The sequence below is a fragment of a genome, unplaced genomic scaffold (assembly GCF_019419815.1).
Source record: "Pyrus x bretschneideri cultivar Hongxiangsu unplaced genomic scaffold, Pyrus_bretschneideri_v1 Contig7, whole genome shotgun sequence".
Taxonomy (NCBI): domain Eukaryota; kingdom Viridiplantae; phylum Streptophyta; class Magnoliopsida; order Rosales; family Rosaceae; genus Pyrus; species Pyrus x bretschneideri.
The window spans coordinates 6697040-6769128 of NW_025999809.1; the positions used below are offsets into that span (position 1 = coordinate 6697040).

At 36.4% G+C, this 72089-nt stretch overlaps 3 protein-coding genes, 2 long non-coding RNA genes and 2 pseudogenes across 6 annotated transcripts; 2 read left to right on the plus strand and 5 right to left on the minus strand.

The window, feature by feature from the left end:
• Positions 1-13834: 13834 nt before the first annotated feature.
• Positions 13835-16045, minus strand: LOC125472527. The gene is made up of 3 exons (XR_007254490.1): positions 15792-16045; positions 14482-14582; positions 13835-14308 (listed from the first exon to the last, which is right to left on the minus strand). It is a non-coding gene; the product is annotated as an uncharacterized LOC125472527 (long non-coding RNA).
• A 603-nt stretch (positions 16046-16648) lies between these two features.
• LOC103957351 lies at positions 16649-39674 on the plus strand (annotated as a pseudogene).
• On the minus strand, positions 18005-22542 carry LOC103939935. 2 transcript variants are annotated; one of them, XM_048573577.1, is made up of 8 exons: positions 22228-22542; positions 21834-22034; positions 19839-20112; positions 19372-19610; positions 19030-19245; positions 18818-18916; positions 18653-18733; positions 18005-18551 (listed from the first exon to the last, which is right to left on the minus strand). In XM_048573577.1, the coding sequence occupies exons 3-8, from the start codon at positions 20110-20112 to the stop codon at positions 18111-18113; spliced, it is 1350 nt and encodes a 449-aa protein (XP_048429534.1). In that variant the 5' UTR covers positions 21834-22034; positions 22228-22542; the 3' UTR covers positions 18005-18110. The 2 variants fall into 2 exon arrangements, with proteins under 2 accessions (XP_048429534.1, XP_048429533.1); XM_048573576.1 differs by having other exon boundaries at positions 19839-20119; positions 22228-22539.
• LOC125472315 (nicotinate-nucleotide pyrophosphorylase [carboxylating], chloroplastic-like) lies at positions 26726-28793 on the plus strand. The gene is made up of 4 exons (XM_048573578.1): positions 26726-26922; positions 27671-27847; positions 28200-28267; positions 28636-28793. Exons 2-4 carry the CDS (start codon positions 27749-27751, stop codon positions 28730-28732), a joined length of 264 nt encoding a protein of 87 aa, XP_048429535.1. The 5' UTR covers positions 26726-26922; positions 27671-27748; the 3' UTR covers positions 28733-28793.
• LOC125472316 lies at positions 28909-30186 on the minus strand. Its single transcript, XR_007254228.1, has 2 exons — positions 29715-30186; positions 28909-29609 (listed from the first exon to the last, which is right to left on the minus strand). It is a non-coding gene; the product is annotated as an uncharacterized LOC125472316 (long non-coding RNA).
• An 11224-nt stretch (positions 39675-50898) lies between the features above and the next one.
• Positions 50899-52598, minus strand: LOC103957352 (annotated as a pseudogene).
• A 12388-nt stretch (positions 52599-64986) lies between these two features.
• Positions 64987-67149, minus strand: LOC103957299 (transcription factor MTB3). Its single transcript, XM_009369445.3, has 2 exons — positions 66959-67149; positions 64987-66839 (listed from the first exon to the last, which is right to left on the minus strand). Exon 2 carries the CDS (start codon positions 66653-66655, stop codon positions 65147-65149), a length of 1509 nt encoding a protein of 502 aa, XP_009367720.2. The 5' UTR covers positions 66656-66839; positions 66959-67149; the 3' UTR covers positions 64987-65146.
• Positions 67150-72089: the final 4940 nt, after the last annotated feature.

Genomic DNA, 72089 nt, shown 5'->3' on the forward strand with positions numbered 1-72089 from the left:
ACCAGAGCAACTACCCACTTAGGGACATTCCTGAAGAAGTTTGTCGTGAATGAAGCGATGAAATTAGTGTTGGAGTTTGGTGGCTTAGATTAGAGCCACATTTGAGTCCTACATTGTCTAGGGGAAGAGTCGTGTAGTGCTTTGTAAGCAATGCCACCACACACAGCATATTGTCAATGCCTTTTGGTAAAACCCATACCTGTTGCTTCCGGGTGGCTAAAGTGGGGTGATGATCGACAATACTGACTAGTGTGTGTGGGATCCATGACAAGTCCGTTAGCAACCAGTTGTTGTGGGCTTTTGCACAACAATTGGTATCAGAGCCCAGACAACGCTTGGTATTAGTGGCATTCATAATATTTGAAGTTGAAGAGCTTATTTAGAATTTAGTGCATGTGGTCAAGGTGGAGCTCTCTTTGCATTTGGATAGTGAGACATCAATTTAGACATGGCTCAAATCACGCCAAGATGGAGATTGTTGGAGTTTGGTGGCTTTGATTAGAGTGACATTTGAGTCCCACATTGGCTAGAGGAAGAGTCGTGTAGTGCTTTATAAGCAATGGTACCACACACACATATTGTCTAGGCCTTTTGGTAAAATCCCATACCTGTTGCTTCCGGGTGGCTAAAGTGAGGGGAGTATCGGCAATACTGACTTGTGTGTATGGGACCTGTTGGTGATCCGTCCATTGGCAATCCGTTGTTGTGGGCTTCCACACAATAATTAGGGTATAATAAATTGGATTGAGTTGGCCATTGTTTCCATGCACCATGGGCAAAACATGTGTTGTGTGTGAGCGCGCGCGCGAGTGTGAGAGAGAGTGATCTGGCTGAAGCCTGAAAGTATCCAAATTCGCTTTGATTTTGAATCCTAATGTGCTAATAGTAGCTCTTGATGATTTTTGTAAGAATATCCGGGCTTTTTCGATTGGTGGAAGTTGCTAGGTGGCTTTGGTCGTATATGATATATGACTCCACTTTAGTTTTGTTCTTGGATTTTTTCGGAATGAAACAACTAGGAGAGGGGAAGGTCTTGAACTTACTCTGATTTGGCATGATTTTGTTAGTACTTATACTTTGCACCATAAGGAGAAAGCAGAAGGCTGATCTTGAAATCTTCCTGTGTTCATTTATATTGAATTAAGGGCTTGTTTACTAATCAATAATGGGAAAATAAGGAATCACTTAACTACGGAATGCGAAAATTTAAGGAAAGGGAATTGGATTAACACTCAAATTGCTGAAATTGGGTTGTTCCATTACGTAGTTTAGATAATCCATTACTGATTACATGCAAGTAGAAGCGGGGAAGTCATGAAGGGAACCCATTCCCTTTCTTATCATTCCCATTACAGATAAACAACCCTAACAAAAACTTATTATTCTGTTTACAGAAAAGTTCCAAAGTTTCATCATTTGAGGGATATGCGATGACTTAATTTGGATGGTTATGCTAATTTAAATTTATGACGTAAATGACACAGGTTCTACCGACACATAACGCTTTGATGTTTTAGATTACTTTTCTATTGCGGTTTACAGGAGGGAAATTCTTGTTTATCATTCTTATGCAAAATAAAAAATGTTGAGAGATGCAAGGTTTTATGGGATTATCAGTTGTAGTTTAATACAAGTAATGCTATTATATGGGATCACATACTTTTAAGTGCGCTTTTGTGTATTCTTATTGATGTCTCCTTGGACGTATGCATCTGCCCCTAATTTATGTCCTTTGAATTTCTTCCTCGTTGTTATTAATTTGATCTTTGAGTGATAATTTTATGGAAGTTTTTGCTTATGTTGCTTCCACATGATATGTACTGCAGATATGACATGGCTTCAAACCGTTGGTGTAAGGAGTCAAGTAAACCAAGACAGGCCCCATGCAACTCAGCATTTAGATTCGTTGTATTGGATGGAGAGTTGCATGTAATAACCCTTTTGAAGGCAGTCGAGCCAGCAGAAATCCGCAGGTCACGATTGCATACGAGAGCTGGCACACTTTACGACCAAATATACCATCCTAAGAAGAAGACATGGAGATCTATCATAACAAAGTCACCTTTCCATTACAGCTTGGATTTCAATACTGCAGTTATGACCACCATTTGCTTGTGAATCTCGATTCTTATTGCTTGTACTTGTGTTGATAATTGTACCGATTGATGTGCAGCGCTGTCTATATTGGTTCTTCGGGGTCATTGCTGCTAGCATATTTGTCTAGCCCGATTGCACAGCAGACCGAGATAAATACCTTACCTGTGAGTAAAGTGGTAAGTAGTTAAGGTTGAATTCATGAGTTACATATATTTGTATCCTTTGTTTTTCCAGAGAACAGGCATAGATATGTATTATATACACATATATATGTAAAGATGTGTTATATAGCTTTGTTGCTTGTGCACTAATCAATCTTTACCCGTATCATTTTACATTTATGTTGATTTGTTTAGTATGATTTTGAAGTCCGGTTTCCGGGTTTGTAGCGTCACCAAGTATTTACTCCTCCATACGTATGATAATGATACATTACATCTAAGGACAAAGTTGGACTCTCTCCTTTGCTCCGATCTCGTGCCATGTTGAGAACAATAAAACGGCTCATGTTATAAACACAAGTTGTTCTAACATGGGTTGTTTTCCCAACAAGTGAAGTCTTTTCGGAAGTTCCAACCAACGAAAAGAATGTAGTGTAAATTCGTAGCGCGGGAAAAAATTGACCCCAAAATGCAGACATTCCCAAGTAAAGATTCAGTTTTCCACCAGGTTTGGTGAGTTCCAACATTTTCAATACATGACGAAGCAATTAGTGCGGCAAAAGCAGAAACTGGCTGGCCGTGAAGAATGGGGTATAAATCAAAACTCAAACCAGATTGTGGCGTTAAACCGCAACTTGTATTGCAAGTTTCGGTTTTATACATCCATATATGACTTCAAACTTGAGATATACGAAATTCAAGTCCTAATATACAATCAGCAAGTCAACCATGACTTCAAACTTGAGATGTACGAAATTCAAGTCTTGATATACAATCAACAAGTCAACCCAAAAGTTTTCATTAACATTTTGTTCAAACGTTCGAGTGAAAAATGAGGGAATTTGCTTTGTCATCGGAGATAAATATCTCTGTATCTACAACACTCATCACGTAACCTGTAAACATAAGAAGATATATATTTCTACGACACTATCTGGGTTGCAGGTCTCGAAGTGAAGGTAATGCGAAGTCCATAGTAAGTGCAAAGAAACATATGTTGTGGGTTTGGTTTTGATTTCTTTGCGACCCAAAATGTATGCCAATTAAATAGAGAACTTTCTTTGCAAGACTCGTGGTAATACATGTAAGAAGAGATGCCAACTTAAGAAATTTGAAAGTTTTACTTTGAATTCTATTATCATAGAACAAACTCGTTTCTTCTGTTCTGACCCATTCAATTTTTAATGTTTTCCACAAAAGAAAAAGGTTGAAAGTCATGCAGATTGGTGCATATAAATACACACGTATCTAACCTCCACATAACACATCCTTCATAATTAAGCGAACTATCTTTGTATAATATCACCATGAGGTTTCTTAATTGTTTATTCGCAGTTATAACAGTTGTATTTCTCATGAGTATGGACCTGCATGTGGTTAGTGCAGGCAGGATGTTGCATGATGAGAAAGAAAACTTGAAGACAATAACGACGGTGAACAAAAACATCGTGTTGATGGATTCGAAGCAGAGGAGCGCTCCTCCTCCCCATGGATCTAATCCGACGACCCCTAGGTCTGGTGGCCTTGCCGATACAACCATCAACCAAAGGAACTTTGCAGGCCACACTACTACTACTCCACCTCCTCCACACGATGCATACCCTAAAAATGCCGTGGCTAGATCACTACTCGCCGTGGCTACAAATCGTTAATCATTTATTTGAATGATTAACAATAACTACATAAATTCCAACCTAATAAGATATCAAATTATGTGATATAATATAGCGTTTATTGTGCAGAATAAGTAGAGGGAAAAAAAACCTATATAATGTGATATAATATAGTGTTTACTGTGCAGAATAAGTAGAGGGGAAAAACCCTAGTTGTCTTTGGATTGCTTGCAGCACACTCTACTTGAATAAGAAAATAGACGAATTCTTTTACAAATATCTTATTTTATTCTTTATGCAGTATGAGACTTGAGACGAATAGAATGTAATAAGATATTTTATTCAAGCACTATAAGATGATACAAAGAACAGTTTAAAATGTTTTATTTGAAAGTCAAACATAAGCATTATAGTAACAAAAACGTCATCAAAAGATGCGCTGCCCAAACACCATCACGGGGCAAAACAAAGAAATATACAAAAAAAAAAAAAAAAAACACACACACACACACACACACATACAAGCGTCTACAACCATATCTCCTAATATCCTAATATTGAAATCTTCTAATCAGTCGTGGAAATTTCAAGTTAGACTTGGAACACTAATGCAGTGTGCCTCGGTAAATAACCATCGCATCATAAAACATGTAACGCTTTGCCGACCTCCCATCTGCATCCCACACTGAAATCCGATGGAGTCCATCACAACAATTTAACCTCCCAGCGTCCGCCATAGGCAAATAACAAGATTCTCAATACTCATTTAAAAGTTTGTTGTGGTAAGGAAACTGTTTGTGCAAATATAGAATGCAGTAACAACATTCCGGTGATTGATCTATGTGGAGCCGAAGGCAGTGGTCATACCAGTATAACTGAGCAGATACTCAAAGCTAGTCAAGAATTCCATTTTTTTTTTCTCTTTTTCAGGTAAAGGAAAATAGAAAAGAAAAATAAAATCGTTTTATCATTTTTTATGTCCCTTAAAAGAATACAATGTTTACAAACATATATAGTATAAGTTACATCGTATCACATACAAAAAATGTGTAAAAACGAAATACATTATCAAATAAAGATTTTTTTCAGTCATTTGAATTATATTCTGTCAAACTCATATACATTAATAAGCTAATACACAATTTTTTTACAGCTTACACAACTTATTAAGCTAAAACGAAAAACCAACAGTTAGGGTCTTTCCTTAACTATTCATTAGTAAGAATATAAAATTATTTGCATATTATTTGCAAAAGAAAAAAGAAAATATCTTTGGTTGATGGTTAAAATTTTATATGTGGACGGATGTGGCCCTCTTTGCAGGATAAACTCGTCGACATCATTTTTCATGTGAGTATTGTACTCGTCATCTGGCCATGACATGCAAGAATCCTGCCTTTGTAGAGTCTTATTAATTTGTTACGACTTCAAGGGTTGGTCGGATTTGAACCACCGGGTGGGGCAGAACCCTTCTGCAGTACTTGCTTGATAATCAAATTGATAGGGAAGTTGTATGTGACAGTAGTACCCCTATCCCTAATTTGCAGAACATCCTCCTTCATCATCATGAGTTTCTCTTTCCCCTGCAAAACTCTACAGGCCTCGTGTGAGTGCATGTTCACAAGAAACACCACTACCATTGCCACCAAAAGCATATTCAAAAACTTCATGTTGTTCCTTGTTTGGCAATTAGTAATTTTTCTTTTTTCGTTCTTCTTTCTTTCTCTGTATGCAATGCAAACAAGGAGATGGAGAACGAATGAATGAATTATAGAGGACTATAGAGCTCTCTAGCTATATATATGGACCAACTTATATTATGAGTTGAATTTTCCAATAATATTTTATGAAGCTATTCTTTGTTTTGACTATTGTGTCAAAAGACCAGATATTGAATGAGTCATACAATTACAAGAAGAAACTGGGTTTCAAAAAAAAAAAAAAAACATATATATGTAAAATCACCTCAGAAAATTCCATGTCATTTCGATCGTTATTATACATTATATTTAACTATATATACATGGAATATCTCGCAATATTATATGGAATAAGGTAATAAATATTAATTAATTAACCTAGTGATAAAGTTGAGAATTGATCAATTCATTTGCTGCTTCGCAAACTGAGAACCGAGAAGTAAGGCTTGACGGGGAAGCATTAACTACGACCTTGAAAGTTTGAACGTTTGTAGTATTGGATGTGTGCTAACCTTTTACACGACATGGATTGCTCTGAAAAAAAAAAAAAAAAATGAATTCATGGTATACGACTGAAAGTCCCATTTGACTGGAATATATCATGCATGATGTGTAGAATGATTGTCTTAATTAGGTTAAATACTACCTCTTTTTATGAACACTATTCTTTAATTACTACTTTATATCTTCATTTATGTAGGGTTTAGGAGATTTCTCATAGAAACATATTAAGCTCAGGATGTAGTAGTAAGCAATTTTTTAGTGTAATTAACGGTCACACGTGACACGTGTATAATAGACTAGTGGACATCATAGTTGACATATCACACACTAGGGTATAATATTTATAAATAAATACACGCATGTTAACACAAGTGAATTAATAACAAGACATAACAGTGTGACAGTCACAACATAAAATCTCCAAGGACTGCAACTAACAGCCGAAACCAATTAAGTTTTTAATATTTTGATGATCGACAGGCACAAGGTTTGGTTTTGATATCTTTGTACCCGAAATGTGATGCTGCAGCGCAGTCTTAACAAAAAAGGTCTTTAGTTGCCAAACTTCTGCATTCATGTTATAACCATAAACCCTAAACCATGTATTATTGGACCCTGTTATATACCCTATATAATTGAGCAAATACTCCAAGTTTGTGAGGAATTTTTTTTTTTTTTTTTTTCTCAGGTTGCATTATAGACTTTCAGCTTTCAATTACTATGTTTTGTGTCATCTCTGGTTAACTAATACTATATACATGTAATCTAATATCCTAGTGGACAGAGTGTTGACTATTGACACACTCGTCTCAATTGATCTAGAAACTTTTTGACACGCCCCAACCCCGATATTCCCCAAATACTAGGATAGGCACGTGCTGGCCGACACCCGAGGGTGACGAAAGCCATTTATTGAGTGCAAATGTTGAAAACAAGGGATATATAAGGCTTATAAATATAAAAGAATAATGAATATGCAAATAAGGACCATGTTCAGAGCACACCACTAATCTAGAACACTAAAAGAAAATAATATAAAATTGAATGAAACCAAGGAGTGGGTCCTACACCAAGAGGACTCGAAGATGCCGATGCGGAAGTGCTTGGACGTCGGGATTGTATGCCTCGATTCTAAGTCCTGAAGGGGGCGCAAAACAAACATGAGTAGACAAAGTTGATATATATATATATATAATAAAACAATTATCAACATACTAACCCCCAGGTTTTATGAAAACACATATATAATGATAAACATAGGTTTTCCGAAACCTAGCATGTCGTGCAATATCTCAAATCATAACTTGTATATATAATAAACACTAGTGAATGTCCGATACAACTCTCCAGGCCCCATGCCGGCTCCCCGTCTCTGAGCAGACAGTCAGAGGAAAATACACTTCAGGCCCCATGCCGGCTCCCCGTCTCTATGCTAAATAGCCAGAGGGAACACACTCCAGACCCTATGCCAACACCAAACCGTCGCCCGGGACGGACCGGATCTATCCCTACGTCCCGTAGCGGAAAGCACCACTAGGTAAGTACAAAACCAGTTAACATACATATATTGAAAATCAACTTCATAGTATAGAGTCATCCATCATCTATACTAAAAGAGGGGTCCTAAACATGTTCTAAATATCATATCGTCATCCATCAGATATTCTATAAGAACATGGGTTATAGGAAAAATAGTAATAATTCAAACTAGCCTCAGTAAGCATGTTATCTCGTAAAACGTTTCATAAAACATAATCATCAAATCATGCTTTTCATGTATGCATTTATACTATCAAAACATGCATTTTTAGAAGGGGTCCACTCACAGTACTTTGCCGTCGAAAAGCCACGCCATCTAGCGAAGAAGGAAAAGCCACAGATAATCGCCCTACACACATAAATGGTACATTTAGTCAAACTCTACTCTAACGATTGAATTTGAGAAAACGGACATTGGAAACGGGTTCAGAACGTCGAAATTAGCCTAGGAAGGGTCCTGCACGAAACCAAAAAAAGTCAACGGTCAAAGTCAAAGTCAACGTTGATCGTTGACCATTGACCAGTCAAAGTCAATGCTGACTGTTGACTGGGTCCGGGTCAGCAGGTCAAACGGGACTGGGCTTGGATCCGGATTGGGTTAAAGGGTTTGGATTTGGGTTGGATCGCCTAAAGGGTTTGGGTCTAATGGGTTTAGGGTTAACGGGCCGAAGGCCCTAAAAGAAACGGCCCAAAGGCCTTTAAATTAACAAAACAAAAAAATAAAATAAGAGAAAAGGGCAAGGGAAAGGAACCAGGGAACAAAACAGGGGTGGGCCCGTTGGGCTCACCAATTAAGGCTCAAAAACAATTTTAAAAAAGAAAATATCCCCTAAACTTAGTGAAAAAATAAAAAATACCCATTTTCTTCCGTAAATTTCGGGACGGGTTGTTACACTTTTTCCTTCCTTAAATTATTGTAGGAGTTTCCAACTGTCCTCTAATTTTTTCTAAAAAAAGTTAACTAATATTACAAGACGCAGGGTTAACAAACCCTGGAATATCAGAAAATTTTGTTCAAGGAGTTCTTTCAGTTGTCTGCATGCAGAAGAACACAATTACCAAATTCGTCTCTACAAATTAGATATCGGTATGTAAGAGTTCCATGCCATGGTACCAAACATTATACCGCGACAAATAATTGAATTCCAACATATATAATATGCAAAATAATTTTAATCAACTCTAGAGTTTCTCTTACATGTATAGATATGTCAAACCCATCATATAAAACAGCAAGTAAATCTTTAATCAAAACTGTTATCAGTTCCTCTTACATGCATACCCATAATAAGCAACGAAAAAGAAATATCATTTCATAAAAGTAACATAACGAATGAAACTCCTAAGTTATAAATAACGATCTCGACTTGAAACACCATCCTTCTCTTGATAGCCCTAATATTATTTCTTAACTCAATTTGCGTACTTCATTGAAAATTTTATTCAAATCACGTTTTGGGGCTTTCTTAGGATCAACTCCATTATTGGGAGGTCAGTACTTTTTTGGTGCTGGCGAGCATGGCACATCTTCCGGTCGCATTAATCTGCTTTCTTTAGTTGTTGGGGTTGTTGAGCCTACTTCAGACATCTTGATCATTAAAATCGACTAAAGTGTACACTACTTCGCAACAAACAAACACAAGGCCAATTGAAGATCGCTACGTACTCAAGGAAAATTAAAGAGGGGTACGTTGAGAACTTGAGAATAGTATAAGCCTATATTTATACTAGTTTTGGTGTAGGCTTATTTTCTTTCCCGAAAACAACGGAAGTCCCAAAAAGGGTAATCCTACAAAGAACGGGAGAAAAAGGACAAAAATGCTTTTCAAACCATAAAGGGAATATAGCTTTAGAGAGAAAGGCAGTAAACAAACAGTACGATATGTAATATGAGTATATATAGATTTAGAGGCCGTTTTATACTTACGCTTTCGATGTTGCATTCCCTTTCTATGCCACTACTTTGTATTCTCTTTTTCTTCCCTTCTCCATTCTGGGCTAAATAGTGAACATGAAGATATACTCAAAAGTTATTGATCAATAATATTCCATGGACGCTTTTCCACACAAGGGAGGAAATTGGCATTGAACATGTTGGTGTTAATCAGTGAAAGACTTCTTAATTGAAAATATGATCAGTTTTTTGTTAACATGGATGTAGTACGTAATGGGAAAAAATATGGGAATCTTATCGAAACACTTTTGGTACTGTTTACTTTTAACGTTAAAGACATTTTTATCTTGAAAAGTCACTTCTAATACTATTCACATACTTCTTTATTTTGCCATTTTCATTAAAACTAAAGTTTTTGAGAACTTTTCGTTGGTTTTCGTAAAAATTATAGTATGATTTTCAAGTCCGGTTCCCGGGTTTGTAGCGTCACCAAGTATTTGCTCCTCCAGACGTATGATAATGATACTTTACATCTAAGGACAGAGTCGGACTCTCTCCTTTGCTCCCATTTCGTGCCGTGTTGAGAACTAAAACGGCTCGTGTTAGAAACACGAGTCGTTATCCCAACAAGTGAAGTCTTTTCGGAATTTCCAACCAACGAAAAGAATGTAGTGTAAATTAGTAGCACAGGCAAAAATTGAGACCAAAATGCAGACATTCCCAAGTAAATATTCAGCTTTCCACCCGGTTTGGTGAGTTCCAACATTTGCTATAATGACGAAGCAATTAGTGCGGCTAAAGCAGAGGAACTGGATCCTCTCTCCTGAGTTCAGGATGCCGAACCTCATGAGCAGCCCATCCGGGTTGTTCAAACTTGATCCAACAGCTGCAATTATTATAATTTTTAGAAGAGCCTTTTGTTTGGAGCCGTTGGATCAAATTTGGCCCAGATGAGCTGCTCAAGAGGATCCTCATCCTGAGCTTAGGAAAGGATTCAGTTCCTAAAGCAGAAACTGGCTGGCCGTGAAGAATGTGGTACAATTCAAAACTCAAACCAGATTGCGGCGTTAAACCGCAACATGTATTGCAAGTTTCGCTTTCATACAACCACGACTTCAAACTTGAGATATACGAAATTCAAGTCCTAATATACAATCAGCAAGTCAACCCAAAAGTTTTCATTAACATTTTGGTTAAACGAAATTCAAGTCCTAATAATATACAATCAGCAAGTCAACCCAAAAGTTTTCATTAACATTTTGGTCAAACGTTCGGGCGGAAAATGAGAGAATCTGTTTTGTCATCAGAGATATTTCTGCAACACTATCTCGGTTGTAGGTCTCGAAGTGAAGGTATTGCGAAGTCCATAGTAAGTGCAAAGAAACATATATTGTGGGTTTGGTTTTGATTTCTTTGTGACCCAAAATGTATGCCAATTACATAGAGAACTTTCTTTGCAACACTCCTGCTAATACATGTAAGGAGAGATGCCAACTTAAAAAATTTGAAAGCTTTACTTTGAATTCTACTATCGTAGACGAACAAACTCGTTTCTTCTGTTCTGACCCATTCAATTTTTAATGTTTTCCACAAAAGAAAAAGGTTGAAAGTCATGCAGATTGGTGCATATAAATACACACGTATCGAACCTCCACATAACACATCCTTCATAATTAAGCTAGCTATCTTTGTTTAATATCTGTAAGTACCAGATCAATAGATCACCATGAGGTTTCTTAATGTTTTATTCGCAGTTCTAGCAGTTGTATTTCTCATGAGTATGGACCTGCATGTGGTTAGTGCAAGCAGGATGTTGTATGATGAGAAAGAAAACTTGAAGACTATAACGACGATGAACAAAAACATCGTGTTGATGGATTCGAAGCAGAAGGGCGATCCTCCTCCCACTGGATCTAATCCGAAGATCCCAAGGTCTGCTGATCTTGCCGATACAACCATCAACCAAAGGAACTTTGCAGGCCACACTACTACTACTCCGCCTCCTCCACACGATGCATACCCTAATAATGCCGTGGCTAGATAACTACTCGGCGTGGCTACAGATCGTTAATCATTTATTTGAATGATTAACAATAACTACAGAAATTCCAACCTAATAAGATACATCAAATTATGTGATATAATATAGTGTTTATTGTGCAGAATAAGTAAACGGGAAAAAACCCTATATAATGTGATATAATATAGTGTTTACTGTGCAGAATAAGTAGAGGGGAAAAACCCTAGTTGTCTTTGTATTGCTTGCAGCACACTCTACTTGAATAAGAAAATAGACGAATTCTCTTACAAATATCTTGTTTTCTTCTTTATGCAATATGGGGGTTGAGACGAATAGAATGTAATAAGACGTTTTATTCATTCGCCATGAGATGATTCAAAGAACAATTTAAAATGTTATATTTGAAAGTCAAACATAAGCATTATAGTAACAAAAACATCATCAAAAGATGTGCTGCCCGAACACTATCATGCGTAGAACTGGCATTTTGGACCAGACCCTACCCAACCCGTCAATATTAGTATTTGGATGGATGCTTAACAGGTCAGGTCACTAACGAGCGAACCCGTACGAGTCACTTTGGATCAACTCGTTAGGACCCATTAGCACCCATTATAAATTATAACCACACCTTATCTTTTTCCTATTTTCCTATCTTTTTTTTTATCATCGATAATAACCTAATACTTCATTGATTCATTCATTTGATTAGTTCATGGCAATATCTCCGCAAGCATTTCCGCCGTGAAAACGCCGACCATCGGCAGGGGCCTTCATATCGCCCAAGCTAGCTCTCTGATCAAACCCTCCTCCGTTCCCTCCACCATCTCTCCCAAGAAATCTCCTCTCTCAAGCCGTTCCAGTTCCTCTTATGCCGCACTTCTCGCTCCGTGATCCGCAGGTCAACCCTCCTCTCCATCCTTTTCGAAGACATCATCCGCGGCTCCACCGCTGTCTTCTCCCACTCTATTGTCCTCTACTTCCAGGAGCTCTACATCCTGCTCCAGAGGATCTAGACCCTTCTTGAAGACTCCTCCAACGGCAGCCAGACGTGGCTCCTCCTCCAGACTGAGTCTCTAGCGAACAGCTTCCACGAGCTCACCATCGACCTCTCCACCTTAAGGAAGAGTTCTAGAACCAGACGGAGGAGAAATCCAAGTCGTAGCTCCTTGTTTGTTTACTATATATCCAAGTCAATACCTTTTTCACTGTGAGCACCCTTTTATACATCCTTGCAATTAATATGTGTAATTGTATTGGAATGCAAAAAAAAAAAAAAAAAAAAATATTGTAACGGGTGACCTAATAGATTAAGCGGTTAGGTTCAGAAGACCTGTTAGCTTAACAGGTCGGATTGAACATGACCCAAACCCAACCTGTTTACAGGTCTAATCATGGGGCAAAAAAAAAAAAAAAAAAAAAACACATACAAGCGTTTACGACCATATCTCCTAATATTGAAATCTTCTAATCAATCGTGGAAATGTCAAGTTGGACTTGGTACACTAATGCAGTGTGCCTCGGTAAATAACCATAGCATTAAAAAACATGTAACGCTTTGCCGACCTCCCATCTGCATCCCACACTGAAATCCGATAGAGTCCATCACAAGCATTTAACCTCCCCGCGTCCGCCATAGGCAAATAACAAGATTCTCAATACTCATTTAAAAGTTTGTTGTGATAAGGAAACTTTGTGCAAATATAGAATGCAGTAACAACATTCCAGTGATTGATCTAGGTGGAGCCGAAGGCGGTGGTCATACTTGTATAACTGAGCAGATACTCAAAGCTAGTCAAGAATTCGGTATTTTTTTTTCTTTTTCAGGTAACTTATTGACTATCGAGACTTCAAATTCTTTCCTTCATTTTTTTAATGTCTCATGAAAGTTGAGGTTCCTCTGTAAATCAATTAGTAATATAGAGAGTAACCCACCTCTTATAAGCTCATGCAATGTCTCTCCTCCCATCAATGTGAAATTCTTTCTCAACATACCCCCTTACGTGTGGCAACTTTCAAGCCAAACATGTGGACACCACAAACGGCGTTACGTGGAGCATGTATGGCCGTTAGACTTCACATGTGAGACAACCTGCTCTTATACCATGAAGAAAGTTGGGGCTCCACCATAAAACCAATTGGCAATATGAGAAGAAATCCAACCTCTTATTAGTCTACGCAAGGTTCTTTCCCCCATCAATATGAAATTATTTCTCAACAATGTCGAGCATCGCCTTGCCGGCCTTGGATCATAATCAAGGTATTGTTTATGTCTTCTATTTAATTACAAGATTGTCTGCATTATGTGAGCCTTTATCAAGCCAATTGATACACGTAAAGAATTATCTTTATTCCAGATTGATGTAAAAAAATTGGAATATATGGATGGTTGACTTTAAATCATAGGCAAGTTTGAAAGCAATTTCTCAGCTTTATATGTGCACTAGTTTTTGACACACTCCAATCCCGATGTCTGTGTTCGATCTCGATGTCCCACGGACATCGGGATGGTCATGTGCTGGCTGACACTAGAGGGTGACAAAAGCCATTTATTGAATGCAAATGTTGAGAACAAGAAATAAACAAGACTTATAAATTTAAATATAATGAATTAACATGCAATTGAGGAACGTGTTCAAATCATACAACTAATTCAAGATATTAGAAAAGAAATAATATAAAATTGAATGAGTAAAGGAGTGGGACCTACACTGAGAGAACTCGAAGATGCCGATGTAGAAGTGCCTTAACACCAGGATTATACGCCTCGATTCTAAGTCCTGAGGGGACGCAAAACAAATATGACTGAACCAAGTTAATATATATATATATATATATAATAAAACAGTTATCAACATACTAACCCCCAAAATTTTATGAAAACTAATAGCATAATAAGTGGTAGGTTTTCCAAAAACCCTAGCATGCCATAAAACCTTTCCTGAAACATAACTTGTATATAGTGTGCTAACTAGTGGTGTCAGTATCACCCAAAGGCATATAGAACTCTTCCTTCAGAAACTTCCTTCATAAGTATCAATCGCTCATAGGCTCCTACAACATCCAACCCAAAGGTCAATATAAGTATCAATCGCCTGTAAGCTACTACAGCACCCAACCCGGAGGTCAATATAAGTGACCACTAGATAAGCACAAAACCACTTAAAATAATATTTCCAAACATAGGTACATATATCTCAAAATCAACTTCACAGTATAAAGTCATCCATCATCTATACTATAAAGAAGTGTGTAAAAGCATGTTCATAAGCAGTATAAAGTCATCCATCATCTATACTACAAAGAACATGAGTTTGATAAAATATGGTAATTCAAAATATTCTAAGTAAGCATAATATCTCATAAAATGTTTCATAAAACATAGTCATTAAATCATGCTTTTCATGTATGCATTTCTACTATTAAAACATGCATTTTAGAAGGGTCCACTCATAGATAATCCATCGTCGAAGAGCCGTACAAAATAGGAATGACAGAATCGCAACTAATATTCGCACCTAAACACATAAAGTGTCCAATTAATAAAACTCTATTCAAATGATTGAATTTGGAAAAACGAACGTAAAAAATGGGTCGAGGACATCGAAATTAGCCTAGGAGGGGTCCCGAACTGAAAACCCAAAAAAAGTCAAAAAGTCAATGTTGAACGTTGACCGGCCAAAGTCAAAGTCAACGCTAACCGTTGACCAGGTCAACGGTTAGACAGGTCAAAATCAACGGGTTTGAGTTGGTCAACCTAGGTCAAACTGGGTCTGAGCTTGGGCCTCTGGGCTTAGGCTTGGGTTTTAAGGCCCAAGGGCCTAGGTCCGTAGGGTTTTGGGTCAAAGGGCATAGGCTGGAAAGCCCGGCCCAAAGGTCTAGTGAGTTGGGTTCTAACGAGCTGGATGCAAAGGCATAAAGGCCTAAGCCTACACGGCCCGATAAGGTTTAGGGTTTCCAATTAGGTGGGCATTGAAGTTTGGCCCGATTGTTTTTGGATTAATAAAATATATAAAAATAAAAGGGTTTGGCTTGGGTTTAAACGAACCTAAGCCCGAGTTCCAAATGCCCCGTAAGCCTAAGAGGCAGGGGTTTAGGTTTGGGCTTCCCTAAAGCTTGGGCTCAGATGCAACAGCCCGAATGCCTGATTTCGACGGACAGGACGCCGGAGCTTCCTCGGTTTCGGTTGATAGCAAAACGTCAATCTACCCTCCAATCTACTTACGAACATGAAGGTATAATAAAGGGGAAGAGGTTTTGTACCTGAGATCCAACAGAGAATGGACGAGGTGGCCGGAATCTTGTTCGAAATGCACGGGGCTCACCATATAGATTTGGGTGCCTCTGGGTGTCCTAGAGCTTGCAGAGACGAGGGGGAGTGAGAGAGGGAGTATAAGAGGGCAATGGTGGTACTGCACCGTCGTTGGGATGGCTCAAGTGTGACAGTGGGTGTCGATCGAGAAATGGGAGTGCAAGCGAGAGAGAGAGAGGGTGAGTGAGAAGGATAAAGAGCTGAGAAAGTGAGATTCAAGAGAGAGATCGAGGAAAAAAAAAGAAGAGTAAGTGGGTTAGTAGGTTGCCACGTGGCAGCCAGTGAGAGGAGGAAAATATGGATTAAGGATCCGGATAGGGTAAATAAGTGGGGACTAAATTGAAAACTTCAAATACTTTTAGGCGAAATGTAAAATTACAAACTAAATTTGCGGAGGGGTTTTACAGTTTTCCCCTTCAATCATTGTGAGGCTCAAGGTTCTAAAAGACAATAGGTACTAGTCGGGAGGAGGCAGGCTGGGGCCTAGCACCTAGGCGGCTAGGCAGAGTCTAAGCGGGCGCTTAGGCGGACTAGACGGATTTAAATAAATCCATTATATTTTGTGTAAATAAGTGTTTGTTTATACTTAAAATATATATAATTTCATCATAAATTATAAAATAGAATGATATACGTATTATGAAGTATAGTTAGGCGCCTCAGCTGGTCTAGGCGTCCTTTCTTAATTTTCAAACACCTAGGTATTAATTGGAGGGGGGTGACCAACCGTCTAGCGCCTAAGCAGGGCATAGGTTGAGCTAGGCGGGAAAATTTAGAATAGTGGTGAGGCTAGATACACATTGAGGGAATGGAGAAGCTTATTTCAAGCTGGTACAACGGTCAAACCTTGCCTGAGAGTTACATATTCCCACCGGATGCAAGACCCGGGAATCTTACTACCGCTCATTTGCGAGACAACATTCCACTGATTGATTTGGGTGGAGCAGAAGGCGGTGATCAAACCTATATAAACCAGAAAATACTCAAGGCTAGCCAGAATTTGGGTTTTTTAGGTCACTTTTTGAGACTTCAAATACTCTTCCTTGATCATCGAGCAACCACTACTTCAGATTTTCAATTACTATGTTATGCGTTATCCGTTTAATGTTATTTACAAAGCAGGTTGTCAACCATGGCATATCAGAAAGTTTGTTGAACGACACGATGGGTGTGTTCAAGGAGTTCTTTTGCTTGCCTGCAGAAGACAAGGCAAACCTCTACTCTAACGACCCGAAAAAAAAGTTGCAGGCTCTCAACCAGCAGTGGATATTTTGATTTGGAAGATGTTCATTTGTGGCGTGATTACCTACGACACCCTTGCCATCCTCTAGAGGAATGTATGCAGCAATGGCCTCAACAGCCTAGTAGATATAGGTACCAAAGATATATAGATTCATGTTCTGAAAACTCGGTTCTTTTTTTGTTGCTACACTAGTAAAAAAAACACTTTGCGCGACGTAGGTACTTTCGTCGCGCAAAGTAAAAAATCGTTGCCTAAGGGTTTGCGCGACGCAACCTTCGTCGCGCGTTAATCGTCGCGCAAAGTCTGAGACGCTAGGGTTTGCGCGACGGCCACGGGGGCGTGCGTCGCGCAAAGTTGTTTTGCGCGACGGCACGGCGCGCGTCGCGCAAAGTGGGTTTGCGCGACCAACGCTGTGCGTCACGCAAACCAACTTTGCGCGACCACGGACTGCGTCGCGCAAACCCACTTTGCACTACCCACTTTGTGCGTCACGCAAACCCACTTTGCGTGACTCACGGAGTGCGTCGCGCAAACCCACTTTGCACTACCCACTTTGTGCGTCACGCAAACCCACTATGCGTTACTAACGGGGTGCGTCGCGCAAACTACTTTGCGTGACTAACGGTGTGCGTCGCACAAACCCACTTTGCACTACCCACTTTGTGCGTCACGCAAACCCACTTTGCGTGACTAACGGTGTGCGTCGCGCAAACCCACTTTGCACTACCCACTTTGTGCGTCGCGCAAACTTACTTTGCGTGACCAACGGAGTGCGTCGCGCAAACCACTTTGCGTGACTAACGATGTGCGTCGTGCAAAGTGATTGGTCGTGCAAAGTGGGGAGTAGTTTTGGTCAAACTTTTTTTTTTTTTTTTTTTAATTTTTGATAAATATTGTAATTAAATTCGAAAGAATAATTAATTAACCAAGCAAAAGTATTTAATTATAAAATATATGAAAATGTACATACAAGATCCGAACAAAAAAGAAAAAACTAAAAGTGAACTAGGTTTAATACATCAAGCTACTAGGTATCAGCAGGGCGAGGTGGCTCTGAGGTCGAAGGTGGACCAAGATGAAGTGCTGGTAGTGAGATTTGAAGGCCGGACATCTGTATGGCTTGTACAAGGTCTCTCCACGCCCCGGCATATGACTTCATCTCCTCGCCCTGGGCCCTCAGCTGCTCCTTCATCTGCTCACCCTGGGCCTTTAGGGTTGTCACTTCCTCCTTCAATGCATCTACCTCTGCGTTTGATCTGGAAGAAGAGGCACCCGTTTCACAAATCTGTGCTTTCCCCATACACCGAACAACCTTGCCACGACGACGACCTAAGTTCTGATCCAGGACATCAGTCATGATCTGAAAACCTACATCCTCAGGTATCGTGACGTCCTCGATCGGGGTCTCCGGGGGAAGCTGCGATGTTGCTTCTTGGAGAACAGAAGTGCTCTTTTCCACCATAGTAGCCTATAATAATAAAGAAAAAACATATAATGTTTAATAACAAAATATAAATAATATTTGAATGATTCATACATATAAGAATAATAATAATTACATATACTTACATGAAACTGCTCAGTAATCTCCTGACCAGGTCGAACGTAAACGTCCTTAAACATGTCGATTGCTGGGAACTTAGAACCCTCCTGAAGAAAAAAAACAATAAGAAAATTTTATTAATCAATAATAATAATAAATTGTATAAAATTTCAAAGTTAATATACTTTTACCTGACGTCGTGTCTGAAGCCTATACGAAAAGGGTTTCGAACCGGAATGGTGGAGAAGTGTCTTTGACTCACGAGCTTTTTGGCCAGCAACAGATTTCTTCTGTTAAACACACAGGTCTACATGTTAGTGCAACTATTTGAAATAAATTAATAAAAAAAGCTTAAAAATTACTAAAACAATAATAAATTATTATTAAAATATTATGTACATACCACAAATTTTGGGTCAGTAAAATGTTTGCAGAGCCACTCCCAATCATCTGGTCGGTCCTTTAACTCGCTTGGAACATGTAGGCGAGCAATCTCTGGATCATCCCATCGCTTAAAAAACGTGTGAAAAGTGCTCTTCCAATTTTTGTACCGGTTTGCTAAGGTCTCCTCTAAGTAGTTCATGACCTCAAGGGATATGTCCTCAAGATCATAAATGACCTACGAATATGAAAAACAATAAAATAATAGTAAGAAATTTAATAATATTAAGATAATATATGTTGGTTTTTAATATTTGTAAACAAAATTAAAAAAATGATAAAGGCTAAAAATTAATATACTAACCGACAACTTGTGTCGCACCATTCTCTTCGTCTCCTCGGGAATTTCTGCCCAAGACTCCCACTGAAAAGGACAATTGTCTCGAATAACAACACCACAGCTACTAGCAATGAAGCTATGTTGCTGTGAGGTAGCTGCTCCACGATGTTGCGCGTCATACACAATCTTGATCTTGGAGGCGGCCTGTCGTGCGGTCTGTGACTGCTTCAGCATTCGACTAGGCCCTCTGGTGTTTTTTTTAGCTGGCCAAAAATACTTAAATGGTGAAATCCCAAAGCTTAAATTTGTAAAAAAAATTCGACACAACCTTCCGTAATAGTATAGCATTTTCCAAAACCTTAAAATAATAAAATAACATTAATTCATAACCAGCAATAGATTTTCACAATCCAGTAAATTTTCACCATCATAAAAATAATAGTTTTAAAATGAAAAAAAAATACAGCGTAGTGAGAATTAGAAAAAACTACCTGGATGGGAGGCCTCGCACTCGACTCTGGATTCCGAAGAAGTGTGATCAGAAGGTTCCGGCTCACGGCGCCGCCGATGAGGCCGCCGTGCACTGAGCTGCTCAACTGACACTGATGACGTCGATGATACGGGCACCTGGGACGCCGTAGGAGTGGCCTCAGCAAAGGGTGTAGGCTCGCTAATCAATGGAGCACTCACGGCTGGAGCCGTAGATGCTGATAATGCAGGAGGTGCATTGGTCACACTCCGACGACGAGTAATCAACTGCGACATCTATACACTTATTCAACCATAAAAATATAACATTAGAAACTAATCCTACAACATTTTTCTTAAATGCAACAGATAATGTTGTGGGTTTCATGACAAGGTAAATGCAACAGAAAAACTCACATCAAGCTTTCAAGAAGGATTATAACCCTGGAGCATCAATATTTCTCTTACAGTTTTCAACCTTATCATATTTCTCAAATGCAATTGTGATCCTAGAAAAGGAAAATGCGATTGTAACTATACAATGTATTAACTAAGCAAAAATTAAAACTCTCTGGCTGTAAATAAAAAGTGGCTATAGTCCTCTTACTGAATAATTAAAATGCTGACCATCAAACCTTGATTTCTAAAGGAAAATCAATGCAAATTTAGAAACTGATTATAGTCATCAAGATTAGTTGCTATACACAAACTGGTACATTCCTCTTATTATATACCAAGAATTTCTCTTACTTATTCCCCAACACACATTCGAAACAGTAATTCAAGTTTAATTTGAAAATAAGTAATCCAATACCCTAGTTATTAAATTCAAAAATAGCTAGACAAATTCATTAAACGTCATCACTGGGTTACTAATCAGAGAATTGCTTCCTCTTTTCTTCTAAACCGAAAAAATGATGAGCTCTCCTTTTTACTCTCTTTCTTTTCCAAAAGCAACACTTTCCTTTCTCTCTACAACTCTCCCTATAAACCAAAAAGAAAGAGCTCTCACGGGTGGTGAAGGGAACCAAACTTTTCCCTTTTACTTTTCCCTTTTTTCTTCCCCAAGACTTTAGCCGAAAACAAACTCCAACAGAAAAATATAAATAATCAAGAAACTCCAGCTAGCAGCAAGCACAATTGCAAACATGCCAAACAAGACTATGTAACCTAAAGAAGCAATAAATTTGATATCCAATCAGGAACTTTCAATCAACACAACCACCACCCCAGAAGCAAAACCAAGCAAAGGCAAGAATATGCACAAAACAGAAAGCAAAAATTAAAACTCTCTGGCTGTAAATAGAAAGTGGCTATAGTCCTCTTACTGAATAATTAAAATGCTGACCATCAAACCTTGATTTCTAAAGGAAAATCAATGCAAATTTAGAAACTGATTATAGTCGTCAAGATTAGTTGCTATACACAAACTGGTACATTCCTCTTATTATATACCAAGAATTTCTCTTACTTATTCCCCAACACACATTCGAAACAGTAATTCAAGTTTAATTTGAAAATAAGTAATCCAATACCCTAGTTATTAAATTCAAAAATAGCTAGACAAATTCATTAAACGTCATCACTGGGTTACTAATCAGAGAATTGCTTCCTCTTTTCTTCTAAACCGAAAAAATGATGAGCTCTCCTTTTTACTCTCTTTCTTTTCCAAAAGCAACACTTTCCTTTCTCTCTACAACTCTCCCTATAAACCGAAAAGAAAGAGCTCTCACGGGTGGTGAAGGGAACCAAACTTTTCCCTTTTACTTTGCCCTTTTACTTTTCCCTTTTTTCTTCCCCAAGAAAGTTGTTCCAACTTTCTTTCTTTAGCCGAAAACAAACTCCAACAGAAAAATATAAATAATCAAGAAACTCCAGCTAGCAGCAAGCACAATTGCAAACATGCCAAACAAGACTATGTAACCTAAAGAAGCAATAAATTTGATATCCAATCAGGAACTTTCAATCAACACAACCACCACCCGAGAAGCAAAACCAAGCAATTTATCAGTACTTACAAACTACACTCCGCCAGTACACCCTCTTATCATCAGACCGCTGTGCAGCTCCAGAGACCTCCCCAGCTACCGTGGCAACAGAGCAGTTCTATCTCAATCCCTTGCGATTCTACCACCCTGCACCCCAGAGCACCAGCATACTCCTCATCTTGCATAACCAGGGTTCTACGGCAAGCCAGAAAACTTTAATTTCTTTGATACCTAATAATTTAGCACAAACAAGTTAATAAAAATCCATGGAGGAATAATCCAACTTAATCAAAGTTGTTGAGGCATTTCGTCAAACAGGTTAGGGACAACAATTTAGCACAAACAAGTCCATGGAGGAATATACAATATACTCTATCTTCCAAGTGCTAAATTGCATAAACCCTAAATTAATTCCAAAATTTACCTGATTTGGGGGAGAACCGATGAACAGTGAGATCGAAAAAGAAATCAGCGATGTGGGAGGAAGTGAGGGATGAGAGGTGAGCCACTTGTCTGCGAGACTGAGAGAGAGAGTGAGTTCGAGGAGGGTCTGAGATTTGAGGGATGAGAGGTGAGGATGGTTTGAGATTTGAGGGTGAAAGGTTTGAGGTGAGCGTTCAAACTTGGACAAACTGAGGATGAAAAATGAGCATCCAAACTTAAAAGGGAAATAAAATTAAAAATTTGAAGAAAAAAAAAACGCGCCTTTTTTTTACTATTGCACCGCCAAAATTATCACAACTGGCGCGACGTACGTATACAATTTGACGTCACGCAAAGTGGTTTTGCGCGACGATCACATTAAGGCGTCGCGCAAAGTTTTTTTTTTTTTTTTAATTATTAAAAAAATTACTGAAAATGTGATTTTCTTCCTTTGAAATTCAAATTTTTTTTTACATAAACCCCACTATAATATATTTTTCTAACAAATGTGGTTTGATGTTATACGTATACAAGATGGAATTCATTAATTGATAAATGTGGTTGAATGTGGAATTCATTGATAAAATCATAACCAACTCTACACATGGGTTTGTATGAAAACAGCTCCATATAGAAAAACGTGACAATTAATTGTATGAAGCAAACTATGAACGGCTTCTTTGGCAGGGTTCCAAGAAAGTGCCTGCAAATTAACAATGTCCTCATTCGGATATTGCTATTTTTTGCCCAAGAAAATCATGAGAAATCGCTATCATCCACGAGTTAGACAGACATCATGGAGATTTGATACAAATATTGGTTAATTAAGCAAGATATTTAGGGTGCGTTTGTTTCACCTTTTTAGGAATGATTGGCATAAGTAGGAGCATAATACTATGTTTGGTGAGTCCTCGGACTAAAATATATAAGTGGGATTCACCTTGACTACGAGGCCTTCCGGGGAAAATGAAAATGTTAAGAAAAGTTGAAAATGAAACAAAAAAGTGAGAAAATTAGGGAAAGATGTTGGAGGGAAAAGTGAAAATGATAAGAAAAAATTAAAAAGGAAACAAAAAAGAGAGGAAAAAATAAAAATTAATAGAAGTGGTGAGAATTTTTTTTTTATTTTTTTTAAAGTTATTAACTTTTTATCAAACACATGACTGTCATGACATATCTCACTATTTTTGTAAATGACACACGTGACACGTGATGTATGTACTATTCCATGTACTAGTCAATTATAATTTATACGTACAAAATAAATAGATTTAAATCTACTTAATAAATATATATATACACACACACACACACGGAACTTGATTGATGGCATACGAATTCTCCAAAACTAATTTCAACGATCCAAACCGTCAAAATTGTTTGTATATGCTTGGAGATCACATCAGCAAAAAATCACAAAAAAAAAACATTCAGAGATCAAGTAACGGGACAAAGCTTTTCAACGGTTATAAACGAAAAATCACGATTTAACGGTTATTTTAACTCCGATTTTGATGATTTTTTATAACTACACTCCTTGACCCTATATGAATACAATGAACGAATTCGATCTTCAATTTAAAATATTTACACAAGTGGATACCACAAAATCTTATGTTATACTTAATGAAAGTATAAAATAAACTCTAAGTGTTAGTCAATCTATCGTTTTACGAATTCTCCAAAACTAATTTCAACGATCCAAACCGTCAAAATTGTTTGTATATGCTTGGAGATCACATCAGCAAAAAATCACAAAAAAAAAACATTCAGAGATCAAGTAACGGGACAAAGCTTTTCAACGGTTATAAACGAAAAATCACGATTTAACGGTTATTTTAACTCCGATTTTGATGATTTTTTATAACTACACTCCTTGACCCTATATGAATACAATGAACGAATTCGATCTTCAATTTAAAATATTTACACAAGTGGATACCACAAAATCTTATGTTATACTTAATGAAAGTATAAAATAAACTCTAAGTGTTAGTCAATCTATCGTTTTACGAATTCTCCAAAACTAATTTCAACGATCCAAACCGTCAAAATTGTTTGTATATGCTTGGAGATCACATCAGCAAAAAATCACAAAAAAAAAACATTCAGAGATCAAGTAACGGGACAAAGCTTTTCAACGGTTATAAACGAAAAATCACGATTTAACGGTTATTTTAACTCCGATTTTGATGATTTTTTATAACTACACTCCTTGACCCTATATGAATACAATGAACGAATTCGATCTTCAATTTAAAATATTTACACAAGTGGATACCACAAAATCTTATGTTATACTTAATGAAAGTATAAAATAAACTCTAAGTGTTAGTCAATCTATCGTTTTACGAATTCTCCAAAACTAATTTCAACGATCCAAACCGTCAAAATTGTTTGTATATGCTTGGAGATCACATCAGCAAAAAATCACAAAAAAAAAACATTCAGAGATCAAGTAACGGGACAAAGCTTTTCAACGGTTATAAACGAAAAATCACGATTTAACGGTTATTTTAACTCCGATTTTGATGATTTTTTATAACTACACTCCTTGACCCTATATGAATACAATGAACGAATTCGATCTTCAATTTAAAATATTTACACAAGTGGATACCACAAAATCTTATGTTATACTTAATGAAAGTATAAAATAAACTCTAAGTGTTAGTCAATCTATCGTTTTACGAATTCTCCAAAACTAATTTCAACGATCCAAACCGTCAAAATTGTTTGTATATGCTTGGAGATCACATCAGCAAAAAATCACAAAAAAAAAACATTCAGAGATCAAGTAACGGGACAAAGCTTTTCAACGGTTATAAACGAAAAATCACGATTTAACGGTTATTTTAACTCCGATTTTGATGATTTTTTATAACTACACTCCTTGACCCTATATGAATACAATGAACGAATTCGATCTTCAATTTAAAATATTTACACAAGTGGATACCACAAAATCTTATGTTATACTTAATGAAAGTATAAAATAAACTCTAAGTGTTAGTCAATCTATCGTTTTACGAATTCTCCAAAACTAATTTCAACGATCCAAACCGTCAAAATTGTTTGTATATGCTTGGAGATCACATCAGCAAAAAATCACAAAAAAAAAACATTCAGAGATCAAGTAACGGGACAAAGCTTTTCAACGGTTATAAACGAAAAATCACGATTTAACGGTTATTTTAACTCCGATTTTGATGATTTTTTATAACTACACTCCTTGACCCTATATGAATACAATGAACGAATTCGATCTTCAATTTAAAATATTTACACAAGTGGATACCACAAAATCTTATGTTATACTTAATGAAAGTATAAAATAAACTCTAAGTGTTAGTCAATCTATCGTTTTACGAATTCTCCAAAACTAATTTCAACGATCCAAACCGTCAAAATTGTTTGTATATGCTTGGAGATCACATCAGCAAAAAATCACAAAAAAAAAACATTCAGAGATCAAGTAACGGGACAAAGCTTTTCAACGGTTATAAACGAAAAATCACGATTTAACGGTTATTTTAACTCCGATTTTGATGATTTTTTATAACTACACTCCTTGACCCTATATGAATACAATGAACGAATTCGATCTTCAATTTAAAATATTTACACAAGTGGATACCACAAAATCTTATGTTATACTTAATGAAAGTATAAAATAAACTCTAAGTGTTAGTCAATCTATCGTTTTACGAATTCTCCAAAACTAATTTCAATGATCCAAACCGTCAAAAATGTTTGTATATGCTTGGAGATCACATCAGCAAAAAATCACAAAAAAAAAAACATTCAGATATCAAGTAACGGGACAAAGCTTTTCAACGGTTATAAACGAAAAATCACGATTTAACGGTTATTTTAACTCCGATTTTGATGATTTTTTATAACTACACTCCTTGACCCTATATGAATACAATTAATGAATTCGATCTTCAATTTAAAATATTTACACAAGTGGATACCATAAAATCTTATAAACGAAAAAACACGTTTGAAGCTATTCTTTCTTACTTAAATTCGAGTAAATGGTTGCACAAGTACGCTGAGGACACTACTCATTATATTGAATCATTGCGACTTGACTTTCGAGTTTGGATACCCCCACCGTCCTCCAAAGAAAAGATTGCTACTTTTTTACTTTGACAACCAAAGATTGCAACTTGACAATCCAATGATACCAAAGTTGCAAACTTTCTAGACTCATCTTGTTTGTTTTTCTTTTTGAAAAAGCTTTTTATACAAAACGATATTAAGTTACAATATCTCTTTTTTATTTTATTTTATATTTTATTACTCGTTTAAGTGGCTCTTTTCAGTGTAATGATATTCATTACATAAGTGATCAGTTATTTAAGCGAAAAATTTTATATTTGAATTTCGAAACGTTGAAAGGTGAATTCTGCCCCTTATTCATTTACTTCTAAGGATATGGTATATTAAAATAGAAAAACAATGATAATTGAAAGAAAAAAAATTGCGTGGCCACTAGGATACTCTTTAGTTACGGGCTTGATTTCGGGTTTGTGAATTGTGATGAGTTGGGTGATGAGTCGGTATTGATTTTAAGGAAGTTTAAGGAGATGGGTTGCTCCTCTCGTTGTTTCTCTCTCTAAAACTCGGCCGCAACCGGTTCGATTCTCCACCCTCCTCCCCTCTGCTTCCGCCTTCGATCGCCAGTCAGGTATAGCACTAACCTCCACCCCACCATACTTTCGATACTCTTTGTTTCCTTTTCTCGTTTTATGAATGTTTCTCGGGCGCAAATTAATGGAACCCATCACTCAATTTTTTGTGTTTTCATGGTTTTTGTCTAAAGTTTATAGCTTTAGTTCACGCTGTATTGTGGAATTATATGATGTGTGTTGTTTAAATTTGATTTTGACATCATCAAATTCCGAGCATTTCTCAGTTGCATTACTTGTGGCTTTATGATTTTTGGGTCGTAGGTTGTATGTTTATCTCTTCCAGTTTAACAAAATTGGTGTTGCTCTGCCCATTTGCCGTTCATGGTTACTCCATTTTGTAGTGTTGTAGTAGATTTCAGAGTCAGTAGATTGCGTTTTTGTTCTTGTTAAGAGAAAGTTAATTGAATATGCTTTTGACAAAGAAAGAAAGTAGAATATGCTTTTGACAAATTTTCCGGTAGCGGTGTCAACTACGACTAGTCTAGTCTCTATCTAATGGTCATTAACTTCCTGATGAGTTTATGTTGAATAATGTAATCCGTGAAACCTTTTGCCATGCTCAGGATGAGCGCAAAAGTAACTTCTTTCCTCACATTAATGCGTAACATGAATCTGGGAAAGAAACTGTGTGGTTTTGTCAGAAATCTTAATTCTGTTCGTAAGTTACATTTCTCCCAATTCCATGATGAAAGTTCAGGTTGATGGGGTATTTCGATTAATGGGGTATTTCGATTTGATTCCCAGGTTGAGACCCGGACATTTGAGGAGATAGAAAAGGTATTGGAATATGCATCTCAAACAAAGACTTCCTTGACGCGGATAATGTTGGATAATATGGTTGTACCACTACCAAATGGGGATGTTGATGTATCCATGCTCGAACAAGCTGTGAAATTGATTGATCGGAGATTCGAAACTGAGGTAGCTTAAGTTATTTTTTCAGTTTTTTCTATTATCTATAACCAATGGTTTTGCTAAATTTGTTTTCCTTTAGTCCTAAAAACTGATATAACTTAAAGCTCCTTACATGCACATCTGTAAAGTGCTTCAAAGCATCCGATTTCTTATAACATTTGCCATGCCAGTCCATAATCTTGGTGTAGATAATGTGGATTGTTAGGCTGTATGGAACTTTCCATAAACATCTTATATAGTAGTTTCACTATTTTCTTTTAAGGACTCTTTCTTTGTATCTAGGTTAAAGAAATATTACTAATCGCATGGATTCGATTTTTCCCTTTTTATTTCTGACTTATCTGCTTCACTGCAACAGGCATCTGGTAATGTTACTCTTGAAACCGTACACAAGATTGGACAAACAGGGGTTGACTTCATTTCTAGGTAACGGCGCAGCTTCCTAATCTGTCATTAAGCCTGCTGGCTTGGCATGACTTAAGCTGTTTGGTCTGTCGTTGGGAGTTCTTTAAATGAATAGTAAATCATTCTGCCTTCTTCTTCTTGGCCATGTTATAGTTCCATTTTAATCATCCTCACTTCACATCTGCTGCTTGTAGATATGGTGCACTGCTGCTCCGTTGAAATAAGACGGTGGCAGTGTGTAATCTCATCGCTTGAGGTTGTGAAAATTGCATCTCATTGCAAATAGGCTGGCAGGGACAACATACGAAATGATATTTTACCGATATTATGGTTCAGTCATCGTTAGTATATTCTTGGCATGGTTTACAAAGTGCAATTTATGTTTGCAGTGGTGCACTGACTCATTCTGTAAAGGCTCTAGACATCTCCCTCAAGATTGATACGGAGTTGGCCCTTCAAGTGGGAAGGCGTACAAAACGGGCATGATCGAGAAGTTATCGGCCGGCTAAGGTGGTGACTTCGAACTTGTCAACAGTTGGTACAAAACCCTCTTATGGGAGCCTAATGTATCTTATAGACAGGCATGCCCCTTTCGCTTGACCTCGTGCCGCCAGACGAGCAACATGCCCCTTGGAAGTTTTGAACAAGTCTTCAACATTATACTATTACTTCAATTTGAACAAGTCTCATGTCATGAATTGAGATATATTCTGCAGCAATTTCTGAAGTTTTTGATTCCCATTTGACAAATGATAAGACGACGACGATGCCGATGACGGCGCATGCATCCTTGAATAATATCGATGGATTTATCGATTTAAATAAGAAATAGTTGCTACTGTATTGTGTACCTAATTGCTGTTGTACTGCAAAATACAGTAGAGCTTTGAAATATACAAAGCATTTGACAAGTTGTTCATGCAATACGATAAATAATACATTATCCATTTATCCTAAGCTCGGTTCTTAATTGCAGTAGACATGTGAGTTAGTTTGTGATCCTCTGCACACTTTGTTTAACTTGGTGACTTCACACTTTTAGTGAATGAAATTATGTTGAAGATAAACTAGCTGGAATTGATCCTTCTTTGGAGTGTGATTGTCATGGTGTTTTGTGGTTGTAACTTGTAGGCAGGAGCGGATGGAATTACTGACCAGACCCCCTGCACTCATCTCCAGAGACCATGAATCTTCACCTCTTCTAATTGCAGAGATATATTCATCATACCCAGAGGAACAATGCAATTCTGACCGAGACATAGAACCAGCCAAGATTCTCCCACGCTATGGAATCTGCAGTGCCAGCTTGACTCACATCAACCTTTTCGTCGTTTACTGAGGCGGAGTCTACGGTGACCAAGCCCTAGCCATACACAAGGCAGCTATTCAGTACAATATGAACATATTTCTAGAGTGTTAAAGCAACCAAATCAGAAACAACTTGAAGCCCGATGAGACTTCATCTCACCTTCACCTCAGCTTGTGATCCGGCTGACGAAGCACGCCATAGAAAGAAGAATGCAACAAGTGATACACTAAAAAACCTGAGCATCAAAACCAAAGCCTGGAATTTCAAGAAGCAACCATTACAGAGCGATATGCAAACAAACACATACAAAAAAAAAGGAAAGAACCAGTTATACCCTTTTACTCTTCAACCCAAATTATCAAGTTACACAAACACCTCATATCAAAACGAAAAATCAATTTTTACCACAAAAACAATAATTTCGAACTCCCCGTATCGAAAAAAACAGAAACCACGCATATCGAAATCTGGCAAGAACCAGCCATACCCTTTTGCTTTTTCAACCAAATTATCAAGTTACAGAGACATGGGCAGCATTTGAGTTTTCATCTTCTCTTAACTGCAACTCAGGTTCAAATGTTTCATTCAAGTTGAAGGCCTTGTTATTTTTCCTTAGCTCCCTTTCTCTCAAGAGCCGTTCAACTCGAGTTGGTGGGATGTGGGCTGAATTACCGTTGTACTTGTTCCCAGGCATATGCTCTCTCTAGTAATGAACCCTGCCTTCTAACTTTACTAACACAAGCGATCCTTGAACAACTGTGTCCTACATTTCGTTTAAAGCAAACTAAGTCATCAAACATCACCAAGAACAAAAATCTTGTCAATTTTGGATGCCAAGAGCAAAATGCATAACACACTTGGTCAGAATAACATAAGAACATCTCTACAGCAGTTCATGATAATCTTGTCACAGAAACAAAAATGACAAGCAGGTCTACAGAAAAATTTAATAAAAATTTGCACAAGAACATGATCCGCAGTAAGAAAAATGAGGTCGACCATTATCCCCTGGTTTTTTAAAGTAGCAATTTAAAAACTCACATTCATAAAATCAACAGGAAAAAGGTTAAAATCAGGGGACGAGCATTTAAAAACTCACATTCACTACAAAAATCAGAAAACTCCTCGTTTGATAAGGTAACAAATCTTTATGTTCTTAAAATTAGAAAGCTCCTTCCCTAACGTGTTTGAACTAATATGGATGGTAATTACCTTGGAAGCGGAAGCAATGTGAGGTACCACAACAACATTTTTCAACTCGGCAAGCCCAGGCTTCATGTAAGGCTCATCCTAATGCAACTTCATTCACAAACCACTCAAATATCAGAGATAGCGTTCGAAAAAGGTTGAATACAACAAGGAATTAGGTGTGGTTTTTTACCTCGAAGACATCCAAGCCAACTCGAAACATGTGTGTATCTCTCACATTCATTTATACAAATATACAAGATGATAAGTGGTCTTATCCAGAATTAGGTGAAGGCTTATCTAGAATAAGAATTGGAAACCACACAATTAGACACGGTTTAAGTAAAACAAAAAAAGAGGGGTAAGGAGAGCGAGAGCCATACCACATCTGCTTCTCGGAGCATCTCCTCCGTGTTTGATGCTGTTTTCCAAGCCATCCATCATATAAGCCGGCCCTCATAAACTCATCCGCTTCAACTATTCTTCTGGCGGCCGATACTGCTGTAGTTTCTACTGTTGATAAGGCAAGACAGTGTTTTTCTAAAGAATTGTGCTTGAAATGCTTCTCTCTAAATTTAATAGTACAAAAGACTTATATGTGAAAAAAGCCGAAAAATATAAAGAGAGTGAAAAACTTACAAGTGTGTTCCCAACAGCAACTCCATACTTGTTTCCTGTTATGACTTTAAACATGAATTTCAATGAATGGGAAAAGGGGTAGAAGGTGAGTTTCATATGATTACATCACCAATAATAATTCTCGTTATCCTCTCACTATCCTTTACAAGTTTATATTAATCCTCATCCGAACTACAATAATAACTCTCGCTATCCTCACTACTATCATTTTCGGATTCCCATTCGTCTTCATCTTCGTTTGCCTCTTCCAGTGCATTGTATTGAGGCAGATCACCAAGGTCAATTGATATTTCGAATTCGGGAACTCCAGGTACGTCAAACGGTTCTTGGACAATATTAGTATCCCGGAGTGTTTCTTCACCAATTTCTATCGAAGATGATAACTGTTGGTCAGCAACGTTGTCGTCATTGTCGTCATGATCTACTTCTGGAATATCATATAGCCCTCTTCGATCAATCTTCTGAACAACTTTCCAACCATTGCCGGCTTTAGGGTCGTCTAGATAGAATATTTGTTTCGCCATTGTTGCCAAAATGTATGGGTCTTCATCGTACCAATGTCTCGTAGTGTTTACTGATAGTAGACCATGGTCTCGCTTAACACTTGTTCGGTTATGTGGGTTTGTATCAAACCAAAGACACTTAAATAGTATCACTTGACACCTGTCTTTGTAAAGCAACTGTACTACACTAGTTAGTTTGCCATAAAAATCAATGTCTTCACTGTCGCCCGCACCCGGGACATGAACACCACTATTTTGAGTAGACAACTTGTCATCACGTGTTGCCCCCAAGAACTTGATCCCGTTGACATGACAACCTGAGAACAATTCAACGTGAAGCGGTCCTCTCGCCAAGTTATATAATTCTTCATCGTAAGAGGGTGAATTCAAGGCCTTCAATTTGTTCATCTAATATAACATATACAAAAAGTTAACATGTTAGTGTAACCAAATTTAAAAGACGGGCATGAACAAGTTGGAAAATATGCTCAATTCAAACCACATACAACTTACATGTGTGTGAAACCATGAAGGAAACAAGTCACGGTGCTTCTTGGCATATAAATGTGAAGGATGTTCCCGCTTCATCAATTGTTCATGCTCTTCAAGGTATGGCAAAGCTTCATCACAATTGTTAAGTATGAACCAATGTGCTATCTCCATGTCCTTTTTGGTAAATGATTCACCTTTTACAGGATCGCCGAATGGTCGTGCAATTTGGGCAAAAACAGACAGTTTCTCTTTTCTGACACCACCGTCATTATTGCGTTGAGGACGATTGAAAGTTGTCTCAACATCTTCAAGATACATTGCACAAAAAGTAAGTGACTCATATGCGACCCATGCCTCCACAAGTGATCCTTCGGGCTTTGCCCTGTTTCGAACACACTTTTTCAACTCACCAAGATATCTGCACAAATAAAAGGTATGGTACAAATAATTCAAAGTGTTCGTTGATCATGAATCTGTTATATATATAGACGCTTAATTAAGTACCTTTCTATTGGATACATCCATCGACAGTTCACTGGTCCGGCAAGCAATGCCTCATCTGGCAAGTGAATCATCACGTGAATCATACTTGTAAAGAAAGCTGGGGGAAATATCTGTTCGAACTTGCATAAAACGTTCACAATGTCGTCCTGCAATTGTTTAACATCCGACTTCCGCAAACACCTTGCAGTCAATTGCGAAAAAAATCTCGACAACAACACGATTGGTTTCACCACATCAAGAGGCAATAAGTGTCGAATACCAACCGGAAGAAGGCGTTGTAGTATCACATGACAGTCATGACTCTTCATGTTTGAAAATTTACACCCCCTCATGTTCACGCAACGCGACATATTAGAAGCATACCCATCTGGAAACTTTACAGAAGAAATAAAGTTGAAAAACTCTTTTTTCCCATTCGGCTTAACTGTAAAAAAAGGATGGCCTTTCTTCAATGTACCACCAATTCTCTTCATCCACAAGGATGACCTAATGCCCATTCGTTCCAAATCGAGGCGAGCTTCGATCGTGTCCTTCGTTTTTCCTTCAATGTCTAGAATTGTCCCGACCAAAGTATCAAACACATTTTTCTCAATATGCATAACATCGAGGTTGTGTCTCATTTTTAACTTTGACCAGTACGGGAGCTCAAATAACATACTCTTGTGCGTCCAGTTCAGATGTGTAGTTCGTCTAGGCTTACTGACCCCTTTGCCGAAATGACCAAATTCCAAACAGTTTAATTGATCCAAAATCTCATCTCCGGACCATTCTCTTGGTCTTGGCCGAGTCTCTTTTGTGCCATGGAAAGCTTTATCGTTCTGACGCCACTCGTTGTCCCAAGGAAGCCATCTACGATGACCAAGATAACAAACTTTTCTTGCATGCCAAGAAGATGTTACGTTCTCCTTGCATATTGGACATGCCAAATAACCCTTAGTCATCCACCCAGAAACCATTGCATATGCGGGAAAATCGTTTACTGTCCACATCACTGCTGCTCGCATGGTAAACATCTGCCCAGTATACTTATCGTACGTAGAAACACCGTTTTCCCATAAATCTTTTAGCTCATCAACCAACGGCCGCAAATAAACATCAATGGACTTTCCTGGATCTTCAGTAATTAATAGAGTCAACATCATGTATTCTTTTTTCATGCACTTCCAAGGCGGCAGATTATAAGGAAATACGACAACCGGCCAAGTGCTGTGGATTTGATTTAAAACCCCGAAAGGATTAAATCCGTCAGTGGCAAGTCCCAATCTGACGTTGCGCGAGTCAGCTGCAAAATCAGGGTACATCTGATCGAATGCTTTCCATGCCTCTCCATCTGCAGGATGCCTCATAACATCATCATTTACTCGTCCTTCTTTATGCCATCTCATGTCGGTTGCGGTATGCATCGACATGTACAATCGCTGCAACCTAGGCTTCAATGGAAGATAACGCATTACTTTTTGTGGAATCTTGGTCTTTCTATTCTGTGATGTCATTTTAAACCTCGGCTCATTGCAGACAGGGCATTTATCCAATTGTTTGTTCTCTTTATAAAACAATATACAATTATTCACACATGCGTGAATTTTTTCATACCCCAATCCAAGACCCTTCAACACTTTTTGGGCACTTTTATGATCTTCAGGTAAACAATTCTCCTTTGGAAGCATCCTCTTGATAACTCCCAAAAAATAATCAAAACACTTGTTTGACAAACGAAACTTGATCTTGCCATGCATCAACTCCACAATTGCTGTGAGCATCGAAAAGTTCTCGCAACCCGGATATAATTCTTGCTTCGCATTTTTCAATAGTTTTTCATAGTTTTTGAATGCCTCACTATCCATGGTTGGACAACCGTCATCTCCCCCTTCCTGATTGGTGTTACTCGAGGCATATGGATAAACGTCATTTAGAATATTCATAACTTGTTCATTAGGATCCACATTAGATTCAACAGTCTCCACTCGTGTCACGTATGAAGACGAAGCTTGGTCTAATCGTTCTCCATGATGATACCAAGTAGTATACGTCTCCATCATCCCATTTCTTACTAAATGAAATCGAACATTCGAGAATGTCTCCCACATTGCGTTGTTACACCTCCTACACGGACATCGGATATGAGTTGAACCTATGTTATGCCTAGTTGCGAATTCAATGAACTTTTCTATTCCATCCAAGTACTCAACATCACATCTATTATGATTCTGTATCCACTGTCTGTCCATTTTGTCTGCAATCCCAATAAAAGGACAAGAATTACAACAAATTCAACTATTGTCTCGTCACCTTATTCCTCCGGTAAGGGCTCTATCCCATTCAGGAATGCACAGTTATGTGCCGTAATTTACGATTCCAATGGATTAAATTTCGACATGGGTTAATTTTGGCAGCATCTCCTTATAGTTCTTCAAGTGCACGCCGTAGATACATAATATCCACCGTGTACTCGAAGAACATCAGGAAATGTTACCAAAATTTCCATTATCGAAACCTAATCCATGAACCGCAAACTACAACACATAACTATGCATTCCCAAACTGTCCAAAAAATGGGACAATTCAAGAATTAATTGGACCGCAGTCATGCTTTCGCATCCATGCACGAAATCCAACTAATTCTCAAACGGGAAACTAAGCTTTTCTTGAAAAAAAAAAATTGTACGAAGTTAAGTAATATTAACTTCGTACAACACAAAACAATTTTGCAGGTGATGTACAAAAATATGTGCATACAAATAAACTAAATCACAATAATTACTAAAACTAAATAAAATAAAATAAATTAATAAAAATTAATATAGCGAAGAAAATAAAGTGATTTACGTACACTGTGACATCTCAAATCTGAATTGCAGCCAAACCTACAACTCCTCCACCACCCACAACTAACAGTCGTTGGCTGTAGAGATAAGATGCAATAACAAAAGGATGCAAAATTGTTAATGACATCTTCCACCGAGATAAGATACAATAATCAAATCCCTACACCAAAATAATATAAAGCTTCAGCTGCCTCTCAATCCATGTTTCGCAAAGACACAACATCAAAAATAAATGTCATACTTTCTTTTATACCTTTTACCTAAAAAATGCTGGGAGGATGGTAAAAGTTTGGACACAAAAGTTCAACATCTCTAGTATAGTGAAACAAATTTCATTACTGAAATAAACATTTACCCCCATGTGAAAACGATAACAACTTTTGCAATCGAAAAAAAGAAAGAAAATGACAATGGCTTCCTGATGACAACAACTTTAACAGAAGAATCATGATACATCAAAGGAAGGAAGTTAATATCCGAGATAACATACCCCTTATCATATTTCCTAGCAGTACTTACGAGGGCTCGCCAAGCAGTCAGAGAAGCAAAAGGAATGGCACTAGCTTCCTAGAATCACATAGTAAGATAAAGCCAAATTGAGTTGCCACACAACAATAACAGGAATGAGAAGTTAAAAACTCTCATCTAGATAACATCTCACCATGAATTCCTAACATCTCACCATGAATTCCTAACATCGCACCATTGTTGTCAATTCTTTCATGAATTCCTAATAACAGAAATCATGAAAGAATTGATAATAATGGGTGTAGAAACAAGGAAAAAAAAAATCAACAAAGGATTCGATATTTCCTCTTATTGCTATATGTCCATTTCCACAAAGCAACGTGCTGCTTAATAATTGTAGCTTGATTAACTCTAAGTTCCATTTCATATCAAGTAGTTTTTACTCCAGTTCATCCAACCAATCTAAGCTAAAAAAAACTGTTTTTTCTTCTTTTTGAGCTAAGCAAGGTGGAAAATTCAAATTAAAAATGAATTAATAAAAAATTTAAGCTCCAAATGTACATTAATCATACCACTAACACACTTAGAAGCATCATTACATTATAAAAGCAGCTAAATAACTAGAAAAGTATGCGTGCGTGTGTGTGTGTATTGCTACAAATTTTCAAGAAAAGTATGCGTGTGTGTGTGTGTGTATTGCTACAAATTTTCAACAAAACTATGCGTGTGTGTGTGTGTGTGTGTATTGCTACAAATTTTCAACAAAACTATGCGTGTGTGTGTGTGTGTATTGCTACAAATTTTCAACAAAACTATGCGTGTGTGTGTGTGTGTGTATTTAATTATTATTGTATAATATATTGTCAGATTGACCATGGATATATGATATGCATTTACCTGGAAAATCAACAAGATAAGCTTAGACCTTGGTTCAGACATAAAAGGACAAACCCACCTAGGATTCGCCTTACATTGCATAATTTATTAATCGATTTGAACAAGGGTCATCATCCTATGTGTGTATATATGCACGAGGGATAATTCCAATATACAACAGCAGATGAAATTCGAGAATTCATGCATGCATCGAAACAAATTTAGACCCTGGGTTTCACCGGGCTCTTCTCATCGAAGATTACAAAAGCTAAGTTTTTCCGAATTATTTTTTGATGCATAAAGTCTTCTGTTTAACTCTGACAGCCCAAATGGGTATTACTCATTCAGTCATTACTCATTCAGTCAATAACCCACATGGATAGCAGTCATTACTCATTTAGTCAATAACCCACAACAACACCATATCTCAAACAATTTACATATTTAAAAATCAGTTTCTTACAAACAAATACAATGAGAAGCTCACCATTACCAAGCTCATTACCAATAAAAGACATCCTATGTTAAAAACCGAATAAAAACTAAGCACAACAGTACACATGACTTTCAGAACACAGAAAAGCAAAAAATTTCCCTCTGTGAAAGGCGTAAACAGAAAAGACCAAAAGGACTTACCTTCAGCACACATGCATTCCAAACCTGCACATAAAAGCAGCCAAAAAACAAAGTTCAGACTTTGACATAACTTAAAACAAAAGAAAACCTGTAAGTTTATTCTTAAAATAACCACTGAGCTGAGTTATATAAATTTTTAAGATCAAATTACACAAACAAATATGAATTAAACCTCACTGTATCAAACCAATCACCTAAAATGACCATCGTGCTCAACAAAAAAGATACTTAAATAAAGAACACTTTTAAGAATTCAAAGAAACAACACTGCATCTGAAACATTTGACACATATAAAACCTGCACGACCTTTAAAAACATCTAAGCACCTCGTTCAAAATCAGTTTTTTACAAAGTGCATCATAAAAACTTGGAGGAACAAAACAGAGAGAGGAGCAAACAATAAAATGATAATTTCCCTCATTTTCTCCACAAACAAATAGAACTTAGAAATGAGATCAATCTAAAAACAAGGTGAAATTTGACTCACTTTGATATCAACGGGATTGATTGGAGAAGGTTTTGAAGAGAGATGGAGGAGGGAGGTAGCTGCTGCAACTGGGTTTGCAGTTTCTGCCTCCCAAACTGAGTAAGTGGAGGAGTAAAAGTCGTTGACTTTGCGCGACGCACTTGCACATGCGTCGCACAAACCTGTTTTGCGCGATGCCAGTCTTGTCGCGCAAAGTCAACTTTGCGCGACGCATGTGTACGTACGTCGCGCAAAAAGCTTTGCGCGACGCATGTACACATGCGTCGCGCAAAGTTGGAAAAAAAGCGGTAAAACATTCTACGTTTGGCGCCAAGATATTGCGCGACGTACAAAACGTCGCGCAAACGTAGTTTGCGCGACGGTACTTTGCGCGACGCAATCTGGCGTCATGCAAAGTGTTTTGCGTGACGCACAAGTTCCTGCGTCGCGCAAAACCTCTTTGCATGACGCCAAATTGCGTCGCGCAAAGTACCGTCGCGCAAAGGCTGTTTGCGCGACGCCTTGTCTTTTAGGTCGCGCAAACATACTTTGCGCGACGAAATTTTGTGCGTCGCGCAAGATTCCGTCGCGCAAACATGTTTTTCTACTAGTGCTATATGTGACATATATATTTTCATATCTACAAAGACTAATTATTGATGATGTGGATTCCAGAGATCTTGTTGGGACATGTTCTGCACAAGTGAGAAAAGCAGATATGAAAGTTTTGGAGCTAATAAGTGAAGGACTTGGGCTCAGAACTGCGTATGTTAGGGATGAACTTTGCCATAATGTGACACTCTCAGTTAATCATTACCCGCCTTGCTTGGACCCAAGTTTGACATTAGGTGTACCAAAACATTGTGATCCAAACTCCATAACCATTTTACTTCAAGAAGATCATGTAAATGGACTTCAAGTTTTCAAAGACGGGGATGGATCAGTGTGGAGCCTATTTCACAAGCATTGGTGGTTAACATTGGCCATCAGCTACAGGTACATCAGTAGATTCAGTATGTACCCTTCTTTACGGGGAAGATTATATATAATTTTCAAAGCTGTCAATATAATGTTTGTTGATATAGTTGATAGTAATGGTACTTTAATAGATAGCTGTCAATATCATGTCGATATGAGGGCCTGAGTATATTTCCCCACATTCACCCTTCTTAATTACCATATGAAAACCCTTTTCTTTTTTATTGACATGAGATGTAGATTATCAGTAATGGGAAGCTGAAAAGTGCTGAACATCAGGCAGTGACGAGTTCAAGCCATTCCAGGACATCTGCTGCATTTTTCGTCGCACCTTCAGACGATTGCATTGTAGAACCTGCTGGAGCTCTTATTAGTGCAAGCAATCCACAACTCTATAAACCCTTTCAACACAAAGAGTTCTTTATCAACTATGTTTTGAAGCAGGGTAAAACCGAAGTTTTACTAGAAACGTTTACGCTCCAAGCTTAGTTGATCATCATGCAAGAATTTTAGTTTTGTATTGTTTTCATTTGAATAACTTGCTTTCTCTTTGCTCTATGTGGGTGGCAAAACTAGAACAACTGGTTCAAATTTATTTCGGTGTTGGTTTATAAATATTGTACAATAATTGCCAAGTGCAGTACTTTTTATTGGAAAGTTTGATCACAATAATTCTAGTTGGGGAGTTTTCTGGGATTGCAGGCAGAGAAAAAGGCTAGCATCTGCTGTATATGTGTTGAATTCCAACATTATGTAAAAATCTTATTTAACTCCATATCATGTATAGATATATGAAATAGATTACATAAAATAACAAGTAAATTTTTATTCGTAACTGTCAGCTCCTTGTAACTACCATAACAGAAAAATTATGTCTTAAAAAGTGACATAATAATAGGATAACCAAACAAAGAAAATACAACAAATTAAACTCTCAACTCCTAATTACGCTTAACTCGAACTCCATCCTTCTCTTGGTAGCCTAATATTCCTTCTTTACTCAATTTCCTTCTTCACTGAATCTTTTATTCAAATCACGCTTTGGAGCTTTCTTAGGATCAGCTCCATTATTACGAGGTTGGTACTTTTTCGGTGCTGGTGGGCATGGGACATCTTCCGGTCGTATTATTCTACTTCCTTTAGTTGTTGGGGTCGTTGCACTTACTTCAGACAACTTGATCACTAAAATAAGTTAAAGCATACACTACTTTGCAACGAACAAACACAAGGCCAATGGAAGAAGCCTAAAGCCAAGTACTCAAGGAAATTATACGTTGATGTGTTGAGAATACTAAGCCCTAGATTTATACTGTTTGTCATAGGCTTGTTTCCTTTCCCGAAAACAAATGAAATCCTAAATAGGTTAAGCACATTTAAAGCTTTTCAAACCATAAAAGGAATATAGCTTCATCCTAGAAAGAAAGGGAGCCAACCTCCCTTAAGGCAAAGTTAAGTCCGATAACGCGGGGGGTGCAACAAAAGCAAAACCCAATAATAAAACCACACTGTTAAAGGAAAATAGAAAAGAAAAATAAATTCGTTTTATAATTTTTTCCTGTCCCTTGTTTACAAACATATATAGTATAAGTTGCATCGTATCACATACAAAAAATGTGTAAAAACGAAATACATTATCAAATAAAGATTTTTTCTGTCATTTGTATTATATTAATTATGTCAAACTCATATACATTGATAAGCTAATACACAATTTTTTTACAGCTTACACAACTTATTAAGCTAAAACAAAAAACCAACAGTTAGGTCTTTCCTTAATTATTCATTAGAAAGAATATAACATTAATTGCATATTATTTGCCAAATAATAATAATAATAATAATCTTTGGTTGATGGTTAAAATTTGATATGTGGATCACTGTGGCCCTCTTCGCAGGATAAACTGGTCGCCATCATTTTTCATGTGAGTATTGTACTCGTCATCTGGCCATTACATGCAAGAATCCCGCCTTTGTAGAGTCTTATTAATTTGTTACAACTTCAAGGGTTGGTCGGATTTGAACCACCGGGTGGGGCAGAACCCTTCTGCAGTACTTGCTTGATAATCAAATTCATAGGGAAATTGTATTGACAGTAGTACGCCTATCCCTAATTTGCAGAACATCCTCCTTCATCATCATGATCTTTCCCCTGCAAAACTCTACAGGCCTCGTGTGAGTGCATGTTCACAAGAAACACCACTAGCATGGCCACCAAAAGCGTATTCAAAAACTTCATGTTGTTCCTTGTTTGGCAATTAATAATTTTTTTTTTTTCTTCCTTCTTTCTTTCTCTGTATGCAATGCAAACAAGGAGATGGAGAACGAATGAATGAATTATAGGGGACTATAGAGCTCTCTATATATATGGACCAACTTATTTTATGAGTTGAATTTTCCAATAATATTTTATGAAGCTATTCTTTGTTTTGACTATTGTGTCAAAATGTCAGATATTGAATGAGTTATACAATTACGAGAAGAAACTGGGTTTCACAAAAAAAAATATATATATATATATATACATATATATATGTATGTAAAATCACCTCAGAAAATTCCATATCATTTCGATCGTTTTTATACATTGTATTTAACTATATATACATGGAAATATCTCGCAATATTATATGGAATAAGGTAATATTAATTATATTAACCGAGTGATAAAGTTGAGAATTGATCAATTCATTTGCTTGCTTCGCAAACTGAGAACTTAATTAGAAATAAGGCTTGACGGGGAAGCATTAACTACGACCTTGAAAGTTTGAACGTTTGTAGTATTGGATGTGTGCTAACCTTTTACACGACATGGATTACTCTGAAAATTAAAAATTTAAAAAAAAAAAAAAAAGTTGAATTTCATGGTATACGACTGAAAGTCCCATTTGACTGGAACATATCAGGCATGCATGATGTGTAGAATGATTCTGTCTTAATTAGGTTAAATACTCCCTCTTTTTATGAACACTAATCTTTAATTACTACTTTATATCTTCATTTATAAGGATTTAGGAGGTTTCTCATATAAACATATTAAGCTAGGTATGCAGTAGTAAGCAATTTTTAGTGTAATTAACGGTCACATGTGACACGTGTATAATTAACAGAGTGGACATCATAGATGATATATCATACACTAGGGAGTAATATTTATAAATAAATACATGCATGTTAACACAAGTGAATTAATACCAATTAAGTTTTTAATATTTGGATGATCCACAGGCACATGGTTTGGTTTTGATATCTTTGTACACGAAATGTGATACTGCAGCGCAGTCTTTAAAAAAACAAAAAAAAGGTCTTTAGTTGCAAAACTTCTGCATGCATGTTATAACCATAAACCCTAAACCATGTATTATTGGACCCTGTTATTTACCCTATATAATTGAGCAAATATTCAAAGTTTGAGAGGAATTTCCTTTTTTTTTTTTTCTTTTTTCTTTTTTTTTCAGGTTACATTATAGACTTTCAACTTTCAATTACTATGTTTTGTGTCATCTCTAGTTAACTAATACTATATACATGTAATCTAATATCCTAGTGGACAAAGTGTTGACTATTCACCCACGTGTCTTAATCGATTTAGAAACTACCACCATGCGTGGACAGAGTGTAATCTAATATCCTAGTGGACAGAGTATTGTATTGTTGATGAGCAATACCAAATCAAGCTGCCCATTACAATTTGAATCGGTCAATTTGATGTCTATTTACACGATGAAAAATATAAATAAACCAGAAAAGAATAATGAAAGAAAGAATTTCCTCTTTATTACTTTGTATTATACATATTCCGTCAAATATAGTCATGTACATTGTCAAAGCTAATTTAACAGTATTGTTTACGCAACTTTTCCAAGGGAAAAAACAGCACCATGTGCTTAATTATCACTACAAGATGATTAATTAAATGTTGTAGAATATAAATCTAAATAACGATCAAGGTTTGGTTGGATTTGGACCACCGGGTGGAGCAGGACCCCTCTGCAATATTTGCCTGATAATTCTATCCTCCATAGGGAAGTGCTTATGCAAAACATCCTTCTCCATCTTCATCAACTTCTCTTTCCCATGATACAACACTCTGCAGGCCTCATTCGACTGCACGTTCACAAGAAAAACTACCACCATGGCCACCAAAAGCATATTAAAAAACTTCATGTTGTTCCTTGTTTGGCAAACAATAATTTGCTTTCCCTATGCAAGCTGTATGTACTAATGCAAACGAAAGATGGAAATTGTAATTAGTGAAATGAAATGAATAATAAGTCGGGGATATTTATAGGGCTAGCTAGCTCTTCTTTTATATAGATACCACCTGGACTGATATTATATGACTTGAATCTTTCAATAATATTTATCTAACTATATTTCTATGTTTTGACTACTGAAGGTCGTGTCAAATCGTTACAAATTGAATAGGTCATAACAGAGTATACATATAAATTCACGTTGAAAAATGTTATTTCATTTCGTTATTATATATTTTCTAAAATCTCATAGGTGGAATGACGTGTAGAAACATTTTTCTTTGTTTGTAATATATGATCAAATTGGATTCGTTATTGATGTCACAATATTATATATGGATCGTTGTAAACCGAGTGAGAAAATTTGGAATTGATCAATTCATTTGCTTGCTCCGCAAACTGATGGGAACTAAAAACTAAGGTGGGGAAGCGTTTACAAGGACCTTGAATGTTTGTAGTATTGGGTGTGTACTAACCTTTTACACGACATGAAGTCATGAATATATACTCAGACAAAAAAGTTGATTTTATCGTTGATAACCGAAGTACCATTTGACCTTGAATTAATATATCATGTATAATATGAAGAATGACTAAATTAGTTTCTATTAAGATTGTTTATTTGGTTTAATAAACCTTAGAATAATACTTGCATTTTTATGGGAATGCATATATCCTACTTTTTGCGAATAAGTATTTTTATCATATAAATCTTATAATTAGAACTGTTCAATTTCTTAACTTTCACTTGAAAATCCATACAAAAACATCATTTATGCATCTAAATATACGAAACAAAAATAACGACGTGAGTACGAAGTAACATATTCATGATGAAATGTTTATTTATTTGATATATTAATGAATGGTTAAACAACCTCCAAAGGGAGTGGAGCATTAAAACGATGTAAAACAACATAAATTAGTTTAAACTCAAACTAACTCAATGGGCCGTGAAGGAGCATATGAATTGTTACCGCACGCCAAGTTTGATTAATTTATATTTCGATGCTCCACAGGCCACAGGCATATCGTTCATGAAAGAAAACGTTCATTATTGCGTGAGTCACGTTATTAAATATATATTAATTATACATATCACGTTTAATTATAAATCATATATCTTCACTATTAAGTTTATATATATTCACTATTCAAAAAATGAGTTTCCAATTCAAAAGCGTTGGCTTCAAATTGTGAACAACATTGCTTAAAAGGGTTTTAGTTAGGCTTGGAAAACTGGTTGTGTTTGTCGTGTTTCGTGTCATTTTCGTGTAACACTTGTTATTTTAACGAATCATGTAGTGTAACACCCGTTATCTTAATGGGTTTTTAACAGGTTGGGTCACTTTACCCAACAGGTAAAATGATCCGACCTGTTAAGAAAAATATTTTTTTCTTAAACTTGCACATACCACATTGCCACATAAATATTGCTTTAAAACATAAAAACACATTTGTCGTTAAGTACTACATCTACACTGCAAAATTAAGAGCCTAATAAAAGAGCACCAACATTAATAGTCTACTACAAAATATCAAATGTGCAAGGATATGCAAAATAAAGGAGTTTTTCTTTTCAAGGTTGTGAAGCCTTTCTCAGGAGTTAAAATCTTACCAATAAAACTCAAAGTTTGCATGTTATTCCTTTTACAAAATCCTTCAATTTTCATCGATCATCATAGAGAAATTGTATTGGAACTTTGACTTGATCTATTGCTTCAAGAGTTGTATTGATGATGTTTTCAGTAAGGTTTTTCCACATCAGAACTCTCTTCCACATAAACTAAGTATAGAAAAACCAAACATTATAAATCATTCAAATTATGAGAAGTTTACCAAAATAATTATGAAAAGAAATAAAGCAATAGTATTATACCATATAAAAATATATTACCTCATTTTCAAACCTTCTAAATTTAATTTAATATAATATATGTATGATTATTATAGTATTTTTAAGGGTATAAAATTAATATTTTGCTTATTGTGTATCGGGTTACTCACGTGTATATCCGGACCAACCTGTTATCTTAACATGTACTTATTAGATTATTCGATAACGACCTGATTTGTTATCATGTTGACCCGATAACCTGTTAATTTCGTATCATTTCATGTCGGATTAACAAGTCGTGTTAGAAATTGTTAGGCCTAGTTTTGTTACACCCTTAAGTGCTGTTACCTATATATCATGTCAAGTGATGGTTGAGACGTCTCACTTCAAAATTGACCTCAAAATGTGCTTTTTAAACCAGGTTATACAGAGGTAGATTGTCTGCCCACCTGTTTGAGTGTCCTTCCCATCCCCTCCTATTTGTGCAGTCACAGTTAAGCTACGTCAACATTTTATATTTCTATTACTTTTGGTCTTATTATCTCTATAAAAAAAATCAATATAAAATGTTGACGTGGCTTAACCGTGACCGCATAAAATAAGAGGGGATAAGAAGGGCACCAAATAGAAGGCAGACACTGCCTCCAGGTTATACATTGTATAATACGAATCTCTGCACACACTGTCAGAGGTGTTTGTGGAGGAAGTAATATTTTATATGAGGATTCTCTACCCTCCTAATCTCTCTACCCTTTCATGCCCTCCTATTTAAACGATCACGGTTAAGTCACGTCAACATCTTATATTAATTTTTTTTATAGAGATAATAAGACAAAAAACAATGTGCGAAAGGAGGGGATGAAAGGGGATGAAAGGGGATGGGAATAGGAAGGTAGAGAATCCTCCTCTATATATTTTTGCAATTCTCCAGCTTAACAAGGCCCACTATTAATACCTTACCCTTCATTTGTAAGTATTATATATCATTCAATGAATATCAAACTTGAACTTCAAAACAAAATGGCAATTGCCTTCAAACTCACCGTTAAATTAAAAGGTAAATAAACTCAACTAATTAATTAATACACAGAAAGAAATTAGTAAATAAAGAATTTCCTCTGTACTTCGTATTATTCAGTCAACTTCATATACATTGTGAAGCTAATTAATACACAATTTTTTTTACATTCTTACACAACTTATGTAAGGAAAAAAAAACCTAGAATTCAGGCATATTCACGTACTTATTCCCTGCTAAGACATAAAGAAAACATATTAAATGTTTAATCTGAGTTTAAAAAAAATAATAATTCTGCTAGTGCTTTGGTTCTTCGATGTAGTCTTTGGAATTGGTACTACTTCAAGGTGTGGTCGGATTAGAACCTGTGGGCGGGGCGGTGCCTCTAAGTATTTGCCTGATCAAAGGGAAGAAAGGACGATCCATATGATGCAAAACATCTTTCTTCATCTGATGCATAAAATTTTCTTCTCCATGCAATACTCTGCAGGCCTCGTACGTTTGCACATTCATAAGAATAACCACTAAAAACACTGCCACCAAACACATCTTTAGAAACTTCATTTTGTTGGGCAAACAAAGATTAGTTTGCTTCTTTTGTCTGTGGAAGAAGGAATGAATGAATGAAGATAATAAAGAAAAATGTTTTGCTGGGAAAACAAAGATTTTGCTTCTTTTTTTCTGTCTTTGTGAAAAAATAGAAATGATTGAAGGAATGGATGAATTGAATGGATGAATAGGTGGGGGATATGGGGCTTTTTGTATGCATGAGTTAGGACCAACTCTCATATGACTTGGACTTTTCAATATAAATCTATTTGCTTCGTTGTTTTGACTATTGACGATTTATATGCTAAAGACTAGGGATTGAATGGGTCGTCATACCCGCAAGGGTTTTGGTTTTAGGTTTTCACTATATATATTGTGGACCTTATATAATAAATCAAATCAAAGGTAATTAGTTAAAATAACGGAGTTTTAAAATTTTAGGACTTCAATAAGATTCTTCTTAAATTTTAACGTATTAAGGTTCTCTACCCATCCACAATTTTTGCTCCAATCATATTAATACATAAAAAAAATTCAAAATTCAAAATCTTATTATAAAGAAAAAGTCAACATCAATATAAAAACATTTTTTATTTTTTTAAAAAGCCTCATAGGTACGAAAATATCGATATGTAAGAATAGTTACGAAAGTATTCGTGCGTAGGTATTATCAGTACAAAAATATCGGTGCATAAGTTTTAGTATGAATGTATCACTACATAACTGTAGTATCTAAACATCTATAAGTATTTAATGTGCATATACTTATATATAGAGAATTACGCACAATAAAGAATAGATGATAATATATGACTTTTCTCTTAATATGGGAACTTAATAATAATTATCAGTGATAAATAGCATTTTTATTGTTTATGGCAATCACTATATAATCTACACACAAAAAACTCAATAATTATCACAAACTAATTAGCATCTGAAAATTACAATTAAATGTCAATGGACTAGACTCAATTTTTAATCTTACACAAGGTTTTATTCTAAAAGTGACATTTTTCAAGGATTGAAATTTTCTGTTCATGTAAAGAAATATTTCTCTTAAGTTGAGCTATAAATTTGTTTACTTATTCTAGTATATTTTGTAATCAAGTAACTCTTGTCGAGTTTTACTTGCTATTTTCTTGCATTGCAATTTGGAAGTGAGATTGGAGATTGGCGTGCAGGTAAAGGCGTGTGCAACGCCTTTGAAGTTTGAACGTTGACTGTTTTGAAGTCTTAGTTGTAGCTATTGTATTGGTGTGTGCTAAGCTTTTACGCGACACGGATGCATGACACACGCACATACACACACAAAAATTGAATCATATTGCGATGACTCAAGTGTTATTTGACTTGAAATGTTTCCAAGCATGTTAATTAAGAGCTTAGTATTGAATAAGAATAAGTCATGATGTCTAAAACGGGTGTCTTTCAATTTTTCTAAAAAATTGTTGTCTGTGATATTTAAACTCATAATCTCCTCCCGCAAAATGGAAATTTGGTGCCACTAACCCAAACAATAATGAGCAAACGAAGTGCATTAAAATATTATTGTAAGGAAAATTAAGAGAAGGTGTTGTACTTAGTAACACATATGGTAGAAATGAGTTAATTCGATCCCTAAAGAAACGTTGAAATAAGAATTGAGGAATAGTTTGGAACTTTGGATCAAATGACATCACTGATGACAACTTGTTATCATGCATTAGTTTCAAATCTTCAAGAGTTTGAATCACCATCAAGACTTTTTCGGTTAATATAAAGTATTAAGATGTTCCCTTATTTATTGAAAAGTTGAGATTTGTTCATCCATCATTTGGCGAAATCAGATTTTTACCATCGTTATGATTCACTCGAATTCAATTCTTTTTGGTCTACTTATATAACATGGATTCATGGATGAGGGTGGAATTATTTCCGGATGGATTCAGATAAAATGTATAGAATGAATGCAAATATGGACATAGCTAAGTTAGTTAAAGATGTGTGCTTTTTCATCTGTATCCAAATTTGAATTTTTCTCCTGTAATTTAAATGAATTTAGTGTAAACTATAAATAAAATAGAAAGATTTCAATTAATATAAAAACAAAATCTTTGAAGTTATAATAGTCTCATGGGTTACAATTAAACCTTTTTGGACAATTGACACGGTTGTCGCCAAGCAACAAAAATAATGAAAAAAATGGGTTAATACACATGAACTGCTCTGCAGGGATGCTAATCCAGCTAAACAATATGAACATTTTGAACTAATTAAGATCTATGGCTCCCTCCCATGTTTGAGTCTCAATCAAGGTTCTAAAAAAAGTTAGGCGCTGGTTAAGCGGCAAGCTGAGGCCTAGCGTCTAGGTGGGGCAGAAGTTTAGGAAAATTTAAGTAAATTTATTATATATTATATAGATAAATGTTTGTTTATACTTAAGAAAAACATAATTTCATTGGGATACATCCTGCAAAATAGAATGACATATAGATTATAAAATATTAGAACATAATGAAAATATAGGGAACAAGCATATAATACGTGTTCATTGAAGTATTCAACAAGTCTCTTACAATTTATTGAAAAAGATAAAATGTAAAATAAAAGTTATCTATTTTCTACCTAAGTGAGAGTTGCAACCTAGGCGGATCGGGGCGGACTAGGCGGTTTAGGCAGGCGCCTAAGCAGGTCAAGGCGTCGTTTCTTAATTTTCAAATGTCTAAGAATTAATATGAGTGATGACTGGACGGTGCTAGGCACTAGGTGGGGATTTTTGGAACAGTGGTCTCAGTAGCACTGGCCGGAACGCTAATTCTCGGTATTAGCAGAGGAATGGCAAGGCTAAGAAGGCTTCATGCAGCACAGAGTGCTAAAGCTACATTCATCTCATTCAGGTGCAAATACCCGAGCTCCGCCCGGGGATGTGGGTGCAGGAATTAGGGCCGGTGGGGGAGATGTCGACCCCTATGGAGGGACTGAAACAAACACCACCGTGGTTCTTAGCCCATTGCTCTGCTTTCAATTGCCTCATTTCTCCAAGTTGTAGACAAGAAAACAGACAAGAACAACACAAAGAGTTGAGAACAAAGTCCTCCTACAACAGAATCTTATGTCTGATACCCAAATGGAACTTTAGGGTTCGTCTGGTAACGTTTTACAGACGGATTTTCAGGAAAATTGCTTTGGAAAGTGAAAAATGAGTTTTCACATTAGTTTGTAATAAGGAAATGGTCTGAGGTGAAGTGTGGTGGAGGTGGAGAGCTGTTCATATAAAGCTCTCTTTAAATTTCAAATCTCGTGCCTTTGACTAGTGCCTAAGCTGTGATATTCTGAGCTTGAAATTGACTTGGGGTAATGGTTTTAAGGTTCAACCATGGCACGGCGGTCCATTTGGAATGAATGAAAACACACTAACTTGGGCGCCAAACAGAGTCACATACTGTGTACTTTGAGCGCAAAGCAATTGTTTAAGGTTCATAGTAGTCTACGAAAAAGACAGACGTGATGAGTATTATACTCAGACAGGGACATATATATCATATAACAGTCGTGACGTGCAAGAATCCGCCTTAAGTTACAAGGCATATAGAACAGAAGAATTAAAAAGTAATTTTTGTTTATGGTTGATGCAAGCCCTGAGGAAAGCATAATGCAAGGAGTCAAATTCAACAATATTTTTAACACAGTTGGTGAATGTGTGTCACACATGAGCTGGTTTTAATAGACCGAAAACAAATTCCCTTCTTCTTGATTTTGATTGAGTCCTCTATAAGTCTTGACTTGCAGAGAAGCCATGACCTAAGGTTCCCAGCCTCCCCAATAACAAAGAGTACATATTTATCAGTCAAACTCAACTCCGTTTAAAAACTGGAGTTTGAATAGCAAATCGGATGACGAGCGAAAAACTTTAGGTGTAACCAGGATATATCCACGTCAGCCTGCATCACTCATCACGTGACCAAGTCACGCGTACGAATCTCCCCTTAATAGGGAGCTGCCTAGGGGCCAATTCATCCAAACATGCATGCATAAACTGTAAAACAGCAACTTAAAAGCCTTTCAAAGAAAGCCAAGTAGTGAGATAAACTCATAACATAGGTTCAGTGGATCTTCCAAACATGTTCAAAATTAACATGAGATCCTTTGCATATATTAACGAAACAACTTCATCCAATAAACTAAATATGAAGTTATATAACAAATCATTAATGCGACATAATCAGTTAGTCGATAAGAAACCCCACAATTCTATCAGGCAGATGCATACAGATACAAGTGACAGTCGGATCATTTTGAAAGAAAGGCCACCAGCTTCTCCCTTAACTTCTCAGCATCACCACCTTGAGTTTGAATGGAGAATGTATGAATAACCTTATCATTGTCTGTTATGGAAACATTAGACTCTTGAGGTACAATTTTATGTTCCCTTAGTGCTCGGATGACATCAGAAACCGCGTGAGAATCCAATGGGCAGTTCATCCTGACAATTGCATCCTCGTGGCGTTCCTGAAAATCAATCTCTGGAACTGGCAACTGCTTTCCCTTGTTGTTAACCATCTGCTTTTCAGTTTCAATGACTCTGATCTTCATCTGGAGATCGGTGATATGGGTAATGGGATCACCAAGAAGAGAGGCTTTATCCATCTTCGATATGTTAGGAACAACAGCTCTTAGTGCATAGAACCTCTGGTTAAGCTTCTCGCGCCTCTGCCGCTCTGCTTCCACGTGATTCAATGGTTCTTCTCTCCCATTGGAAGGCTTTCTCCCTCTCTTTCTGGGTTTTTGCTCATCCACTTGTGTCGATGACTCATCCTTAAGCAGCTCCGAACTTGAAACCCTTGTCTGGGTATTGAATCCGTCAACCATCAGCTGGTTCATTTGAGGAAACAGTTTTACTTCACCACCCTCACTTGGAAATCCATTTGAAGTACCTACTGATTGTAATTCAAACGACTCTGGAGGACGTGCAAAATCTTCTTCTACTTTCGGGGTAAAGGAAATGTTAACGGATTGTGACTTTGGACCCCCGAGACTTAGTTCACGTCCAAATATCATTGGAGATGCCTTTGGCTGAATAGGACTAGATTCCCCAAATGCACTTCTGACCATATCCACATAACTTTGTTCTTCCGAAGTTGACTTGACCGAACCAAGTTCCACAACTCCTGATTTCATTGGTACAAACACCACGGTCTGAAACCCAGCCAATCTTGCTAAAAATGATCTCGACTGGTAATGATGTAAACAACTACCTGCATCTGAAACCCAAATTGATTTTCTGGAGTTATAAGACTCTGCAGGACCACAGTGTGAAATCGAATCAAGTTGAAATGCATAACACATTGAAGTGAGATAAAACATCTCCACATCTGACACCCCATCCAACCTCCTTGCATAATTATCCGCATGTAAACCGCCAAAACATGCGTGGAGCTTCTCGACCACCCGCTTCTTCACCTCTTCGTTATTCTGCACTGCCTCCAAACTACTATCCCGACTAGAATTCGCGTCCCCAGCTCCACCATCCTTGGTATCCCTGCAATGCCCATCACCCCAACCCAAGGCAGATCCACCAGATTTCGAGCTAACAGCCTGCCAGAAAATGGCATAATTCCAATTCGACCCGTTGACAAGCTGGCACAGCCCCTGCTGCACACCCAATTTACCCCGCGGCCTAATCAAATCTGACAAAATATTTTCGGAAGCCAGTGAGATCAAGAACCGGCACCCTCGGTACCTAGTACTGACTCAACCACGACCTTGTCTTCTTCATCATTCACCCAAAATTTCTCACCCATCTTAACCTCTCTTCTACTTCCACAACCATCTCAAACAACACAAAACTGCTAAAACTAGAGAAATTCACAATACAGCTCTCTTACTCCCACTACAGAAATTCGCAATCTTTTCGCAAAACTTGACGACCGGATCAAGCTACTACTCGAATCACAGTTAAAGTTCCGAACTTTGAACGCATTATGGGGAAACATATCTACACAAAACTTACCCACTTCCTAAAAATATACTTAAACCACAAAAGCGACGATGAAACTCGAAAGAGTTTAGACATTTAGACTTACCCAATTGGCAGATCCTGAGGATACTTCATATTCATATAAAATAAAAAATAAAATATAAAAACCCCCAGTTTATTGCTTAATTAAAGCTGATGGAGTTTCTGGAAGCACAAAATTGGCTCGGAAAAAGTCCAAAATCCAGGGGAATTGGATCCTCCCAGGGGCAAACCCTCGGCATCCTCTTAATCGGGGTTAGTGGACCATTGGATACTATAATTATTATAACTTTTATAGTACCTCTGTTTGTAACTGTTGGATAAAAATCCAACGGTCCACTAACACCGGTCAAGAAGATCCTAAGGGGTTGCCTCAGAGAGAATCCAATTCCAAATCCAGGCAGAGAATTGATGGGTCTGTCCGCTGAGAGAAGAATAAACAAAACTTGAATATTCCTTCAGAGCAAATCCACCCCTAAAAAAATATGTCAGCACCAAGCCTATTTAATCCACTTAGTGAACAATGATAGACTCCAATAAACAGTAATATGTCAAATGTATCTTCACCCCTAACAAAAAATAGCCTATTCAATTTTATTAAAATATTATTATTTTTTATTATAAAATAATAATAATTTTATTTGTAATTTATGACTTTATAAAAAAATATTATTAATTTTTGATATTTTTCTACTCCCCATTTTTTCTCAAACCCTGCCATCTCTCTCACCTCCAAGCCCTCCCTCTTTACTTTTTCAGTAACTCCCGCCTCGCACCGCCAAGCTCCTCCGTAGCTGGTCATGGTGTTGTCTGCTGCTAACCTCGACGCCAAGCTCACCGTCCTCGTTTAAAGCTCAGAGAACCCGAAATCAACCTCCTAGAATCTCAGCCTCGAGGAGCTTTGCACCAAGATCTTGCTCTGCAACGCGTTGATCGTGCGTAGCAGGACCAAGGTCACTCGCAAGGTGTTCAAGTCCTTCGACGGAGGTTGAAGGTTATGGGAAGAGCTGGCGTTGACATCGACAACGTGGATGGCCCGACTGACGTCAGATGGCCCAGTTGTTGGGTCTGTTGATTCTGGGCCGGTCTCTTACCTGGCTTGGGCTAGGTGTCAGCCTATTAGACTGGGGTGGAGTGATTTGGCTGGGGGCTAGTTGGTTTTGGGTGCTGGGTGTCGGGCAATCCACTCCCGGTGGACTTGCTCTCATAAGCCTCAAATGGGAAAAGAAAAAGGTTTAATACTACTCATGCCAATTACACAAGAAAAATGTTTTCCTACTAAACGATATGTAGGATTCCTACTCAAAATTTCTCAAAATTATTTGTTGTCAATTTATAGAACTTTGTGTTTTATAATTAGAACCGTTCATATTATAAATCATCCTACAAAGATTGCCTTTGCAAAAAATCAATTAAAAAATAGGGAGTTTTAACGAAACACTCCTAGTATTTTCATTTTTAACAAAAAACCACATTTTTACCTTTCCTAGTACTATTCACTTACACCTTTATTTGTCATTTTTCATTAAAACTAAAGTTTTTTCGGACTTTTTGTTAGTTTTCCTTTAAAACTAAGGTCGTTTAGTTATCAACAGCTTAAAAAAAAAAAAAAAAAAAACGGTATTGGTAAAAGCATTATTAACGGTCTATATATCTGCTTCAATAAATTGACTAAATAATCTTAGTTTTAATTTACTTTTTACAAAAATGATCATCACCAATGTGATTCATAGTATGAACGGTTCTGATTATAAGTACAAAGCTTTGTGATTAAAGCACAATAAGAATTTTGAGTAAGAATTTGTACTCATCTTTGAGTAGCAAGTATTGTTTATTACAGAAACGGAAACCTAGCAGTTCAGCAAACGTAAATGAAACGGAGATAAGGACAATGGGCCTTCTAACCCAATGGGTTGACCCAAAGAACTGGGAACCCAAAAGGATAATAGCGGAGAACCAATTACCTGAAATTGATATGGGTTTGTAGCAGAAACTAGGGTTATAGGGAGATATACATCATACTTGCATTCCAAACATGAGCAAAGTGGGGCTTTTCAAACTTACAAGATCTAAATTTTTTTTGGGATTTTTTTCTATTAAAATTAAAAATATCACGGGCCTATGGTGATGATATTAACAAACAAAATAAAAATAAAAAATAAATAAAAACAACACAACGAAGTGACCAGCTGATATATGAGAAAGAGTAACTTGATTTGATTAATTTGAAGATTAATCTTCCAACCAAACAACGACAAAACCTTATTTCACTAAATAGGATTAGTTGTATTAATATCCTCACCATGAGAAATTTTTATCCAGCCACAAAGAAGGGAGATCAGATAATAGTGAAAGAAGAAAAACGCGAAGAGAAGGCATGCGCAAACTAACGGCAACAGTTAATTGTCAATTTGGAAATTCAATTTTTTAAACATAAAACTTGATTGTAGCTGATGTGTCATGTCTTACATCGTTGGATTATTATAATTGTCAATATGTAGAGAAATGCGAGTCAATGCACAAAACCTAAATATAGAGATGAGGAGACCTAATAAAATACAGTATACGACCAAAATATACATACACGGCCAAGAATAAAAATATAAATGATAAACATCTGCATGAACTTTTTCCAAATCTGTCTACTTAGACCATCTCCAAGGGAGATGCTAAATATGTTAAATAGGATTAAAAGGCATTCAAGTGTTCTCCAATATATCGTCATATATGATGTGACATGTGAGTTATTTGACTCCTTATTTTCTAGCTGTCTTTTTTGACAGCAAACAAAGTAGGAGTCAAATAGATTTAATTTAAGTTTTTAATGCATGAGTCCCATTAACAACCAATAGAATACAAAATAAAACTAATTTTAATTATTTTTTAATAGTTAATGTAACTTTAGGCCCAATAAAATAACAAAATAAATATTTGACACGTTCATTGGAAAATAAGAAGATTTAGCACTTGTATACATACTATATTTAACATATTATTTGGAGATGATCTTAGAACTATATATATCACCAAATTATGCGCGTTTCTGTTGGGATTGGCAGTCTGCTAACTCAATATCAATTACGTGGGTGATAGGTCACACCTCACTTGTTTCTCTCTTTACGAAGCTGGACAGAACGAAGCAGCAAGCTTCTGGAAAAATACACACTTGAAAATACTAACGATACATTTCTCTCTTATATAGATTTTACAAGATATCCTAAAACATAGCTTTAAGTGCTATCTACGTAAAAGGGCAAGCATAGCTGCTGCTGTAGAAAAACAAGGTAGCCGGCAGAAAGATTAAAAACATGCTAGCTGTAAAAGATAGTTGTGCAGCCAACAATTTCAACCATTGGCCTATTCCTTTTGGCATTCATTTTGCTTTGGACTTCCAACAGTTTCATTGCTTTCTCGTGATTTTCTTGGAGCAGGTGCTTGTGATGATCTAGCAATGGCCTGGCTTCCTAGGACAGCGTGGATTGGGGCCCGTGGGTGGCGTTTGACCTTTTTGTTGTGGTAAAAACGCCGTCTTTGGACCAAAATTCTTCGGCTTCATCGTGCCTCCTAGAGGTCGAGCAGCCGCTGCTACATGATCAGACGGAAATTTGGCTGTGAAAATGATCAAGAGAATAAGCATCACTAGCTTCATAGCGTGGATGGTGACTGAAAAATGTTGTCGAAACTGCTTTAACTATATGGAAAGATGGAAGATAAGATGTGTGGAATAAGCTTAATTTATACAGAGATTGAGCTAAGGAATACAGTGGAACATGAATTTTCCCAGAAATTTCAGGTTCGAAACTCCTAGGAAAAGAGGGGCTCAGCTGCACGAAAGTACCACAAGAAGAGTACCGTATATATTACTACTTACTAGGATTATGTTTTATTGGAGTGCAGATATGAGATATAAAATCAGGCACCTTTTGTCAACAAAGCGTTGACATATTTTGTCAACAAAGCGTTGACCTATTTTGTCAACAAAGGATGGCACCTTATTTTTTTGGAAAAACAAAGGATGGCAGCTTTTGTCAACAAAGGATGGCAGCTTTTGCCAACACCTCATTTATCCTTTGTTTTTAGCTTTGATGTAATCCCTTAAATTAAGCCCTTGGTTTAGTATTGAGGTGATTTTAAAAAAATTGAGTATCAAAAAAAGTTATGAGAGTTTTTGGTGTTTGAATCAGCTTTATTTCAAAGTTTATAATGAAAAAAACCCAAAATTTTGAAGCTGCAAAAAGCAGCTTAAAAAAACCAACTTATTGAAAAACATGGGTGAACAGTAAATTGGTTTAATGAATTTTTCAATTTGCCAACATTGCCCTCCTTTCTCTTGCCTTCCTCACACTTTCACTCTCGCACGCCATTTTTGAACCCCGACGACCTCTTGACCCAGATCTGAAAGAAGCCATTTATCTCTCTCGTTCTCCAGCGATCTCTCTCGATCTCCAGCTTAGCATCCTTCCTTTGGTAAGCTTCTCTTGTCTAAAATTTCATTATTTATTTGTTTGGATTTAGAATTTGGGGATGGGAGAGTGAGTGAAAGAGGGGTGGGAAGAGCGAAGGGATGAGTGTATGGGTGTCAGGAAAAAACAAATTGGGGATGGAGGGTCGGGAAAAAATTAATTAGGAAAAAAAAATTAAGATTTGTGGAGGAACCATAGGATAATTAAAGTTAAATCTCGTAAGGCTTCCCAAAGAAACATCAAGAAACCTTTTAGAAGATTTCTCTGCATATTGGTTTAAGCCAAATTATTATTCCTATACTAAAATCCAAACCAGCGTTTACTGTTCACGGACAGTGAACGGACGAAAATACCCTTCGTTTGGTTTTTGAACAAGCGTTTTTTCTCTTTGTTGCACAGTTAAATGACGGAATTGCTCTCCTAGGCTACTCATCTATCATCACCAGGTCTCCTGCTATGATTTCGTTGGTTCTTCTTTTAGGGTGCGTTTGTTGCACCGGATTATCTCGAATTGGACTAGCTTTAGGGACTAAGCTGGACTGGCTTAGACTAGACTAAGCTGGACTAACTTAATGAAGCGTTTGGTGCAGTGTCGGACTAAATTATTGTTCTATTTTCATTTCTTTTTATTTAAATATATTATCAAAATTAATAATATTAGATGAGAGTATGACTCAATAAAAAATACAAAAATCAAATTTCTTGCCAACGAAAGAAACATACATGATTCAAGAGTAGTATTGCTCCAAACATCAATATAACAAAGGTGTTTTCCTAACAATTGACGGGGTTTAGAATGCTTTTCTTAATTATTCACCTTTGGTTTGATTGCATTCAATCCCAAGACCACAATGATGCGTGAGGCGCAATGGCAAATGGATAGCCGAGCCTTGATCATTGCTACATTTGGATTTGAGCTCGTAAACTGCTTGCTCCAACTAGTTTGAAGAAAACCAATAACAATATGCAAAAGGAAGAGATCATGAATATACCTCAGGCAAAGTACACAACGTTTGGAGCAAAGGATTGTCAAAAGTGAAGCAACAAATTTTAGCTGAGGGAATGTAAATTTAAATGTTGTGATACAGACAAAATTTTTCTATTCTAACTAATTTACTGACTAGATTAAAACACAAGCTTGTGTAGGCTACACGAATACGATAGTACTCCTGCACTGCAGATCCTCTAAATCGACTCCTCAAGTGAACATACTGTTACAAACAATCAAAATCGATTGAATCAATATCACGCCTTTTGTTGCTCTAGCAATCAAGTTGGTGCCTGCACATATAACAACTTGCTGCATCAAAACTGCCATTTATGGCTCTGCTACGATGGCTAAATTTGATCTCACCGAAGCATTTGTTGGAGCTTTATTACTTGTTGTTGTTGTTCCGGAGACAATGAACCCATTTTTCCTGCGTTAGACTCCACCCCAGGTGGAAGCTCATACTGAGAAAGATTAATCATGATGTTAGATACTCAGATCAAAAGACTGCATGTTGTAAGCATCGTGTAGTAAACAAAACAGAAATTGGTTAAAATTGGATAAAATGCAGATAATCCCCCAACTGCCTCAACCTTAAAGTCTCAACACTGCTGCAGGCTGTAGTTGGTGGATATGTTTCACACACCATAGCTAAGTATATTAATCGGAGAACAAATTTGGCAACATCTCAAATATGGTGCTCTTAGAAATCAAGTGAAACTTTTATATCCATAACAAATTGATACGGATGAACATTTGTTTATTTCAGAAATCTCAATAATGTTTTTGTACCATAGCATCTAGAACATGATTATATGTGAAAACCTGCAAACTCAGCACATTCAAATAAATGGAATCAAGCAATGCATGAACACAAACAAATATGAAAAGCCAGAGAAACAAGGAAACCATCAAATAGTTCTTAGTATCTTACTGAATCCCAGTACCAGTCGTGCATATATCACTATCTGTACAAGTTTCGGGGCTCCCATTGACACCATTACTTGCTATTGTTCCTCGGTCCACATAATTTATCAAGTTAATCAAGCAAAAGATAACAAGTAACCTGCAATCGCAGCATAAAGACGTTTATATTGCACAACGAGATACTAAAAGTGAGAAAACCTTCAAATGATACTTGACTCAACCCAGCTGAAAGCTCAAACTTATAAATATATTCTTAACTCCAGAGCATTCATTTACATGATATATCTCCTCCTTTCAATTTCAAAATGGTTTAACTAATTAATCATCCAACAATTCTCACTATTTTCCCTTTCCATTCATAAACTTTCACAGAAAGAACATTAGTGCCCACAATGGAGAAAAACTGAATTTTCGGGTTGGTTGCTGGAAAAGTAGAGAAAAACTAAGAGTCTGTTTGGTACTCTACTTGAATCCAACTTTTTAAACTCATAAACAATTTTCAAATTTTAGGCCTTAAAAACTTGTTTGGTATGACTATTTTCAAAAACTGAACTCAAGACTAACTAAAAAATACAGTTTATTTTCTTAAAACATAAAAAATGAGTTTTTACAGTTTTTAAACTTAAAACTCACTCCTTTTTTTTTCTCTCCCTCCTCCCCTCTCACTCCAAATCTATCTCTCTCTATCTCTTTTCTTCTTTTTCTCTCCTTTTTCTTTTTTTTTTTTTTTACCTTTTTCATCTCTCCTCCAATCCGTTTTCTTCATTCTCTTGGTTATTTCTTTCACTCATCTTCCTCTCTATCTTGTTCGATTCTCTCTCTTCTTTCTTTTTCCTTCAATCATCTCTTACTTTCTTTCCTCTTCTCTCTTCTTTCTCCCTCTCTTGCGACCTCCTCTTTTTAAATTTCTTTGTCTAGTTTAAGTCGTAAGATTTAAAAATTTTAAATCGCAAACCCATCAAGTTTTTGAGTCTTAAAGAATATCGTTTTCAATAAATGTTCTTAAGAAATGTTTTGAGAAATGATAAAAAATTTCAAATAAAATACCAAACAAGCCCTAAGAAATCACCAAAATCTCTAAAACCCACATAGAAATACCGTGTATTTCCCAGACCCAAGTAACAAAAACAATAAAAAAACCCTAAAAAATATAAAAAGGCCAAAACTCTCTCTTGAATTCCATATTTTCTCACCAACCAAACACACCCCAGAACAGAACCAAAAAAAAAAAAAAAAACATAAAAGGAGCGGGAGCTGCGGTTGAAGCAATAACCATGGCCGTGTCCGCCAGAGGGAGTCGGTGGACTCTTTATCAGTTTTTGTTCGGGCTATGGGTTTAGCTTTTGGGTGGGATGGTGAAGGTGAAAGCCCAAGGGAGAGGGCGCGAAGTCGTGAAGGAGAAGGGAGATGGCGACGGTGCGAAGGAGAAGATGATGGTTGGATCAACTGCGAGAGAAGACGGAACTAGGAGTCTGCTCGAAATCGAGGGTTCTCGCTAAGAACAGCTAGCGAGGCGTTCAATCGGGGCGAGTCCCCTTTAGTCTCATTAATTCTTGTCCGTGTAAATAACAAACACCAGACTGGACTATCATTTAGTCTAGTCCAGTCCAAGAAATGCAAATAAAGGCAAACAAACATACCTTAGGGTTTTCTTTGATTGTCTCACTGATCTTGCCTACTTTTGGCTTGCTTTTCTTTTTGTCTCAAAGCTTGCTCTTTCGCCGCTTCTGATTTTCCCATCTTTCTTTGCCCAAGTGAATTAGCCAGTGTGTTTTTTTTAGTTGGAAAGGATTGGATACCTATAAATTTCATTTTTGGGTCGCGGTTTCTAACGTTTGCTGGAAAAAAAGGTCGAAATCGTTGTTGTGCGATAGGGTTATCGCAAAAGCAGAGGTTCTTCTTTGACTCATCAAAGAGGGAGTGTTCTATATCACCTTTGTTGCAACTTTGTTGTCGTTGTGCCCCTTTGTGAGACTTTGTTTTGTAGTTTTTTGTTTGAGTAAATTGTAGCAATGGTCTTTCAACTTTAATCAAATTGAAGCAATGGTTCCTCAACTAAAAATTCATTACCATTAGTCCCTCAACTTATCAAAATGTGTAGCTATAATTATTTTTATTAATTTCATCAAAATTTTGTCAAAATAAGTTAAGTTGGGATAACCATTTATATAATAAGGGTCCCTTAATTCATCAAAGTGTGTAATTATGGTCATTTTTGTTAACTACGTCAAAAATTTTGTCAAAACGAGTTATGTTGGAATGATCATTGCTACAATTGGGTTAATGTTAAGGGATTATTTCTCCAGTTGAATTAAAGTTGAGGGACCAATGGTAATGAATTTTTAGTTGAGGGACCGTAGCTGCACGTTTTGAGGAGTTGAGGGACCAATAATAATGAATTTTTAGTTGAAAAACCATTGCTCCAATTGAGTTAAAATTAAGGACCATATCTTCAATTTACTCTTTGTTTCTCTGTGCAGCTTTTGTAAAATTGAAGTGGGAGTTTTACGGATCTTGATCAAGCCCGTAGTTTATTAACGAAGAGAACAACGCCAACCCAAAATTCAAAGAAAAATTTAAACGCAGAAAAGTATGGGTTCCTGGTGAGTTTTACTGCCGAACTGGGCGGGTAATTTTGTGATTAGCAATTGATTTTAGGGAATTTTAACGAAAAGCTCACGGTACTATTCACTGTAACGAAAAATCATATTTTTACACTAAAAAGTCAAACCTGTTACTATTCACTTTACTTCTTTATTTTATCCTTATCATTAAAACTTAAAATTTTCAAGTCATTTTCATTAGTTTTCCTTGGATTTTATGAATTGATTGATGGGCTTGGTTTCTGAATTCTCTTTTCTTTATTGAATTTTCAAGATAGAGGTTGTATTTGTATGTTACATAGCAAAGACTGTGGGTCAATTCGTGGTTGTATTTGTATGTTTTAGACATAAAAATTGAATGTATCAGTTTTAAATCTTTCAATCATGTTATTCAACTAATGCTATAAACTGTCGTATTTTATAAACTCTGTGGAAATGAATTTACATGCAACCCAATGGTCCAAAATTTATATCTTTCATTATGACAATTAGCCGTAAGCACCCATATTCATTTTGAACTTTGATCCTTTAGGTCAAATTTTGAACCTTTAATTATTGACATTGCTTAATTTAGTTGTAATTTAAAGTTTTGATTTTTTTCAATTTTTGTTATTTTCTTTACCGAAGAGCTTTGATCTTCCACAGGACTACTTTGCATGGCTTCCGAAAGATCTCTGTGAGTATGGTTTTTTAAATCTGTGTATTGCCACTGTTCACTGCCCTTCTCACTTTATATATAGATAGGTTTTTTTACATAAGTTGCCGACGAGGCCAATGATTAATGGTTCATTTTTCGATAATGTTAGGAAAACTAAATTTTTGAAATCAAATTACAAATTAAATGATATGTCACTAATAAGAAACAAATACGTTAATCGACACTTAATTAATAATTCATTCATCTACAATCACATCATTTAGTTTACAAATTTGATTTAAAAAATTTGATCTCCCTAACATAACCCTCTTTTTTTTTTTTCCTTCAAATTCAAGGAAAGCCGTACTTGGGATGGGTAAAAACCTTCTCATTTTTCCTTGGTTTTCTAATTCTAATCGGGATTATGGTGAGCTTTTCTTTCAATTGCCTAATCGCTTTTTCTACCTTCTCATTTTCCTTGGTTTTCTAATTTTAATCAGGATTATGATGAGCTTTCTTTCAATCACTTTTCTAAACGTTTGCGATTTTCTTCTTTGAAGGGAAGAAGAAACATCTATCACTTTTTCACACTGTTCAAATCTCTCCCAAAGTTTATTTAAATCAGGTAAATATAATAAACATATAGGAGCAGGAAGAGAAAGTAGGAATCTCCCTAATCTTCATGTCTACTTCAAAGCAAAGTACTATGTGATCAACGATCTTTGTGCTGAGGCACCTTTGCTGAAGTACAAGAATTTTTTTTCAACCAGGAAGCCAATCACAACGTAACATGTTTCAACATTAGAATAAAGCTCCTAAAATCTCATATCGACTGCGGATGAAAGCGTACGACTCTCCTCAACTATAAAAGGAGACCATTATTCTACAATTAATCCCTAATGCCATTATTGTACTTAAATTTGTCGTTAGAACTTACTAATAATGATTATGCTTAAACCTATGTATAATGTAAACTCTTCACTATTAATGAGAATTCCTCTACTCTATGGACGTAGCCCAACTTAGGATGAACTGCGTACATTTTGTGTTTGCTTCCCAATCTCTAACTGTTTATACATTACCTTTATCAGGTGATTAGAGCAACCTTACGAATGTCACAAACTTGACAATTTATGTTGTTTTAAAGTCTAGCCGATTTTGTGCATCAACAATACACATATACATGAATACGCACACTAGCTTAAGCCCACACACTATGTATGAAGCAGGTTTTTTGCTTTTTTATTTTTCTGAAAAATTATATGGAAGGGAGAAACTAGCGAGAAATGTCAAAAAGAGAGGGATTAAGAGAGAGAATATGGGAACGGAGAAAGATTTACATTTATATTTTTCTATTTTTAAATTAGAAATATGCTATGATATCATGTGGTAGAAAATAGTTAATTCGATTCCTAAAGAAACGTTGAAATCGAAATCTTCAAGAGTTTGAATCACCATCAAGACTTTTTCTGTTAATGGTAACGAAATCTTCAAATGACATCACTGATTTCAATTGCCTCGTTTCTCCAAGTTGTAGACAAGAAAACAGAACAAGAACAACACAAGAGTTGAGAACAAAGTCCTATAACAGAACCTCATTTAGGGTTCGTCTGGTAACGTTTTACAGACGGATTATCGGGAAAATTGTTTTGGAAAGTAAAAATGAGTTTTCACAGAAGTTTGTGAAAAATAAGGAAATGGACTCTGAGGTGAAGTGTGGGGGAGGTGGAGAGCTGTTTATTCAAAGCTTTCTATAAATTTCAAATCTCATGCCCTTGACTAGTGTCTAAGCTGTGATATTTCTTCTGAGCTAACCGACTTGGGCGTAATGGTTTGGAGGTTCAACCATGGCACGGCAGTCCATTTGGAATGAATCAATACACGCTAACTTGGGCGCCAAACAGAGTTACATACTGTGTACTTTGAGTGCAAAGCAATTGTTTAAGGTTCATAGTAGTCTACAAGAAAGACGTGAAACGTGCTGAGTATTATACTTAGACAAGAACATATCATATAACAGTCGTGACGTGCAAGAATCCGCCTTGAGTTACAAGGCATATAGAACAGAAGAGTTAAAAAGTAAATTTTTTTATGGTTGATGCAAGCCCTGAGGAAAGCATAATGCAAAGAGTCAAATTCAACAATATTTTTAACACAGTTGGCGAATGTGTGTCGCACATGAGCTGGTTTTAATAGACCGAAAACAAATTCCCTTTTTCTTGATTTTGATTGAGTCCTTTATGAGTCTTGACTTGCAGAGAAGCCATGACCAAAGGTTCCCGGCCTCCCCAATAACAAAGAGTACATATTTATCGGTCAAACTCAACTCCGTTTAAAAACTGGAGTTTGAATAGCAAATCGGATGACGAGAGAAAAACTTAGGATCACGTGACTAAGTCACGCGTACGAATCTCCCCTTAATAGAGAGCTGCCTAGGGGCCAATTCATCTAAACATGCATGCATAAACTGTAAAACAACAACTCAGAAGCCTTCCAAAGAAAACCGAGTAGTGAGATAAACTCATAACATAGGTCCAGTGGATCTTCCGAACATGTTCAAAATTAACATGAGATCCCTTGCATATATTAACGAAACAACTTCATTCAATAACCAGAATCTGAAGTTATATAACAAATCATTAATGCGACATAATCAGTTAGTCGATAAGAAAACCCACGTTTTTATCAGGCAGATGCACACAGATACAAGTAATAACTTACAAGAGCAACTTAACAGTCGGATCATTTTGAAAGAAAGGCCACCAGCTTCTCCTTTAACTTCTCAGCATCACCACCTTGAGTTTGAATGGAGAATGTATGAATAACCTTATCGTTGTCTGTTATGGAAACATTAGACTCTTGAGGTACAATTTTATGTTCCCTTAGTGTTCGGATGACATCAGAAACCGGGTGAGAATCCAATGGGAAGTTCATCCTGACAACTGCATCCTCGTGGCGTTCCTGAAAATCAATCTCTGGAACCGGCAACTGCTTTCCCTTGTTGTTAACCATCTGCTTTTCAGCTTCAATGATTCTGATCTTCATCTGGAGATCGGTGATATGGGTAATGGCATCACCAAGAAGAGAGGCTTTATCCATCTTCGATATGTTAGGAACAACAGCTCTTAGTGCATAGAACCTCTGGTTAAGCTTCTCGCGCCTCTGCCGCTCTGCTTCCACGTGATTCAATGGTTCTTCTCTCCCATTGGAAGGCTTTCTCCCTCTCTTTCTGGGTTTTTGCTCATCCACTTGTGTCGATGACTCATCCTTAAGCAGCTCTGAACCTGAAACCCTTGTCTGGGTATTGAATCCGTCAACCATCATCTGGTTCATTTGAGGAAACAGTTTTACTTCACCACCCTCACTTGGAAATCCATTTGAAGTACCTACTGATTGTAATTCCAACGACTCTGGAGGAAATGCAAAATCTTCTTCTATTTTCGGGGTAAAGGAAATGTTAACGGATTGTGATTTTGGACCCCCGAGACTTAGTTCACGTCCAAATATCATTGGAAATGCCTTTGGCTGAATAGGACTAGATTCCCCAAACGCACTTCTAACTATATCCACATAACTTTGTTCTTCCGGAGTTGATTTGACCGAACCAAGTTCCACAACTCCTGATTTCATTGGTACAAACACCACAGTCTGAAACCCAGCCAATCTTGCTAAAAATGATCTCGACTGGTAATGATGTAAACAACTACCTGCATCTGAAACCCAAATTGATTTTCTGGAGTTATACGCCTCTGCAGGACCACAGTGTGAAATCGAATCAAGTTGAAATGCATAACACATTGAAGTGTGATAAAACATCTCCACATCTGACACACCATCCAACCTCCTTGCATAATTATCCGCATTCAAACCGCCAAAACATGCATGGAGCTTCTGAACCACCCGCTTCTTCACCTCTTCTTTATTCTGCACTGCCTCCAAACTACTATCCCGACTAGAATTCGCGTCCCCAGCTCCACCATCCTTGGTATCCCTGCAATGCCCATCACCCCAACACAAGGCAGATCCACCAGATTTCGAGCCAACAGCCTGCCAGAAAATGGCATAATTCCAATTCGACCCGTTGACAAGCTGACACAGCCCCTGCTGCACACCCAATTTACCCGACGGCCTAATCAAATCTGACAAAACATTTTCGGAAGCCAGTGAGATCAAGAACCGGCACGCTTCGGTACCTAGTACCGACTCAACCATGACCTTGTCTTCTTCATTCACCCAAAATTTCTCACCCATCTTAACCTCTCTTCCCCTTCCACAACTCTCTCAAACAACACAAAACTGCTAAAACTAGAGAAATTCACGATACAGCTCTCAAATTTCTTACTCCCACTACAGAAATTCGCAATCTTTTCGCAAAACTTGACGACCGGATCACAATTAAAGTTCCAAACTTTGAACACATCTCAGGGAATCATTTCTACACAAATATAACATCTTTGATAAAATATGTCCAACTAAAATTACCCACTTCCTAAAAATGTTTTTAAACCCAAAAACAACGATGAAACTCGAACAAGTTGAGAAATTTAGACTTACCCAATTGGCAGATCCTGAGGATACTTCATATTCATACACAAAGACCATGAATTTACTGCTTAATTAAAGCTGATGGAGTTTTAGGAAGCACAAAATCGGCTCACAAAAAAGTCCAAAATCCAGGCAGAGACTTGATGAAACTTGAATGAAGCCTTCAATGCGAACAGATAAAGGTTTGATACAAAGTCATGGCAATTACAGAAACGGAAACCTAGCAAGCTCAGCAAACGGAAACGTGACGGAGGTAAGGATAATGGGCCTTGTACACCCAATGGGCCGACCCAAATAGCCTCCAAGCCCATCGACAAACTATAGTGTAGGACCCGTTAAAAAGTTAGTGGTGATTGATGAAGTTTTTCCATTTTTTTTTTTTTTTTAGTCTTTGTATTTATTTATTTACTCAGAGTTTTTGTCTTTGTATTGAGTAAAGCAAAGATAATTAAAGGATAAAAAATGCAAAACAAAATGGGTATGAAATTCGGACTAAGATTCTCTCTTCTTCTTTTTCCATCCCCTTTCATCTCATCATCTCATATTATCTTACTTTGTCTTTCTTTTACTATAAAAAATTAATAAAATATGTTAACGTAATTTAACCATGACCGTTCAAATAGAATGAGAGAAAAAAAAAAGAAAAAAAAATAGAAGAGAAAATCCTACTCCATGAACTTCACCATCCATCAGAAATAAAGTACAAGTTAAACATAAAAGAATACATAAATATGTCACTCCACGGTGAAAAACTTAAGTTTGACGTCACAACTAAGGAAGACCTGATGGGTGAAAGAAGGAAAACAGAAAGAGAAGGCACGCACAAACTGACGACAACAATTAACTGTCAGTTTGGGAATTCATTTTCTTTTAAATGTAAAATTTAATTGCAGATCTTAAATCGTTAAATTATTATAATAGTTAAGAAGTAGCGAAATGAGTAAATGCACTAGAAATTTTTCATTATGATCGGAATATGGATGATATATTATGTGTTATTATATAAGTGGTAGGAGATTTTATCTTTTAAATTATTAATTCTTTAACACACATATCTCATCATTTGTATAATAACACGTGATGTACTAGTTCACACTGAAAAACTTTTGTAAATGCACAAAATGTAAATGTAAAGACTCGGAATCCAATAAAATATATGCATACTACCAAAATATACATACACGGCCAAGAATAAAAATATATAAATGATAAACCTGTGCATGAACCATGTCTGTCTGCTTACAACTATATATATATATATATATATATATATATATATATATATATATATATTATACATATATTATATATATATTTTATATATTTATATATATATATGTAGTTACATTGCTTTCTTGTGATTTTCTTAGGGCAGGTGCTTGAGATGATCTATGATGAGCTTTACTCGTTGATTATAATCAGTTGCAATTGCCGCCTCCCTGCCTAGGCTTGCATGGATTGGGGCCGGGGGTTGGCACCGACTCTCTAGCTTGTGGTAGAAACGCCGTCTTTGGACCGAAAGTCTTGGGCTTCATCATGCCGCCCGGGGGTCGAGCAGCAGCTGCAACATGATCAGACGGAAATTTTTCTGTGAAAATGATCAAGAGAATCAGCATCATGACTAGCTTCATAGCGTGCATGGTTTATATGGTGACTGAAAAATGTTGTCGAATTACCGCTTTCTCAATATGGAAATATGGAAGATAAGATGTGTGGGATAAGCTTAATTTATACAGAGATTGTGTGCGAGCTAAGAAATACGGTATTGGAACACAAATTTCCCAGGAATATCAGCTGCGAAACTCGTAGGAAAAGGGGGGCTGAGCTGCATGAAAATTAATTACAAAAGAACGGTACTACATATATTACTACTTTCTAGGATTAAGTATCTAATTATGGTGATGGATATGTGCTTAAACTTGATCTAAAGTGCTTGCTAGATAGAGTTTTCTTTTACACTTTCGACCTTGGAGAGTAAACTAAGGGTTGGTTTGGTATTGTTGTGCTTTGAAAAAAAACTGCTTCTGCTGTGCTGTGAGAATAAGTAGCTATGAAATAAAGCAGCAAAGTGTTTGGTAAACTTTTTTTGTAAAAGTGCTTCTGAAAAAAAAAAAAACAGTATTATAGTGTTTGGTAGACTTTTATGTAAAACAAATGTGAAAAAAAAGCCGGTTTTTCAAAGTTGGGTTTTGTAGCTTCTTGTTTTGGCTTTTTTTCATCCAAAACTGTGAAAAAAAAACTGAAGCTGAATGTTTACCAAACACAAAAACAGCTCCCAGCTTTTTTTGATACCAGCTTTTTTTAAAATCACCTTAGTACCAAACCAGGCCTAAGGCAACTCAACCGCATGCACTTTTTACAAACGACAACGTTAATAAATTGAATTGTTAATTGTTAATGAAGAGAGGAATCAATAGAGATCAAATATGCATCAAGATGCATACTCATGATAGGCTCTTGTCCACCATCCGACTTAGTGCCTTTAGAACCTTAGTATTATCTAATTTAGTAAACTTCTAAATTTATGCAGGGTAATTAATGGTGTTCATCTAGGATTTTTATGTGGAAGCTCAACAATGTTTTCCATTGATAGGGACATTAGATTAGTTAATCGTAATCATGCAATTTAGTAAACTACATTTTAATTAAGTAGTGGCAAGTCAGGGAAAATCACTTAACGTACGACAGCAGTGGATCCACCTTCTCTGCATTAAAATTACAAAAGTGCGTACGTGCTAATTACGTTTTGTTTTAGGAATTTACTCTTTCAAATACAGTTTAAGGTAAAGCTAACATGCTTAACGACAAAGCTAATTTGTATATCGTATCTAAGATTCTAACGGGAGTTTCTTCATATTGCACATGTTTTGACTTTAGTATTATATAATTTAGTAAACTTCTAAATTTATGCAGCGTAATTAGGATTTTTATGTGGAAGCTCAACATTGTCTTCCATTGACAGGGACATTAGATTAGTTAATCGTAATCATGCAATTAAGTAAACTACATTTTAATTAAGTAGTGGCAAGTCAGGGAAAATCACTTAACGTATGACAGCAGTGGATCCACCTTCTCTGCATTATAATTACAAAAGTGCGTACGTGCTAATTACGTTTTGTTTTGGGAATTTACTCTTTCAAATGGGAGTTTCTTCATATTTCACTTGTTTTGACTTTGGTAATGTCGTATTTATTAAGCGCAGGGTTCAACTTGTTGCTTTATTACACACTTTTGAGAGGTATGATTTGTGCACATTTTTTAAATTTATCTTTTTACACACTTTTGTTTGTTTATGTTTCTTGATTTACCTAATTCAAAAATAAAAAACGAACAAAGATGTATATTGGAGAGAAGATGAATGTGCGGAAGTTATTTCCATTCTTTTGCAATCTAAACTAGCTATTAATAAAATCCTATTTGTTAATTAAAAGAGAATAAAAAGATAATTTATTCTGTATCAAAAAATAAAAACTATGGACAGTAATTTAATTTTGCGCAAAATTAATTTTGGCTGTTTTTTCTTCCTTGAACCATATATCATCATAACATAATCTATTAGTCTTTCTGCATGCAGAGTGCTAAAGGCCTTTATTTGAAAATGCACTACGCTCGACTTAGAAATCCTTAATAGATTTATCTGTGCAGACTGTTTCACCTATTTTTTATTTTGTTGAGTTTAGATTGTGTAAGAGGTTTTACGTGTTGCAATAGAATAACATATTAGTAAAGAAATCAAAGGCAACTGAAACAAAAGTTCACCACATTCCCGATCGGTACCACTCTCCTGGAATATGCAGGGAAAAAGTGGAAGGTCTTTAGATTGATCACGGCCTCCAACTTTTTCCTAGGACTTTCAACCTCCGTCGTTTTCAATCTATATACATATATCATCACAACATAAGGAGCAAACCGCACTTTATCACAGTGACATAATATAATTATGTTTCTGCATAAGGTCGTTGACATTTTGAGGGTGTGTGAATTTAATAAAACGTCCTTCCTTATTTAAGAAATAATAAATTTTTAAATAATATATTAATACAAAATTCAACAATCAACATCCAAACTTAATTTAAATTAGCATCTCATTCTTATTAACTAAATAATTTCCAATTGCCATGAAATTATAATTTAGAGTTCATCCATGAAAAAAAAAAAAAAAAAAAAAAAAGCACGACTAAAAGAGAGATACATAAATACTCTTGTATTTGTAGAAGAAATTAATGCAAAAGTTAGTTTTTTATTGCTAAAGAAAAGTAAAGATAGTAATACACAACTATCTTTATTACTAGAGAAAAGTGAAAAATTAATATATTAAGTATAGGCTCCACTTAATCAGTTGTAACATAGATAAAATCATATGATGATAATTTTTCTCAAAAACTTTTTTATTAGAAAATTTATACTTACATGTAAAATATAGGAGGATGAAAAACTTTTGGGGCTCTGTGCTACTATATATTTTGCCCAACTGCAACGCCGCCTCAGCTAGCATCTAGGCGTACCTAGGCAAGGGGCTAAGCAATTTTTGTTAATTCTAATTCAATTTGTTATGTAATATATAAATAAATGTCTACTTAAATTTAAAAAAAAAACATAATTATATTGGACTACATAAATTGCAAAATAGAATGAAATATAGATTATAAAGTATTAGAACATATTGAAAATATGGAGAACAAGCATATAATGAATGTTCATCCTAGTATCTGATAAGTTTTTTACAATTTATTAAAAAGTAAAATAGAAAATAAAAGTTATCTAATTTCTCTCTAAGTCAATGTCGTAACCAAGGCGGGTTAGACAGGCGCCTAGGCAAGTCTATGCACATTTTCTTAATTTTCAAAGGCCTTGGGATTAATAGGGACATTCTCTGTGGTAGCAAGTTTGTGATGTCTTTAGTCTTTGACGAAAATGTACTTATAAAACAATCAACACCCTTGATCAAATATCAAAGCCTCACGTTCCCAGGAGAATTTGGGGGGAAATTTGGCCAATTAATCTCCGATGCCTAAGTCAATAACTCTGAATAAAGTGAGTGTGTTAGGGTTTTCTGTATCGTGAAAAGCTTACCAAAATTTGGAGGTAATGTGAGTATTTATAGGAAGTAGTGGCCTGGTATGGTGTAGAGCTTAACCTA

Bases quoted from the DNA above. Each gene is read 5' to 3' on its own strand.
- LOC103939935 (XM_048573577.1), bottom strand. From the start codon at position 20,112: ATGTCGCAGTTGATTACTCGTCGTCGGAGTGTGACCAATGCACCTCCT. The intron at 18,917-19,029 runs GTATGTACATAA...TGTGTTTAACAG, and splicing joins TTACTGACCCAAAATTTGTG to AAGAAATCTGTTGCTGGCCA. The intron at 18,552-18,652 runs GTAAGTATATGT...TTATTATTATAG, and splicing joins AGATTACTGAGCAGTTTCAT to GCTACTATGGTGGAAAAGAG.
- LOC125472315 (XM_048573578.1), top strand. From the start codon at position 27,749: ATGTTGGATAATATGGTTGTACCACTACCAAATGGGGATGTTGATGTA. The intron at 27,848-28,199 runs GTAGCTTAAGTT...TCACTGCAACAG, and splicing joins ATCGGAGATTCGAAACTGAG to GCATCTGGTAATGTTACTCT. The intron at 28,268-28,635 runs GTAACGGCGCAG...TTATGTTTGCAG, and splicing joins GGGGTTGACTTCATTTCTAG to TGGTGCACTGACTCATTCTG.
- LOC103957299 (XM_009369445.3), bottom strand. From the start codon at position 66,655: ATGGGTGAGAAATTTTGGGTGAATGAAGAAGACAAGGTCATGGTTGAG.